The sequence below is a fragment of the Anser anser genome (genome assembly GCF_964211835.1).
Source record: "Anser anser genome assembly, chromosome: 25".
NCBI classification, from domain to species: domain Eukaryota; kingdom Metazoa; phylum Chordata; class Aves; order Anseriformes; family Anatidae; genus Anser; species Anser anser.
Window position 1 is genome coordinate 5,044,228 of NC_139746.1, and position 66,761 is coordinate 5,110,988.

Sequence of the window (66,761 nt, forward strand, 5' to 3'; positions counted from 1 at the left end):
ACAGGGGAAGGACAGACCCCCCCCCGCCTCCCTGTGCCGTATGAGCAGGAGCCCCTCCCCAGAGCCATAGGGGCAGGACCCCCAGTGTTATATGGGCAGAACCTACCCCCGGTGCTTATACGGGCAGAAAAGAGCCCCCCCACCTCGCCCCCCCGGCGCTATATGGGGGGGGGGGCAGGGTCTCCCTTGTGTTAAATGGGCAGAATAGATTCCCACCCCCCAGTGTCATAGGGGCAGGATAGACCCCCCCGATTCCATAGGGGCAGAATAGACCCCCCCAGTGCCATATGGGCAGGACCCCCCCCCCCCACCCCGGTGTTATACGGACGGAACAGGCCCCTCCCCCCCCCCCCCCCTTCCCCGGTGCTACACGGGCGGGACCCCCCCGTGTTAAAAGGGCAGAATAGACCCCCCCCCCAAGTGTCATAGGGACAGAATAGACACCCCCCGATTCCATAGGGGCAGAACAGACCCCCCCGGTGCTATAGGGGCAGAACAGACCCCCCCGGTGCTATAGGGGCAGAACAGACCCCCCCGGTGCTATAGGGGCAGAACAGACCCCCCCGGTGCCATAAGGGCAGGACCCCCCCCCCACCCCGGTGTGATATGGGCAGAACATCCCCCCCCCCCGTGTTATAGGGGCAGGATCCCCCCGATACCACGCGAGCGGACTAAAATCCACCCCCCCCCGGGGGCTGCCATACAAAGGATACCACACAGACAACCCCCCCCCCCCAACACCCCCCCCCCTCAGCAAGCGCTACGCAGGCAGCCCCCCCAACACCATTACAACCGAAGCAGGGCTTCCCCTTGCCAAGTAGCAAAAAAAAAAAAAATAAATAAAAAAAAAAAAGAGCCCCCCCCCACACCCCCCCCCCACTTTAAGCCCCGGGGCGGGGGCGGTTGGGGGGGGGGGGGGCGCTGCTGACGTCAGCGGCGCTGCCCGCGGTGCTGAACAAGATGGCCGCCCGCTAGCGCCGGGACCATGTCTCTGCTCTGCGTCGGAGGTACGGGGGGGGCCGGGGGGGGGCACGCGGCCGGGGGGGGCGCTGGGCACCGAGACCCCCCCCCCCCGCCCCCCCCCCGGGGCCGGCTCGGCGGGGATTTTTTTTTTTTTTAATTTTTTTTTTTTTAATTTTTTTTTTTGGGGGGGTGGGGGGGGGGTGGGGGGGGGGGGGGGGGTGGGGGGCGGACGCTCGGCTCCATTCATAAAAAAAACCCGAAAATCCCGGCCCCGTGGTTTTTGTGAATGAAGCGGGAGGGGGTGGGGGGGGGGGTGTTAAGGGGGAGGTGGGGTTTTGGGGCGGGGGGGGGGGGGGGTGCGGGGGGGTGAGGGGGGGGCCGCACCCTGCGGCCGCCCCGTGGATGTGGCGGTGCTGCGGATGGGAGCGCCTGGGGGGTTTGGGGAGGGGAAGGCGGGGGTTTGGGGGGGGGGGGGTTAAACGCGGCCCCCCCCCCCCCGCCCCCCCCCATCGCCGGGGTATCCCCCAAAGCAAGCAGCTCCCCCCTATTCCCATCCTTCCCGCCCCATGCCTTCACGCCCCACATTGCCACCCCCAACACCCCCCAACCACCCCCCCGCTCCCCCCGTTTCCCCCCCCCGCACCTCCCCCATCTGTCCCCGAACACCCCCACGCCACAAAATCCGACCCCACGCTCCCGAACACCCCCACCCTAAAGCCTCCCCCCAGCCCCCAACATGCCCCCCCATTTCCCCCCGCCATTCTCAAGCCCCCCACCCCGGATGCGTCCCGTCCATCCCCGACCCCCCCATCCATCCCCAACCCCCCCATCTTTCCCCAACGCCCCCCAACCCCAAATAGCCTCCCACCCCTATTACACCGCCATCCCCAGCCCCAATGCCCCCCCAATGCCCCCCCAGCCCCACACCCCCATCTATCCCCAAACCCTCCCCACATTCCCACCCCAAATCCCTCCCATCTGTCCCCAAATCCCCCCCACCTTTCCCCACCCCCCCCAAACAGCCCCACACCCCAATTACATCCCCATTCCCCCCAGTTCCCCCCCCCAGCCCCTAATACCCCCCCATGCCCCCGCCCCACCGCAGGGTGGGCAGTGAGCCCGGCGGGGGGGGGCCGGGTTCTCCCTGGGGGGTTTAGGGCAGGAGGAGGGTGGCTGGGTGCTGGCGGGGGCCAACTGGGGGTGCTGGTCACGCCGTACTGGGAATAACTGGGAGGAGCAAGGGGGGGGCACAGGGGGACCGGGATTCCCCCTCCAGTGTTCAGGAGGAAAATGGGGGGGGGTCCCCCACCGTGCCCCCCCCCTCTACGTGTCCTCGCCCCCGCTCCCGTCACAGCCCCCGCAGCACCCAGGGAGCAGCTCCCGGGGGGGGGCAGAGGCTGTGCACGTCCCCGCGTGCCCCCCCCGGCTGGAGGGCAGCCCCTACGCCCCCCCCCCCCCCAGATTCGGGGTATCCCCAGATTTGGGGTTCCTGGGGGGGGGGGGGGGGCGCGCCATCCGTCCCGCTTGAGGGGCTGTCCCAGGCGGTGACACCCGCGGCGGAGCCGGGGGAGGACGGTGACACACGGCCCCCCCGCACCCCCCCCGCCAGCGCTCGCGGGGCGCCGCTCTTTGTGTCACCCTATTTCTGGGGCCGCGGGGGCGGAGGTGCCACCTCTGCACCCCCCCCCCCCAAATGTCCCCCGCCCTTCCCGAGGGGCTGCGGCCACCCACAGCACCCAAAGGTGCCGGGGGGGGGAGGGGGGGGCGTGGATGCGCCAAAAGCGGCCCCTGGAGGTGTAGGGTGAGCGGGGTGGTGGCCGCAGACGGACAGACGGACAGGCGGGGGGACGGACGGACAGATGGACGGGGGGGCAGGATGGGGGGGGGACGGACAGAGGGGTGGGGGGACAGAGGGACGGGGAGGTGGACGGATGGACGGACAGGTGGGTGGATGGACAGACGGACAGGTGAACGGCTGGGTGGACAGAGGGACGGACGGACGGACGGACAGGGAGATGGACTGGTGGCCGGCCGGACAGACGGACGTGTGGACGGACAGGCGGGTGCAGGGCTGGATGGACAGGGGGACAGATGGCCAGAGGTGCGGGCGGGTGGGTGGACAGACAGACAGCTGGATGGTGGCCGGACAGAGAGACGGACAGACAGGTGGGCGGGCGGACAGAGGGACAGACGGACAGACGGGTGGGTGGAGGGACAGACAGATAGCCGGATGGTGGCCGGACAGAGGGACAGACGGACGGGTGGGTGGGTGGGCAGCTGGACGGACAGATAGCTGAACGGGTAGCTGGACGGAGGGCCGGCCGGCCGGACGGGCGGGCGGACGGACAGACAGACAGCCGAATGGGTGGCCAGACGGAGGGACGGACGGACGGACAGACGGGCGGGCAGCAGGATGGACAGACAGACCGTCCAGCTGCGGGACGCGCCCGGCCCAGCGCGGTGTCTTCGCCCGCCCGCTCCCAGCCTCCTGCCTCAGTTTCCCCCCCCCTCCGGCAGCCGATCCCCACTCGGGGGGGTCCCCAACGCGCCCCCCATCCCCCAGGCCCCGGGGACCTGTTGCGGGGGGCGCGGGGCGGCCGCAGACGGTGGCAGCGGGTCCCGTCCCCGCGGCAGGTGACGGCCGGGAGGGCCGCGCGTTCCCGTAAGCGTTCGTTCCGCCGCCCCGGGGGGTTTTGGAGCTTGCCCTTCCTCTGCTCCCCCGTTTCGGAGGCAGCCGCTGGGGGGGGTGAAACTGAGGCAGGGGGTCGCCGTCGGCCCCCCGAGGCCGCGCCGCGGTCCCGAATGCCGTCCCAACCCCGTGTCCCCTCTGCTGCGGGTGCGGGTGCAGGCGACTTCGGGGCCGTGCAACGCGTGACCCGGGGGGCGCGAGGCGGGCAGCGGGGCCGCAGGAGCCCCAAACATCTCCCGAGCGCTCGCTCCCCCCCCCCCTCTCCCGGCCCCATCCCTGGCTGGGCTCTGAACGGGTTCCGAGAGGGGGGGGGGAGAAAAGGGCAGCGAGGAGGCAGGCGCGATGGAGGCAGGCGCGATGGAGGCAGGCGCGATGGAGGCCGGCGCGATGGAGGCAGGCGCGCCCCGCTCCTCGTTAAGCCACCAAACGAAGCCTCAGTGGGGGCCGGGTGACGCACGCGGCCCCGTGGCACCCGCCGCCGGAGGTGGCACCCGGCCACACGCCGCCGCGGCCCCGTCCCTGCGGTGCACGTGCCGTGCGGTGTGGGCCACGCCGGCGCCCCCCTGCCTCAGTTTCCCCCCCCCCCTCCCCCAGGGCCTGCCCACGCCACGTGTCCCCCCCTTGTCCCCCTGTTCCCCCCCCGCCACCCCTGGGCACGTGGAGCCCGCGGTGGCCCCCGCGGCGGCGAGCGATCGGCGGCTGGCGAGCGGCACGTCCCCGAAATCAAATTACCTTTGATAGCGCCAGGGCTATTTTCATCTCTCCTCGGTCACGTTGTTCCCCCCCCCCCCCGCCCCCCCCAGCCCCGCCGCCCCCCCCCCCCCGCCCGCTGGCACCCGCGTCATTCCCCCGTTCTGCGGGTGCTGTGTCATCCTGCCCGCCCCGTCCCCTCCTGACAGCCCCCGGGACACCGCTGGGGACCCCGCGGTGGCGCCCAGCTCCCCCCCCCTCCCCCCCCATCCTGGTGCTGCCTCCCCAGCGGGGGTGAAAATGCCCCCCCCCCCCCAGCACCCCCCCAACCCATCTCCTGCCTGCAGGGTGACCCCTGCGGCGGCGGAGGTGCTGGGGTGGTGCTGGGCAGGATCCGGCCCCGGTGCAACCGCCCCCGTGTGCGTGCTGCTTGGGGCTTGGGGGGGTGAGGGGGGGGGGGCGCCGACCCTGCTCGCGTTGCACGTGGGGCGTTATTTCCCCAAATGGACCCCAGTTCAGAAGGGGGGACCCCCTCCCAAAATTTGTGACCCCCCCCCCCCAAACCGACGAAGGCTGCTTCGTTTCGGGTTGCGATCGGTTGTCCCGCACCTTCTGCGGGTTTTCTTTTTGGGGTGGGGGGGGGGCTTTGCTGGGGAGGGATCCCACCGCCTTCCCCCCATGTCCAGGCGTAGCTGCAGCGGGGGGGGACAGGCCTGGGGGCCCCCCACCCCCTTGGCAGCCTCGGGGGGGTCCTCAGCCCCCACCCAGGCTGAGCCCCCTCCCTCTCTCTCTCTCCCTGCAGTCAAAAAGGCCAAGTTCGACGGGCCCCAAGGTGAGCGTCCCCTGCCTGTCACCGCGGGGGGGGGGGCTTGGCTGGGGGGCGGGGGGGGCAAGGGGACCCCAGGCTCAGCCTTAGCCCCGGGGACGTCGCTGGGCATCCGCGGGGGTGGGGGGACAGGGCTGGGGGTGCCCTGGACAGGATGGGGGGGGGTCACGGCCAGGCCACCCTGGCAGCGGGGGGTGTCTGGGGCGGGGGGGGGGGGGGGGACACACACTGGGTGGGGGTCCCTTCACCCTCTGCTTGCTCCCGCAGAGAAGTTCAACACCTACGTGACGCTGAAGGTGCAAAATGTCAAGAGCACGACCATCGCGGTGCGGGGCAACCTGCCCGCCTGGGAGCAGGACTTCATGTTGTGAGTGTCCGGGGGGGGGGCACCCTCCGCAGGGACCCCCCCCCCCGCCCCTGCCACTCCCTGCGTCCCCCATAAGGACCCCGCGGGCCCTCCACCGCCGCTGCTCCCCCTGCCCCCGGCTGAGTCCTGGGGGGCTGGGGAGGGGGCTGGGGGTGGGGAGGGGGTGACCCCGCTTCTCTTCGCCCCCCCCCCAGTGAAATCAACCGGCTGGACCTGGGCCTGACGGTGGAGGTGTGGAACAAGGGGCTCATCTGGGACACCATGGTGGGGACAGTGTGGATCCCCCTCCGGACCATCCGGCAGTCCAACGAGGTAGGGAGCTGGGCAGGGCCCCCCCGGCACCCCAAGGGACACGGAGCGCCCCCCCCCCCCACCCCGGGTGGCTTCCCTGTCCCTGCACAGAGGGGGACCCCGTGATTCGGGGTCACCAGGAGCTCCCTTGGGTGCTGGCCGCGGTCACCCCCTGCCCCTCGGGGTGTCACCGCACCAGGGCTGGGCGCCTGGGTCACCGAGGGGCCGGGGGTGTCCCGGTGTCCCCCCTGAGCCCCCATTTCCACCCCCCCCCCGCCCACAGGAGGGCCCCGGGGAGTGGCTGACGCTGGACTCGCAGGTCATCATGACCGACAACGAGATCTCGGGCACCAAGGACCCCACGTTCCACCGCATCCTCCTCGACACCCGCTTCGAGCTGCCGCTGGGTGGGTGCCACCCCTGGGTGCTGCACCCTCCTCCGGGGTGGGGGGTGGGGGGGCAGAGGGGGCTCCTCACACGCTGGGGGTGCAATCCTGCAGCCCCACGCCTGCTTTTTGGGGGATCTGGGCAACCAGCGGGGTCTTTCCCCTTCCAGATATCCCCGAGGAGGAGGCGAGGTATTGGGCCAAGAAGCTGGAGCAGCTCAACGCCATGCGGGACCAGGATGACGTGAGTGGGGGGGCCGGGGCTGGGCGGGGCTGGGGGGGCCACGGGCAGCCCTCACCGCCCGCTCTCCCCCCAGTACGCCTTCCAGGAGGAGCAGGAAAAGCCTCTGCCCGTCCACGGCTCCCAGTGCTGTAAGTGCTGCCCCGTCCCTGCGGGGTGCCCCCCCCCTTTACCCCGCCCCCCCCCCCCCAGCCCCATGCAGTGGGCTCGGGGCGGCTGGACCCCAACCCAAGGGGGGCTCAACCTCACCCCGCACCCTGTCCCTGTCCCCATTTTCCGTCCCTCCCCTCTCTGCTGGTGTTTTGTCGCCCTTGCGTGGGACCCCCCCCCCCGAGTGGGGCTGAGCCGTGGGGGACAGGGGCAGGGGGGCCACGGGGGTGGCAAGGGGAGCCTGGGGGCTGGCGGGGGGCTGCTCAGTGGGGGCACCAGCAGGGGGCCCCGGGGGGCAGCAGGTGACAGCTTGGTTTGTCCCAACCCGTGCCTCAGTTTCCCCCTTTGCAGTCACTCCGGGGCCATGCCCAGCCCTGGCACTGTCCCCAGCCCAGCTCGGTGCCACCCCGGAGCCACCACCATCCTTATTTCCTCTGCCCCTTTTCTTTGTAGGCAACTGGAATTATTTTGGCTGGGGAGAGCAGCAGAGTGAGTATCTCGTCCCCTCCTCGCCCTCCAGCCCCACGGTCCCCAGCGCGTCCCCTTCACCCTGCCACGGCCTGGGCTGGGGTCCCGCTGGTGGCTTCGCGGTGTGGCTCTGTGCTGGGCGAGGATGGGGACATCGAGCGCCCTGTCCCTGGCAGGATTGTCCCCAGGGGCTGGTGGGGACACGAGGGTCTGTCCCCTCAGGCTGCCCGGGGGCCAACGAGCAGCTCAGGCTTTGCCTCCGTGGCAGAGCATCCTGAGGGCACAGGGGGGTCCTCGCACCCCGTCCTCCTCTCCCACCTTCCATATGTCCTATTCCCCCTCCGATGTCCCTGGAACGAGACATACACCCTCCCCTCACCCCCAAATCCCCTCTGTGAGGGGTCCCACGCAGCCCCCCCAGCCCCTTCCCGCATCCTGCTCCCTGCACCCTCCCGCGGCGGTGGGGACGCGCGGTTTCGGGGTGCCCCCCTCCCGCTCACGGCATCCCCTTGCAGACGACGACCCCGACAGCACGGTGGACGACCGGGACAGCGACTACCGCAGCGAGACCAGCAACAGCATCCCCCCGCCCTACTACACCACCTCGCAGCCCAACGCCTCGGTCCACCAGTACCCGATGCGGCACCAGCAGCAGAGCTCCCGCGACTCCTACACCGACTCCATGCAGAGCTACGAGCTGGACTACTCGGACCAGCGGCCCATCAGGTAGCGCCCCGGCAGCCGGCGCCCACCCGCCGCCTGCTCTTCCCACCCTCCCGCGGGTGGCCGAGGCCAGCGGGGTGGCACTGGGGACGTTAAGGGTGACGGAGGGACGATGGAGAGGCGAGGAAGAGGAGGGGGACGGTGCCGGCCCCGAGCCTCTCCTCGCTGGAGACCGCGGAGGAGTTCTCGAGCTCTCTTGGGTCAACCCGCTCCTCTGTCCCCAGCGGCGTCCCCAAGCCCCGAGCGAGCCGGGGACGCAGACGTGGCCATAGGGCAGGTGGGGACGAGCCACACGGTCACAGCTCCCCGCCAGCACAAGGTGCCAGCCCCGTCCCCAGGACGGAGCCCCCCCAGCCGACGTCCCCGCAGCGGCGGGGGATGCTGGGGCACGGCGGGTGGCGGCGGCGTGGCGCCGGGACCTCGCTGACCATCGTCTTCCTCTCCTCCCCGGCAGACGCTACGGTAGCGTAGACTCTGCCACAAACGACGCTGAGTCCGCTTCCGCGTCGAGCAGGCGGACCAGCCGCCAGCCTTCCCTTGAGAGCAGGCGGTCCCTAGACCTATCGGATAGGTGGGTCACGTCCTCGTCGCGTGCCGTGTGCCGTCGCAGAGTGCTGTGGTCGCTCCTTGCAGCCGCGGTGAGGCCAACACCAGTCCCGGCAAGGGCGGTTTCGCCCCCGCCGTGGGTCCCCCCAGCACGGGAGCAGCCTTGGGATGCTCCGAGGGGGGGAGGAGGGGGGGGTATTTTCGCCCCTCTTGCTGCTGTGCCGGAGCCGGCGGTGGGGATGTGCCCGTGTCGGGGCGCAGCGATCAGCTCCCCATCGCGGCGCGGGAGCCGGTGCTGCGGGGACACGAAGGCCGCCTGCGTCCCCGACCACCTCCCACGCTGCTAGAGCTCGCCAGGCAAAAGCCCCCTGCAGTGATTTGGGACCCCGAGACTTGCCCAGGGGCCCCGCTCGGGCCAGGATCAGGCCGGGTTTCCAGGCACGAGCCGTGTCTCCTGCACCCCCGTGCCCCAAGCCCCCTTCCCCGAGGAACCCCCCTGTTGCTGGATGATGCCTGCACCCCTGGGTGTCCCCAGCGCCCCTGGGTGTCCCCAGTGCCCCGCTCCCCGCAGCGTGTCCCCAGCCTCCCGCTGGCTCCCTGCCTCCCCCAGGGCGCTGCCCGACCCCTTCCCGTGTCCCCCCTCGCCCACCCCGAGCCCCGGCTGGAGACGTGGTGTCGGCCTCTTCCTAGGCGTGTCCCTGTCCCTGTCCTGTCTGCATGTGTGCTTCTGTGAGTCCCCGCAGCCCCGCGGCCACCGGGCCACCCCGTCCCCAGCAGCACCTGTGGGATGCGAGGAGTCCCCCTGCCCTGCTGCACCCATGGGTGCAGGCAGCAGCGAGAGGAGGGTGCAGCGGGAAGGGGGCGGTGGAAAGGGCCTGGCCCCACAAAAAGAGCGGAGAGGGGACCCCCGGCGGTGTCTGTGGGGAGAGGGTGTCCGTGAGGGGTGCAGGAGAGCGGGGATGGGGTTGGGGGGCAGATTTTGCAGGAGGGGGGGGGCAGGAGGCCAGAGCCAGCTGTGGGTGCCACCCTGCCACGCTGTGCCCCCACCCTTGGCAGGGGTGAGCCCAGGGGACAGCCACAAAAGTCCACCCCCCCAGCACCCCAGCCTGGGGGTCCAGTCCCAGCCTTGGGTCCGTGCCTTCGACCGCCAGGACGAGGAGCCCGGTGCCCACCCAGGGGCATGTCCCTGGGGAGCCCCTGCCACGCCAACCCCATCCAGCCCTGCTGCCGTGGGGTCCTTGGGGGGCGAGGGGGCACGGGGCGGGCGGTGCCGTGGCACGGACCCACGGGAACCCCGTCCTTGTCCCCCTCGCCCCGCAGCCCCACGGGGAGCAGCCGCTACGCCTCGTCGGCCGAGCTGAGCCAGGGCAGCTCCCAGCTGAGCGAGGACTTCGAGAACGAGAGCCTGCGGGACTCGGAGCTGGACGAGCGGGACGGCGACTCCTACCACTCCTGCCACAGCTCCGTCAGCTACCGCAAGGACTCGCCGCGCTGGGAGGAGGACGAGGACGATGACCTCTACCTGGAGGAGGAGGAGGAGGAGTTCAACGAGGACTACAGCGAGAATGAGGAAGGCTACCCCAAGGAGGAGGAGGAAGATGAGGAAGAGCTGCGGGAGCCGGGCCCCTATGAAGCCCCTGAGCACGACGCCTACCCCCCGACGCAGAAAGCGCAGCAGCAGCAGCAGCAGCAGGTCCCGCAGCCCCAGCAGCCCCAGCTGGTCCCGCAGGCGAAGCCGCAGCAGCAGGAGAGGAAGGAGGAGAGGAAGGAGGAGAGGAGGGAGGACAAGGACACCTCCATCCCACAGGAGACCCCGGAGGCCCAGCGGGGAGGGGACGAAGCCCCCCTGCCAGAGGCAGAGCCCGAGCCCGAGCCCCCCAAACCAGCAGAGAGGTAGGAGAGTGATTTTGTCCTGCGGTGGCACCAGGGTGGCACCATGCTGGGGACACTGGGGATGCTCCGGACCCTCCAAACCGGCCGTGGTGGCTCTGCTGTCACCCCTGCGTCCCCTGCCTGGGGAGAGCCCCAGCCAGCAGCTGGGCACCAACACGGTCAGAGGAGGGAATTTGGTGAAAGCTCGGCCGTGGTCTCCCGTGCTGCACAGAGGAGGTGGGGGTGGCTGAGTCCCTGGCACGGCGCATAGATAATTCAGATGCCGGTCACTGCCTTCGATTTCTGAATGCGCCCGTTTTGCCATGGTTCGGCGAGCACAACAGCTCCGCACAGAGGGGAAGCTTCCTGGTCTTTTATTTGGTTTAAATTATAGACTGGACCTGGGGAACCGCTGATTTAAAGGAAGGCGCAATGATTTTTTTGCATGAAAAAAGTCTTTTTTAGGCACAAGGGCTGGCTAGAGCCCTGGCAAAGGTGCCGTCAGTTCAGGTCTGCCTGCAGTGCCCGTTCTGTGGGCAGCCACTGCGTGGTCCCACACTGGGGACCACCGATAAGCACGGGTGAGGTCCCGCAGGGTGTCCCCAGCTCCCCGTGCCCTCATCCAGGCACCATCCCCGCTGCCACCTCACACCGGGCTCTCCAGGAGCCCGGGAGGTTCGGAGCATTTCTCTTCTTTTCCTCCTTGTCTGGATTTTACAAAGAGGAGGAAAACAACCCCATCAGCACGTCCAGGCTGGAAATTCATCCCTGGGCACATCCACCTGCTGCTAGCCCTGGTGTGGTGGGAAGCCCTCCGGCTCCCTTGGGTGCCCGGGGCAGGGTCCCCTAAGGGCGAGGGGACTTTGGCTTCTCCTTGCTCTGCCTTGGGCCCTTTGCTTGGGACCTGCCACCACTGCAGTCCTCCCTGGTAGGAGAGTGACGTTTGCCATGGCCACGTTTGCTCAGGACCCATTGGGATCCCTAAACCTCGTCCGTGCCCGCGTCCCGGTGCCGTGCTGGCGGTGAGCGGGCTGTGTGTCCTTGCAGGGAGCCGGCGGAGGCGGAGGTGCAGGACCCCAAAGCGCGAGCCAAGGCCAACTGGCTGAGAGCCTTCAACAAGGTCTGCCTGCAGCTGCAGGAGGTGAGTGTCCCCGTGGCACGGCACGGCGCGGCGAGCCCTGCCTGGCACCTCCGCCGCCCACCCCATGGCGACCCGCACCTCGAGGGCAGCGGGGACCTGGCTGTCCCCAGCCCGTCGGTGGCCCCATGAGGGGCAGGGAGCGCTGAGGACCTTCCCCGTGTGTGCTGCATGCCGGTGCCAGCCCCTTCGCCCCGTCCCCTGCGTTGCGCTGACACTTTTTTGTTCTGTTTTTAGACTCCATCCTCCATCTTTTCTTTTTGTTTTGGCTCTGGATTCACCCCGCGGGGCTTCGGTCCCCCTCCCTGCCGCTTCTCTTTTCAGTTCTCCACCACCATGGCCCTTGCGCCCGCGTCTCCCCTGCCCGCAGGGGAGGGCTGTAGCCCGCCTGCAGGTAAGCATGTCCGAAAGGAACCGGCCCCGCTCCGTGCGTGCCTTCCCCATGTGCGTGTGTGTGCAGGGATTGCCCCGGGAGGGAGGAAGAATTGGCTCTTTCCTCCTTTTTTTTTCCCCCTCAAAAATTCCCCGGGGGTCCCTGCACACACCCCCTTTCCTGCCATCTCCCCCGGCTCCAGCTCTGCTGCGCCTCCGAGTGCTGCTCCCACTCCCCGAAAGCTGCGGTTCTGCACGGTGCAGCCGTCCCCACCCAACTCCTCCACCGAGCTTTCGGGGCCGTTTGGCCCCCTCTCACCCTGCTCAGCCCCTCAAAGATATTGTAGAGCCCCATCCTTTTAGGACCAGGTGCCAGGTGCTCACAGCCCCCCCCCTGTGTTTTGCAGGCCCGCGGGGAAGGCGATGGAGAAGCTAAATCGCTGTGGTTCAAAGGCGGGTGAGTACCTGGGGAGCGCGGGGCTGGCCCCTCCTGCCGGCTGTAGGATGGGATGAGCGCTTTGTGGGGCTGGGGAGAGCTGTGGGGCAGTTGGTCCCATGAGCTGGGGGCCGGGTTTTTGGGCTGGAAGATGGCCGTTTGGTGCTTTTGGAGACGTCCCTGGCTGCCGCTGTGTCCCCAAAGAGGCACCGCCAAGGGGACAGCAAGGAGGTGAGTGGGACGGGGGGGGCAGAGCTGGGCGGCAGCTCCCGCATCCCTCCTGCTGTCCAGGACCTGAGCGATGCCACGGGGCACCCCGAGCCCCCACCTCGCCCTCGCCGGCAGCCCTGCTCCGCACCGAAAAGCCCCCAAAGGCTGTTTTTCACTCCATTTCCCTCTGCACCACTGCAGCAAACCGGCTCAACGTGGGGCAAGCCGCAGCTTTCCAGCAGCACCCCCTTCCCCGCGCCTTCCAGCCCGGCCCCGGTGGGGCTGCGTTGCTCCCCAGGAGCGTGGGGGTCCCCTCCTGCCTCAGTTTCCCCTTCCCCGCTGACTTTCCTCTCTCTTGCAGGCCTGGCGGCGGGCTGATCATTATAGACAGCATGCCGGACATACGCAAGCGAAAACCCATCCCCTTAGTTAGCGATTTGGTGAGGTTCCTCCCGTAACGCCTTGCACCCCACAGCCGCCGGCTTCGCTCCCGCTGGACCGCGCCGCCCGCGCCCCGCTCCCCGGCCGCCTCTAACATGCCTTGTGTTCTCTGTTCTCTCTCCTCCGGCCTGGCTTGGCCGCCCCCGGCTGCAGGGGGGCGGCGGTAAGGTTTCTGCGCTGCATTAACAGCATGCCCGACATTAAGCCCGGACGCAAATCTCTCCCTCTAGTCAGCGATCTGGTGAGCGCGGGCCGAGGGGTTAAAGGGAGAGCACCCTTGGGTGCTGCCGGCCGGCCCCGCCGAGCAGCCTCTGCTCCTGACGGTGGTGGTGGGGGGGGTCCCGGGCTGATTTGGGGTTTCCTGGCCCAGGACCGCGGTTGGGGGCTGCGAGGACAGCGTGGCCGGGCTCTCCCCACCCAAGGGTGCTTCTCTTTAACGGAGCTGCAGGGTCCTGACACCAAGCATCAGCCCGAGGCGTCTGGTTTCCTGAGTTTTGCTGGTGCCACAAGAGCACGGACGTGTCCCCAGTCCCCTCCTGTCCCAATCACCCGCGGTCCCCAGGGCTCGGGTGGTGACGGTGCCAAGCAGACGGACCCGTGTGCTGCAGGAGTGCTGGGTTTTGGACCCCGTGCTCTCCTCCCCAGCATCGTGATGGGCTGTGCCATCCCCTCGCTGGGCACCGCGGTCCCTTCCAGCCCCTGCAATGCACAGGGTCCCCCTGCTGTCACCTCTGGTGACAAAAGACAGTGATTGTGGAAACCAGACACCCGTTGTGCCCAGACTTAGGTGCCCTTCACCTCCTTCCTCCACCTCCAGGGTGTCTCCGTCCTGTCCCCAGCCCCCTGCCCTGTCCCACCCCGCTGCTCCCCCTCGCTGCCCTTGTCCCCAGCCCGCTCAGGGCACCTGCTGATGCTTCTGCTGTGCTGTGTCGGTGTCGGGGTTTCGGGATGCTGGGTTGCGGGTGGCAGTGGGGTGGGCACTGTGGGAGGGAGGAGGTGGGGGCTGCTGCCTTGTCCTGGTGGGATTTGGCAGGGGACAAAGCGGGGACACTCGTTCTGCTGTGAAACGGCTCCTAATAACGGCCTTTAATTCCCTCCTCGCTGGCCCTGGCTGCCCGCAGGCAATGGTGAGTGCCCCCACCCCAGTCCTGGGGGTCTCGGACCCACGGCGAGGGGCCGTGCTGGATCTGGGGTCTCTGTTTCTTTCCCACAGTCCTTGGTCCAGTCCAGGAAAGCGGGAATCACGTCCGCGCTGGCCTCAAGCACCTTAAACAACGAGGAGCTGGTAGGTGCCGGGCGGGATGGGGCGTGGGGCGGTGACAGTGACGGGGACGCGGGGGCCACGCTGCCATCCTCCTCTGGCAGTGACAATGCAGCCACCGTGCTCGCAGCCACGTTTGGGTACAGTGGCATTTGTCCTGTGCCTGCTCCACATGCTGCTGAGCTCGTCCCCATCCAGCGGTGACGCTTTGGGTGCCCCAACACCTGTGGCTGGGGGCTCTGCGTGAGCTTCTCCCCCCCTCTCTCTCCCTTCCTTGCCCAGAAAAACCATGTTTACAAGAAGACCCTGCAAGCCTTAGTGTACCCCATCTCCTGCACGACGCCCCACAACTTCGAGGTGTGGACGGCCACCACCCCCACCTACTGCTACGAGTGCGAGGGGCTGCTCTGGGGCATCGCCCGGCAGGGCATGCGCTGCGCCGAGTGCGGCGTGAAGTGCCACGAGAAGTGCCAGGACCTGCTCAATGCCGACTGCCTGCAGAGTAAGGGGCCATCGCCCGTGGCCTTGTCCCTTCTCGCCTTGGGGTGGCACGGAGCGAGCTAGCAGTGATCTGGGAGCTGGTCTCCTGCTGCGTGCGTGGGGAGGCGGTGAGCAGGGCAGAGCTGCTCTGGGCAGGGTGTAAACCCCTCCAAGTTTGAATTTGTTCATTGTGGTAAGCTTGGGGAGGTCTCAGCTCTTTCCCAGGCACTGCCTGTCCCCCCCATCCCACCTGTCGCTGTCCTGTCCCAGGGGCAGCGGAGAAGAGCTCCAAGCATGGAGCAGAGGACCGGACCCAGAACATCATCATGGTGCTCAAAGACCGCATGAAGATCCGGGAGCGCAACAAGCCGGAGATCTTCGAGCTGATCCAGGAGGTGTTTGGGGTCACCAAGACCACGCACACGCAGCAGATGAAGGCGGTGAAGCAGAGCGTCCTGGACGGCACCTCCAAGTGGTCGGCCAAGATCAGCATCACGGGTGGGCACCGGCCGCGCCTGGCGTCCCCCGCTGCGGGGACCCTGCGGCCCTGCACGGGGTGTCCCTGCGGGCACAGCTCCTGCTCCCCCCGGCTGATCCCTCTAAGAGCCAGAGCATTTGGGGCAAGAGTGGAGACGTGCTCCATGAGCCACGCTGTCCCTCCACACCTCTTGTCCCTGTAGATGTGGCTGTCCCCATGCACAAGCACGCTTCGTACGCCAGCCCTCCGTGTCCTGCAGAGTGGCTTTGGTCCCTGGGGCTCTGTGGGGCAACACCGGGGTGACATCGGGTGCTCCTCATGGGGACCTCACTGACTTTGCTCTCTGTTCTCTCCGCTATGCCACACGCGTGCCCGGCGTGGATGGGTGAATGTGTCGTGCCATGCCATGCCATGCCGTGCCGCAGTCGTTTGTGCCCAGGGCCTGCAAGCAAAGGATAAGACGGGCTCCAGTGACCCGTACGTTACCGTCCAAGTTGGAAAGACAAAAAAAAGGACTAAAACTATCTACGGCAATCTCAACCCGGTCTGGGAGGAGAATTTCCATTTGTAAGTTGGCCCCCGGCCCTTTCAGCCCCTCCCTGGCAGTTTGGGTGGTGGGCGGCAGGGACCTGCCCCAGCTGAGGACGGAGGGGCTGCTGGGTGCCGGGGCTGTCCCTAGGCCTGGTTTGGGGAACCGGAGGCCGGGTTTCCCTGCTCACCCCGGGACTCGCCCCCTCTCTCCCCCAGCGAGTGCCATAACTCCTCCGACCGCATCAAGGTCCGCGTCTGGGACGAAGACGACGACATCAAGTCCCGTGTCAAGCAGCGCTTCAAGAGGGAGTCCGACGACTTCCTGGGCCAGACGATCATCGAGGTGCGGACGCTGAGCGGGGAGATGGACGTCTGGTACAACCTCGGTAAGCAGCCGTCCGTGTGCCACCGCCCTGCCGCAAAGGGGGCTTTCGGCTTGTTGGTGTGGGGTCTGCTGTTAAAAACATCATTTGATATCGGGATCAAGTGTTTACATGGGGTCACTCAGGGAAACTGAGGCACGGAGAGGGGCCCCGTCCCTGTAGTACCCAAGGATCCAGTTGAATCCCTCTCTGTGATGCCTCGGTTGCTTTGTACTCCGGACCCTCCGCGATGGGGCCGTTACAGGATGGGGGTGAGCAGAGCAGCTCCGGGGGGGGGCTCACTCCTCACCCCACTCTCTGTGCCCCCCCAGACAAGCGGACGGACAAGTCGGCCGTGTCGGGAGCCATCCGGCTGCACATCAGTGTGGAGATCAAGGGCGAGGAGAAGGTGGCTCCCTACCACGTGCAGTACACGTGCCTGCACGAGGTGAGCCACGCAGGGACCACATCTCCACACCGCAACGCGCTGGTCCCTGCCGTGCCACCGCCGGCCCCGGGGACCTGACGGGACTCGCGTGTGTGCCCCCAGAACCTTTTCCACTTTGTGACGGATTTGCAAAACAACGGGGTGGTGAAGATCCCCGACGCCAAGGGGGATGACGCCTGGAAGGTGTACTTTGATGAGACGGCGCAGGAGATCGTGGATGAGTTTGCCATGCGCTACGGGGTGGAGTCCATCTACCAGGCCATGACGTGAGTTCCTTGCCCCGGGTGTCACACCAAGCCTGGGCCTTGTCCTCCCCCCCCTCCCCGCTGTTTGTGCTCCCACCCTCACCATGGGGACCCGCACCCACCCCGCACGCGTGTGCTCGCCACCTCCTTCTCCATGAGCACCCCGAGCCCCGCGGCACCCAGCGCCCTCACCTCCCTCCTCTCCCCGCCAGGCATTTTGCCTGCCTCTCCTCCAAGTACATGTGCCCGGGGGTGCCGGCGGTGATGAGCACCCTGCTCGCCAACATCAACGCCTACTACGCCCACACCACCGCCTCCACCAACGTCTCGGCCTCCGACCGCTTTGCCGCTTCCAATTTCGGGGTAAGTCCGATGGTGCGTAAACACTCCTTCCTTCTTCTTCTCTTTTCTCTGGGGATGGGGTGGGGGGTGAAAAGGGGGCGAAAAGGGCCGTGCAAGGCAGCTCCCCACCCAACGGCAGCTGGGCAGCGGGGTATTGGCCCCCGCTGGCCCCCAGATTCATCCCTCTCCCATTTTTGGGGGAAGAAAATGAGCCACCACCTTCCTAGGAGAAGGCCTAAATTCGCTCCCAAAATTATTATGGTGAAAGTTGGCTTGAAGTCAGGGCCGGCTGGGATGGCAACACGCCGTGCACCCTCAGTGCCAAAGCTGGCTGGGAGCTTTGCACAGCCCTGCACGCGTCGGGTGCGAGCCCAGACCGCCGCAAACTCACCCGGCGCCAGCACCCATGGGTGCCTCACTGAACGGGGCTGAGTTTGCGCCAGGACTGGGTGCGCCCGTGGGGACGTGAGTGAGGAGGGGGCTGCGCTCTCACCCCAGCTGCCCCCGCGTCTCCGCTGGGCGCACGCGGGCGTTGCGGGGTCGGAGCCCAGCCGTGGTTAGGGCGAAGCGCTGGGTAGCGAGGGACGGGATAGTGAGAGCCGAGCGAGCCGTGCCGCAGGGCCGTGCGGAAGGAGGAGACCACACGACAAACCTTTTCTCTGACGTGGAGGGTTTTAAAAACTTGTTTCTTTCTCTTTTTTTAGAGAGCCTAAGGCTGGGTCCTAAAGTGCCCGGCCGTGTCGCTTTATCCCCGAGTGCCAGCGTGTCCGGTTTTAAGCGCGCTGCAGCCGCTCGGTGCCGGGGGCCGTTGCCGTCTCCGGCGCTCCGAAGGTTTGCGGGCGCCAGCGCAGGCTGTGGGCTCGGCCGAGCCGCGGCCAGGTGGACGTGGGACTCGTCCCCGGCCCCACTTGGAGGCAGGGGGATGCCGGGTCCTGGGACAGCCCCGGCTCCATCACAGCCGACGTGGGGGTGTCCAACCCCCCAGCCCCCCCAGCACAGGGGCATGGCAAAGTGCCTCCCAGTTGCTTTGCCTCCATCTCAGATGCCTGATTTGCAACCCGATGTGAAGTTCGCATCCCTTCACCCCGTGCTCAGTGGTTGGGAGCTGAGTTAAAGCCTCTCATCCCCAAAGACCATCAGCCCACGGCGTTTCCCCTCCGAGCAGCCTGGGCAGGGAAGCAAGGAGCCGTCAGAGCACCCACCTCCTGCTTTATCCAACAACACTCTTTGTCTCCAGCGGCCTTGCTTTGTCTTGAAGCAGCTCAGACCCAAAGCTGGGCAAACGCAGCCCCAGCAGCACAGCTGCTCTCCCCATGCCCTTTTTTCCTGAGCTCTCCGAAGGCTTCGTTCCCGGGGCTGCGCAGCCTGGAGGTGCGATGCTGCAGCCCCCTCCGTGCTCCTGCCTCGAGCCCAGGCTTGGAGGCGTCTGAGCGGGCAGGGCAGGGGTCCCCCCGTCCCCCTCCGGCACAGCAAGAGCTGAGGGGGTGCATGCTCCTGCCTCTCGGTCCTGCACCGAGGGGTCCCCACTCTGCAGGGGCCACGCGTGCCCCGGAGCCACCGAGAGCTGCCACCGAGCCCCAGTCACCGGAGAGCACGGGCTGCTCCGTGGGCACCCCAGCACCCAGGCACAGGGTGGCAGCACTAGGGAAGGAAGGCAGGGATGGAGGCAGGAGGGGAGGCAGGGCGGCAGGGCGGCAGGACAGGGACGAGCGGGCTGGGGTGCAGAGGCAGGCGCAGCGGGGAGGGGGGCGGCCCCCGCTTCCATCCCCCTGCTCACCTGGCCCCGGGGCATTTCTCCGCAGAAAGAGCGGTTCGTCAAACTCCTCGACCAGCTGCACAACTCGCTGCGCATCGACCTCTCCATGTACCGGGTAAGGCACCGCTGAGCCTCAGTTTTAGTCGTTTTAATGTTTACTAAGGTCTGCTTTCACCTCCCCCCAGCAAGAGGTCTGCCAGCAACTCTTCTTTTGCCACCAAAACTCTTCTTTTTTCTCCCCCAGAATAACTTCCCTGCCAGCAGTCCCGAGCGGCTGCAGGACCTCAAGTCCACGGTGGATTTGCTGACCAGCATCACCTTTTTCCGGATGAAGGTATTTGCCCCCTCGGGATTTGCAGCTTTGGAGCCCGGGCTCCCCGGCTGCCGGCCCTGCCCACAGCCCCGCTGCCTCCCCACGCAGGTCCAGGAGCTGCAGAGCCCGCCCCGAGCCAGCCAGGTGGTGAAGGACTGCGTGAAAGCCTGCCTCAACTCCACCTACGAGTACATCTTCAACAACTGCCACGAGCTCTACAGCCGCGAGTACCAGACGGACCCGGTGCGTGGTCCTGGGCCACCGGGTGCTGCAGGGACCCCGTTGCTCCCCTCCATCCATCCCCTGCCCTTCTCTGTCACCCTCCTGCACTCGTCCTTCCCTTCTCCCCCCCGTGATGCTCCCCATGAGCCTCGCCACAAAAGTGAGCCCCGTGGGGCAGACGGGTGACCGGAGCCTCTGCTGTGTCCCCATCGCTCCAGACCAAGAAGGGCGAGGTGCCCCCCGAGGAGCAGGGGCCCAGCATCAAAAACCTGGATTTCTGGTCCAAGCTCATCACCCTGATCGTGTCCATTATCGAAGAGGACAAGAACTCCTACACGCCCTGTCTGAACCAGTGAGTCACCGATTAATTTTTCGCCAAGAAAGGGACGCTCGGGGGGATGCTCACAATGTGCCAGCAAAGCTGGGTTTGTCCTTTGGACGTGGGGCGCAGCACCCCTTGTACAGCTGGGGAAACTGAGGCAGCAGGGAGGACGCTGGGGGCTGGGTCTGCAGTCACGGGGGCTCCTTCTCACGCTCTGAGCACCTTGCGCCCACACTGCCCCCCTGCCCCAGGTTCCCCCAGGAGCTGAACGTGGGGAAGATCAGCGCCGAGGTGATGTGGAACCTCTTTGCGCAGGACATGAAGTACGCGATGGAGGGTGAGTGCCCCCCCGCCGCCCCGCGCTGGGCCGAGGAGCTGGGCGGGAGCCACCTCGAATATTCCCCTGGAGAAATAGGCAAACCCATTTCACCCCTCATCAAAACCACGCTTAGCTTAAATCCCTCCCAAGAGGCGCTTCCACCTTCTCCCCATCCCCCTGGCATCCCTGGAGCTGCCCAAATTCCCCCGCCAGGGTTTGGGGCTGGAAGCGACCGCCCCGCGCTCTCGCCTTCCCCGTGCAGAGCACGACAAGCACCGCCTGTGCAAGAGCGCCGACTACATGAACCTGCACTTCAAGGTGAAGTGGCTGTACAACGAGTACGTCACCGAGCTGCCCTCCTTCAAGAGCCGCGTGCCCGAGTACCCCGCGTGAGTGCAGCCCTGGGGGGGGCCGGGCAGGGGGCTCGCGGCTCCACGCTGCCCGGTCTCACCGGGGACGTGCCTCTCTTCCAGCTGGTTTGAGCCCTTCGTTATCCAGTGGCTGGACGAGAACGAGGAGGTGTCGCGGGATTTCCTGCACGGAGCGCTGGAGCGGGACAAGAAGGACGGGGTAAGGCTGGGGCAGCCGATGGGCGCAGGAGCATCCCAGGCTGCCGCAGTGGGACGATGCCCGGCGTGTCCCCAGTGGGGCCGAAATCCCTCGTCCCCGCCGCCCGCTCACCCTTCCTCTCGCCCCGCAGTTCCAGCAGACGTCGGAGCACGCGCTCTTCTCCTGCTCCGTGGTGGACGTCTTCTCCCAGCTCAACCAGAGCTTCGAGATCATCAAGAAGCTCGAGTGCCCCGACCCGCAGATCGTCGGGCACTACATGCGGAGGTTTGCCAAGGTGGGCAGCTCATGGGGGGTCCCAGCACCCCCGGGACCCCAGCCCCCCGCGCCAACCCGGTGCCCTCTCTGCCACCTCCCATCCAGCCGTGGAGCGCAAAGCGCGCGCTGCTCAAGCGGACGTGCCACCACCAGACCCCTTGTGTCTCCCCGCTTCGCTAGCATGGGCCATTATCTAATGAATGCGTTGATTAGTTAATTAATCTCAATTAATTAAATGCCACCGGCTTGCTGCAGCGTGGGAGGGAGCTGCAGCCGTGCTCGGCAGCTGGTGCCTTCCTGCCTGTGCCAGCACGGAGCTGCCCGCGGAGACCGGGTGCGCTCGGTCTGGCTGCGCCCACGCTCCCGGCGCATCCGTGGGGCCGGGGGTCTCGGCATGGATCCCAGCTCGGGGGGTTGCTTTGCTGCCGTGGGACTCACGGTCTTCTTCTCTCCTCCTTCCTCCGTCTGTTTGCCGCTCGCCGGGCCGGTCCCCGTCTCTTGTCCGGCTGCAGACCATCAGCAACGTGCTGCTGCAGTACGCCGAGATCATCTCCAAGGATTTCGCCTCGTACTGCTCCAAGGAGAAGGAGAAAGTGGTGACGTATCTCCTGCTGCTCGCCGCTGTCCCTGCGCGGTGGCCCTGGCTGTCATCTAGCTCAAGAGCTGGTCCCTGTGACCAGCCTGCCCTCAGTCTTGGTGCCCGATGGTGGCCCCCAAAATACTGTAGGGCTCGGCACTGTGGGGCTCCGATGCCCCCTATGCAGAGTGGGGGGCTCACGGGGGGCTGTTGCAGCCATGTGTGCTGGTGCTGACCCCCCCCATCCTGCCCCTCCAGCCCTGCATCCTGATGAACAACATCCAGCAGCTCCGTGTCCAGCTTGAGAAGATGTTTGAAGCCATGGGGGGGAAGGAGGTGCGTACCGGGGGCCTCTCGGGGGGCGGGGGACCATGGCAAGGGGCCAGATCTGTTCTTTTTCCCTGGCTCCGCAGCGCTGGAGCAGTCCCAGCTCCTCACTTCTGCATGGGTCACCCCACCCCACCCCACCCCGTCCCACCCTGCTCTCCCACCACACCAGACACGGACGGCCAGGGTTTGGGGTGCAGAGGCAGCCCCCCCGGGGACCCTGCTGCCTTCTCCAACCTGTTCCCCCTCCAGCTGGACACCGAAGCCAGCGACATCCTCAAGGAGCTGCAGGTGAAACTCAACAACGTCCTGGACGAGCTGAGCCGAGTCTTTGCCACCAGGTGAGGGGACGCGGGCGGTGGGCCAGGGGCTGGGGTCCGGGAGCTGTGGTCGTGGCCGGGCTGGGGGCCTGGGCCACCCTCTGGTGTCACCGGGGGGGGACACTGAGCCGCCCGGGCGCTGCGGTCCCCAGCTTCCAGCCGCACATCGAGGAGTGCGTCAAGCAGATGGGTGACATCCTGGGCCAGGTGAAGGGCACCGGCAACGTCCCCGCCAGCACCTGCAGCAGCGTCGCGCAGGATGCCGACAACGTCCTGCAGCCCATCATGGACCTCCTGGACAGCAAGTGAGTGGGGAGGGGGGCGCAGGGACCCCCCCCGATGTCCCCAACCCACCCCAGGAACAGGGGGGACCAGCAGGGCTGGGGTGGCCTTGCCGGGACCTTCAGCTCCGTCCCCTCTCTGCAGCCTGACGCTCTTCGCCAAGATCTGCGAGAAGACGGTGCTGAAGCGGGTGCTGAAGGAGCTCTGGAAGCTGGTGATGAACACGATGGAGAAGACCATCGTCCTGCCCCCGCTCACCGACCAGACGGTGAGTGGCAGGGAAGGGGACCAGGGACAGGGACCCTGGAGCTGCGGCCACGCGGGACGTCGGTGCCAGGGCCCCTCGCTGGCTTCTTGAGGGGTGCAGGCTTCGGTGGCACCCCCAAACGTGTCCCCAGCTCGTGGCTGGGGACAGGATGGAGGAGGGAAAGGTCACCCTCGACCTGGGTGCCCAGTGAAGCCAGCGCCCGCTCAGCTGGCCTCGCCGACGGACTGTCACCTCCCTGCCATTGTGGCACCAGGAGGGGGGGACCTGTCCTCTCCTCCCCTCCACGCTGGGGCAGCGCCCCGTGCCCTGCGCCAGGAGGGGACTGCGGAGATTTGGGGGTGCGGGGGGAGCCTCGCTGCGGGGCTGGGGGTGCACGGGCCTGGGGGGACACGGGGCTGGGGCAGAGAAGCCCAGGAATGGTCCCTCTGTGGGGGGAGGTTTCCTGCAGGCTTCAAGGCTCCGTGTCAGCGTGCCGTGCGCCCGTCTTCCCCCACGCAGCGAGGCACCCCCAGGCTCTTGGGCAGGGACGGGGAAAGTCCCCCCTTGGGTGACACCAAGGGCTCGGAGCCAGCCACGCAGCTGCTCCTGTTCTCGGTGGCTTTTGTCACTGTCACAGGGCTGGGGTCCGGCTCTGACCCGGAGCCACCAGCTGCTGTCACCTCTGCAGGGCTCTGGGGCTTCTGGCCCCTGTGTCGGTGCCACCGGCTCTCGGTCCCCATCCCAGTCCCTGTCCCTCCAAGCCAAGTGTGGCTCTGCCACCCCCGCGGTGGCAGCGCGCCCTGTGCCAAGGGGAGGTGGCAGGGACGTGCGGGAGGCTGAAAGCCCCACTGGGTGATTTTTTTGCAAGGGGAGGCAGCCCTTGGAGGTGTATGGCTGGTCCCTATAACAGGGCTATGCCCACCCAGGGGGCTCAGGGCGCAGGGCTGCGTGTCGGAGCCGTGCATCGAGCGAGGTCCCTGGAGCCGGGTCCCCTTGGGCAGAGCCCCCCGCTGCTGCAGGGAAGGACGGGGCGGGTTGGGACGGGGCCATGGTGCTCACAGCAGGGTCTTGACACCGGGCACCGTGGCACGGCTGGTGGGGGACGCTCCCGGACCCTCGCCCAGGGGAGGGGGCGGCCGGGGCTGGCACTCGGGGTGGGGGACACGGAGGAGGGGGCCAACACTCACGCCACGGTTGTTCTCTCCAATTGCTCCGCTCGCCCCTCAATGGCAGATGATTGTAAGTACGGCAGCTCCCTGTCTGTCTGTCTGTCTGTCCGCTGTGTGTCGGTCCTGGCCTCGCCGGTTCCTGTCTCGTGTGGCTGCCCGCGCCCTGCCCGTGCCCTCCTCCGGCCCCCTGCGCCCCGCCGGTCCCCGTCCTCTCGCTGCCCGCTTGGCACCGGCCCCAGCTGGGTTTTTAGTGGGGGGACAGAACCCGGACACTTTTGGGGTGCCTGGACTTGGGGGTGCAAGGCTCAGTGCTGGGGAGGGGACGGTGATGGGCAGCTGGGGCAGTGCCACGGGTTCGGGGCAGCCGAGGCCGGGCCGAGCCCAACTTCTTGCTCTGTGCCGGGGGGGGGGACGGGGGCCACTGGAGCCGGAGCAGGGCGAGCAGTGCGTGCCGGGCAGACGGCGGCTCTTCCTCACCCCTCGTGCCTCAGTTTCCCCATGGCCGGGCTGTGGCCGTGGCGAGGGCGGCGGCTCCCCGGCGGTGGGGAGCATCGTGCTGGGACACGAGGTCCCAGCCAGGCGGCTGGCAGCAGGCGCGAGGCTTTTCCCCGGGCAGGGTACCGGAGCCCGGACTCGTGGCTCCCTTCCTTGGCGCTGCTGCTGGTTCTCAGCACGGCTCAGACCGAGCGGCTTCAGTCCTTCCTCGTCTGCTTGGTCTGGGGCTGTCCAGGGCAAGGGAAGGGCCAAGTCCCCCCCGGCCTGCGCCCGCCTCGCGCACGGGAAGCACAGCAGCGTGGGTGCGACCGGGTGCTGATCTGCGGGGACAAACACTCGTCCCTATTCCCCCGGTGCCTTTCATTTCCAACAGCAGCGTTTGGAAAGAACTGGGGCCTGCCCCCTCCTCCACCCCCAACCCCACATCCCTGAGGGGGGGGTCTGTGTGGTGCCAGCTCTGTGGGGCACAAGGTCCTCCTGTCCCCCCATCACCCTGTGCCTCAGTTTCCCTCCAGGGTAGGAAACCCTCCTGGTAGCCCTGCTTGGCCCAACCGTGCTGCTCACCCGCCCGCCTCACCCCTCATCCCCCTATGCCCCCCCACCCCTCTGCCCCAACCCCCCCCACAGGCTCTCTCTCCCCCTCCGCTGCCCCCTCCTCATTTAGACGTGTTCCAGCCCCCCCCAGGAGGCTGCTGCTGACCCCCCCCGTATGACCCCCGCTGTTTGCCCCATCCCTGCGGGGCCTGGGCACGGGGCCATCACTGGGACCAGAGCTCTGCCTGCAACCCCCGACTGTGCCCACCTTCCCGTGCTGTGAGCACCCATGGGTGCTGGGGGGGCACCGGGGGCTGCCTCCCCACAGCTCTGGCTGACTCCTGCTGCCCCACAGCCCAGCATCCTGTGGGGTCCTGTTGCCTCTGAGCCCAGCATCCCATGGGGACCAGTTCCCTGAGCCCAATATCCCACGGGGACCAGTTCCCTGAGCCCAATACCCCATGGGGACCAGTTCCCTGAGCCCAATATCCCACGGGGACCAGTTCCCTGAGCCCAATATCCCACGGGGACCAGTTCCCTGAGCCCAATATCCCATGGGGGTCCAGTTCCCTCTGAGCCCAGCAGCTGCATCCCAGCAAGGACCGGTCCCCCATGGACCCTACATCCCAGCAGGAACCAGTCCTCCACTGGCCCAGCACCCCAGCAGGAACCAGTTGCCCTCAGCCCAGCCCCCCAGGGTGGGGACCAGTCTCCCATCAGCGCAACATCCAGCACCCCAGAGGGACCAGCAGCCCCCCCCCCCATATCCCTTAGGAGCTCAGCGATGCCCTCGCCACCAGCCTGCGGCTCCCACGCCTTGCCCATGTCCCCCCCCCCCCATCCCACGCTGCCCCCCCCACGCCACCGCTCAACCTCTGACATTGCTTCTACAGGGCACGCTTTTGAGAAAACATGGCAAGGGGACAGAGAAGGTAAATAGCCCGTGGGCTCCGTGTGTGTCCTCGCCCCCGGGGCCACCCTGGTGGCCCCATGCCCGGCCCCCCCCCCCCCACCGGGCCTGTCCGTGCTTCCTCTGTCGTGCTGTCTGGCTGTGGCGTGGTGTCGTGTCGCGCTGTGCCGTGTTGTCCAGGACGTGTGCGGGATGGGGCCGTGACCCGTGTCTGTGTGTTGTGGGGGGGGGTTGTGCCGTGTGTCCCCCCCCCCGCCTCCGTATGTGTGTGGGGTGTTTCCCGTCCCAGGCAGGCGTGGGCGACGCTGCCCCATGGAGCCGGGCCGGGGTGCTCAGCATCCTGCCGGGGTACGGGGTGCGTGAGCGCGAGGGAACCTGGGCACGAGCCCGTCCCAGTGCTGCTGGCCTCGGGAACGGGGCTCTGGGCTGTGCTGGGGGGGGGGTCAGGGTGCTGCTGGGATCCCCTGGATCTCTGCTGCCCCCCCCCCATCCCCATGCCTGGGGGCCCCAGCAAGGCTCGCCGAGCCCCACGACCCTCCTAAAAAGCATTTGTGCAGGCAGAGCAGGCAGGCGGGCTCTCCCTCCACCCAGGTGCTCCCCACCGCCAGGCTGGGGGCCAGCACGGCCCCCACCAGCCCCCCCCCCCCCCCCCACGCTCCCCAGCCCCGGCTGCCCCAAAGAGCCACACGGGCACCCTGCGGGGTGATGCCGCGGTGCCCAGCCCCGCTGTCCCCAGGCTGTGACTCAGGGGACACCCGGGTCCTGCCCCGCTTCGTCCCACTGCTTTCCTCCGCCGGCTGCGGGGGTGGCAGGGAGCGAGCCCCCCCCCCCCCCAGGGACGAGACCTGGCACGCTCATCGCAGGCTGCCCGCTGTAACTGTCCCTTGCTGTTCTCTTGCAGAGCAGGGTGAAGCTGCCCAGTCACACTGAAGTAAGGACACGGCTCCTCTGCTCCCCGTCCCTGTCCCGTGCGCTGTGGGGTGGGGGGGGGTCCCGGCTCTGGAGCGTATCCCGCAGGGGGGGGTCCCAGCTCTGTAGCGTGTCCCGTCGGGCTCCGTTTGACAGCCGCATCCGTGGGCTGCTCGCCGGCCGGGGAACGGGGCCAGCAAGGGAAGGGTAAACGGGGCAGGAGTTGGGGCTACAAAAGGTTAATTTGGGGTCGGGGGGGGGTGTTACAAAATGAAGGTGTGGGGGGCCAAACCCCTGCGTAAGGCAGCGGTTCATGGGGGGGGTCTCATTGCTGGGAAGGACTGGAGCTGCTGGTGCTGGGAGGAGCCGGGACTCGCTGGCTCTGTCCCAGTTTGCCCAGTTGCACACTGGAGGGCCTGGGAAGGGGAGCTGGGACTCAGCCTGATGAGCGGGTGCAGACCCGGGGGTGGGTGACGCCCCCTCCCATGCCGTGGGTCTGCATCCCCTGGGGCCGTGCCAGTGCTGCCCGTGGGACGGCTTCGTGTCCCCGTCCACAGGGGGGCGGCACGGTGCGGGGCAGCTGGCGCCCACCGTGGGGACCAGTGACACCCAGCCGTGGTGTCCCCTGAGTGGGGGGGCAGGGGGGTGCCATGCGGCCCAGCCACCAGCACCATGAGGCACAGGGGGAAGGTGCCAGGTGCCACCACTGTCCCCCTGCGCTCTCTCCGTCCCCCCACCCCCTGTTGTCCCTGCGGTGCCAGCAGTGCCCCGTGCTCGGGGACACAGACAGGGGTGCCTGGGGAGCAGGCTGGGACCCCAGGGCGTGCGGTGCCTGGCTGCAGGGTGACGTCCTGCCCTGGTGTCCCCAAACCCCCTCATCACCGTGCCCTGGGTGCTGGGCTCTTGGGGAAGCCCAGAGGGCTCAGAGGAGTCCCCCCAGAGCCTGGGGGGGCCGGGGAGCCCCCAGGCAGCAGCACACCCAGCCTCGCAGCCCGGCCGCTCACCAGCACCGTTCCCTTCTCTCTGCTCTCCGCAGGGCACGCAGATGATCTTCAACGCGGCCAAGGAGCTGGGGCAGCTCTCCAAGCTGAAGGTGAGGGCCGGGGGGGGGTCCCCAGGTCCCCTCGGTGCCGGGGCGAGTGGCACCGTGCCCCTTGCAGGGTGCCGTTGGCCAGGCCCCTCTCTGAGGGCAGGATTTGTCCCCGGCAGGACCACATGGTGCGGGAGGAAGCCAAGAGCCTGACCCCGAAGCAGTGCGCCGTGGTGGAGCTGGCCCTGGACACCATCAAGGTGAGGGCACCCTGGGGTGCAGCGGGGGGGGATGGGGGGTGCCCGTGGGGGGGGGGGTGGGGGGGGTGGGGGCGGCAAGCAGAGCCCCCACCCCATGGCCATCCGTCCCTGCAGCAATACTTCCACGCCGGCGGCGTGGGGCTGAAGAAGACCTTCCTGGAGAAGAGCCCCGACCTGCAGTCGCTGCGCTACGCCCTGTCCCTCTACACCCAAGCCACCGACCTCCTGATCAAAACCTTCGTGCAGACGCAGGCTTCGCAGGGTAGGACCCCCCCCCATCCTGGGCCTGCTTCTCCCCCTCCCACCCCTCCCAGGGCCGTATCCTGCCCCTGTCCTGGTGGTGCTGGGGTCCTGGAGGCTGCGGACGGGAGGCTGGGGTGGGTTTGATGAGTTTTGTGGATAAAGAGGGACCGTGGGGTGCCCGGGGCAGCCTCGTCCCGTCCCGTCCCCCCGCCCAGGAAGAGGAGCGTGGCCCCGGTGCCAGGCTTGTCTGCGCCCCCGGGGCGCGCGTGTGCTGTCTGTGCGTGTCCCCGAGGGACGTCCGTCCGTCCGTCCGTCCTGTCTGCACCTCCTGTGCCAGCCGTCCGGGGGCCGGCGGGGTCCCACGGGTGCCCACAGCACCCCCGGGTGCCGGGGCGGTGCCCGGCGCCTCCGTGTCGCTGCAGTGTCGTCCGGCTGTCGGCCGTACGTCTGTCTGCCCGATCTGATCTCTCTTTCTCTCTCTTTCTGTTCCCCCCCCCCTTCCTTTTGCTGTCCCCCCCCCACGCACGTTGTCTCCTTCTCCTCTCTCCGTCCGCTCCGTGCCGTGTCTCCGTCTCTCTCTCTCCTTCCCACCAGTTCATGGTGGAAAAGGTGTTAGGTTTACCCTTAGTGAAGAGATTTATCCTGAGAAGGGTAGGTGCACCGCTCGCCCGCCCCAGCACCCTGCCTGCAGCCGCCGGCCTGGGCTAGTAACCGTCCCCCCCCCCCCCCCCCGCCAATATCTGTGCCCCCACCCACCCCAGCTGAGCGCAGCCGCTTTGGGCTGAATGGGGAGGAATTTGGGGGCACTCAGCCCCCTCCCCATCCCCGCAGCTGGAGGTGCCGGTGCTCACCTTCACTCGTGAGCTCAGGGTGCCCCCACGTTGTCCCCAGAGCTGCTGCTGGGGGGGGGCACCTGCCACCACCCGTGGCCACCCCCATGTCCCCCCACCCCGTTGCCAGAAGGACCATTACTAGCCTTGCTCCGGCGAGCCCCAACCCCTCGAGGAATGAGCACAGCCCCTCCTGGGCCCCGCTTGGCCTCCATCGCACACCGCCGGGGTGGGGGGGCCTGGCCTGCACCCCCCTGCTTGGCCTCCTGCACCCAGACCCCCCCCCCCCCTTGCCCTCCATCGCCTCCATTCCAGCTCAGCATGCGGCGCTGCCCAGGCAGGGGTGCCCGTGGGGACGGGGTGCGGGGGGGCATGGGGGGGGGCGGAGGATGGAGGATGGAGTTTGGCATGGCCGCAGCGCTGTGCCCCCCCCCCCCCCCCCCCCCACGCCGTGCTGTGACACCCGGGGACGTGTCCTTCTCGCTCTTATTTCCTTCCCACCAGCTCGGTCGGATCCCCTGAGCCTGCCTTGCCCCACCGAGCCTGGCCCCCCCACCCCGCCTTGCACCCCCTCCTTCGCCCATGGGTGCATGCACGGCTCAGGGGTGGGGTGTGGGGGGGTTGCAGGTCACCAGATCCCCGGGGCTGGATGTGGTCCCCGAGACGGAGTGGGCCTGGTGGTGGGTGGTGGCACAGGGGCTGGGTCAGGTCCCCTGGAGCACTGACCCCCCCCCCCCCCAGCCCACAGCAGGGACCTGCCCCACCGCCACCCCCACCCCGTCCCACCTCTGCCCCATCTGGGCAAGGGGCTGGGGTCCAGGACCCACAGACTGGGGGGGGGGAGGGGGAACAGCAGTGACCCAGCCGCCCCCAGCACCCGTTGTGGCTGGGGCCACATCGGGACCAACCCGTCTGTCCCCACCCGGTGGCGGGTGACCTGCCTCCTCCAGCGGGGTGGGTGGCAGGCAGGGGACACTGGGGACATGGGGGGGGGGGGGCTGGCACTCACGCTGCCCCCCCCTCGGCCACGCAGGCTCTGGCGTGGACGACCCCGTTGGGGAGGTGTCCATCCACGTGGAGCTCTTCACGCACCCCGGCACCGGAGAACACAAAGTCACCGTTAAAGGTGGGTGCTGGTGGCCTGGATGGCAGGGGACCGGTGGGTGGCGGGGGACCAGCGGGTGGTGGGGGACCAGGGGGTGGTGGGGGACCAAGGGGTGGCAGGGGACCAGGGGGTGGTGGGGGACCGGTGGGCGGTGGCACCCCGTGAGCCTCCCGTGCCTCCTGCACGCAGTGGTGGCCGCCAACGACCTCAAGTGGCAGACGTCCGGCATCTTCCGTCCCTTCATCGAGGTCAACATCATCGGGCCCCACCTCAGCGACAAGAAGAGGAAATTCGCCACCAAGTCCAAGAACAACAGCTGGGCGCCCAAGTACAACGAGAGCTTCCAGTTGTGAGTGGCGGCCCCCGGGGATGGGGACGCGGGGATGGGGACCCCTGGGGACAGGGGGATGGAGACACAGGGCTTGGGACACGGGGATGGGGACCCCAGGGGGCGTGGGAATGAGACATGGAGATGGGGAGCCCTGGGGACACAGGGATGGGGACACGGGGATGGGGACATGGGGATGAGGACCCAGGGGTGGAGATCCCTGGGGACATGGGGATGGGGACACAGGGCTTGGGACACGGGGATGGGGACCCCAGGGGACAAGGGAATGAGACATGGAGATGGGGGCCCCTGGGGACACAGGGATGGGGACACGGGGATGGGGACATGGGGATGAGGACCCCTGGGGACATGGAGATGGGGACGCAGGGATGGGGACCCCTGGGGACAGGGGGATGGGGACGCTGTGCAGCTTCAGCTGTGTTTGCTCATCCCCGCTGGGACATTTTGGATATTTTCTCCTTGGCAAAAACTACATGGGGAAAGCAGGAAAAACAAACAAACAACCAAAAAAAAACGGATTTTTGGGGGGCAGGGGGTCAGCACCCACATGCGCCGCTGTCTCGGAGCCCCCTCCATGTGCCAACGCCGCCTGTCCCTTGTGCCCCCTGCAGCACGCTGGGGACGGAGACGGGCCCCGAGTGCTACGAGCTGCAGGTGTGCGTGAAGGATTACTGCTTCGCGCGGGAGGACCGGACGGTGGGCATCGCCGTGCTGCAGCTGCGCGACATCCTGCAGCGCGCCAGCTGCGCCTGCTGGCTGCCCCTGGGCCGCCGCATCCACATGGACGACACCGGCCTCACCGTGCTCCGCATCCTCTCCCAGCGCAACAACGACGAGGTGGCCAAGGAGTTCGTCAAGCTCAAGTCCGACACGCGCTCGGCCGAGGAGGGCAGCAGTTAAATCCGCCCCCCCCCCCACCCCCGGACCCCCCCTCCCAGCCCAGCCCCTGGCCTGCAGCGTCCTCCAGCCATGTATAAGCCATAAGAGCGGCCACGAGAGGAGGCGCCTGCCCGGCCCCGGTGTGGGGTGGGGGGGTGCAGGGGCAGCGTTGGACCCCCCCGTCCCTCCCCTGGCTGGGCTCGCTGGGTGGTAGCGCTGAGCACAAGCACCCCCCCGTCCCACCCCGATGGGGCTGGGGGGCTGCAGGGAAGGGCTGGGCCCCAGGCTGGGCAGTGGGACGGCTCTGCCCCTTCCCAGCCTGCGATGGAGGGACCCCAGTGACCCATCCCCATCCCACCCGGCCCAAAACCTCATCGAGCGACACAAGGGAAGCACCGGGATGGGGGGAGTGGGAGGTTGGGGGGGGGGGGGGATCATCCCAGGCTGGCACAGCGCGATGGCCCCTTGTCCCCCACCCGGTGTTACCAGGGGCAGGGCCCCCCGCCCAGCGCCCTGTACATATGTAAATAGCTGTACATACACGGGGCAGCAGGACGCGGCTGTGTCCCGCACCCCGAAGGGCTATAGGGGCTGGGGGGCCGGTGGGCACAGCCCCCGCCACAGAGTCCCCCCCCCCGGCCGGCGGCGGCACCACCAGGGCCGGGAGCAGCAGGGAGCAGCCCCCGGCCCCTATCCTGTCTTCCCTGCCTGGCCGCCGTGCGGGTGGCCCCGCTGCCCCCCCCCAGGGTGCCAGGGTGGGGGGCACCCCCCTCCCATGGGCTGGGGGGCACCCATCTCCCTTGGCTCTGGTGAGCAGGGACTGCCCACCCCCACCCCCCCATGTGGCACAAGGTCCCTGCAGCAGCACCCATGGGACCTCTTTGGCACAAGCAAGACCCTCGCCCCCCTCCCCGATAGGACCCCCCCCCATATTTCCCATTAACCACCATTTCTGTGTGATCAGTGGTGTGCGTGTCTCAGGGGGGTGGACAGGGAGCACAGCGTCCCCCCCATGCTGAGAGGGACGGCCACCCCTCAGCACCGGGGGGGACAGAAGCCTGAAGCCCCCCCCAGGCCAATATATACCTCTCAGCCCCCTCCCCACCCCAAAACAGGGTAACCCAGCCCCCCCTCCCGGTCCTTTTTCTATAGGATTTGCCTGGGACCAAAGGGTTTAGGAATCCACTCTCATTTCTGTTCAATGTTTACACCCCTTTTCTAACTGCTGCTCCCGGGGGGGGGGAAGCCCCCCTCCCCCCCCACCAAAAAAAGTGTGCCCCCTCCCCACCCAGTCCTGTTTGGCATGTGATTGAACCGACCACCCCGCTCCTGTACCCGTGTCACCGATGCCCCTGTGTCTGTACCTCCCCCCGCCGCGGGGGCTACCATGGATGCATGACCGTGAGATGTTTTGCACTATTTTGACTTTTTTGGGCTCTGTAAAAATATTTTATTATAACTGACATTAAAAAGCACACCCTTGGCTGTGGCTGCGGGTGCTGGGGGGGAGAGAGGAGCAGGCACCCAGGGGCTCCCCATCCCCACCTGCCCCCCCCTTTAGGCTCAGCCCCAAGGATAAAGACCCCAGCGATGCTGCACCACCCCACCTGCAGCTCAGAATTTGCTTTTCCTACCCTATGCAAAGGCCAAACTTCATCCTAGGGGTTAAAGGGGACTGGGGCAGACCTCAAACACCCCCCCACACCTCCAATCACCACCACCCCAAGACCGCCACCCCGCAAACAGCGCGCCCACAGCCAGCCTCAGACACCCAAATTATCTGCAAAGACTTTTATTAACACCAAAGGATTAAAAAGTGGCCGAAACAGTTGTGGCTGCGCCACAAAACAAAAGTACCCGCGGGTCTCAGCAACAGACAGCCCCCAGGGGAGCACCACGAAGCGCAGCAGCCCCAAACCTCTGCCGTCCTCCTGCCCCCGGGGGGCCGGACGGGGCTCAGAGGCGGACGAGGAAAGCCAGGTCGATGGTGTCGGGGATGTGGAGCTCGTCGAGGTGCACGGGGGAGGTGACGAAGGGCAGGTTCACGGGGAAGAGGTGGCTGGTGTCCACCAGCAGCTGGCTGGGACCTCCCTCCTGCTGCTGCTCCTGCAGTCGCCTCTGCGGGGGGACACGGCGCTCAGCAAGGGGGTGGCCCCATGGGGACAGAGCCTGGGGGGCCGGAGCCGAGGTCCCCGCTTACCTCCACAGTGCTGATGAAGCCGGGGCTCACACATTCCTCCAGCCCCGCAGCCGGGGTGTACGCCCGCAGGATCTTCACGACCTGGAGGGACATCAGGGGACCCCTGTGACCCCCCCCGCCCCAGCCTCCCAGTCCACGGGGGCCGAGCAGCCCTCAGGGTGGGATGGGAGCCCCCCAGGATGGTGAACCCCAATCACCCCCTGGTACCTGCTGCGGCGACAGCACCGTGCACAGGCTGCAGATAGCTCCAGCATCCTCCTCCGTCGCCTTCTTCACCTGCAGCAGCTGGGCGGCCTGCACCAGCGGCTCCAGCATCTCACGGGCCCCGCTGTGCTGCAGCCCCTGCGCCCGCAGCCACTGCTCCAGCTGGCTGATGTTGTACCTGCCCGTGACAGGGGGTCAGGGGGAGGCACCCACGGTGTCCCGGCCCCCCCCAAGTGCACTACAACCCCGTGCGGGGACCAACCTGAGCTGGATGCCGCGGCTCCAGGAGCAGGCGTCCTTCCTCAGCAGCAGGTAGTTGAGGGTGGTGCCGCTGACGAGGAAGAGGAGCTGGCGCAGGACCTGGTGCCCCACGGCCGGGGCCAGCCCGTGGCAGCCCAGCACCCGGTGGAAGGAGCCCAGCTGCTGCAGGAGCTCGGGCAGGGTGTGGGCTACGGGGGCCGAGGGCCGGTGGAGGCCGGGAGGGCAGGAGGAGGCCAGGCCCTGGATGGTCTCGCTCTCCAGCATTGCAGAAACTAGAGCGTTAAGAAAAAAAAAAAGAAAAAGGTTGGTCAGACCGAGGAGGTGCTGCCTTGTGCTTTGCAGGGCTCCCTGGCTCTGCATCATGGCTGGGGACAGAGGGACGGGTGGAGCAGGGGGGTGATGGAGTCCCCCAGGGCTGCAGCCCAAGGTTCCCAGGGGTGCTGAGCCCCCTCCAGCTCCCCCTTCCAAGCTGGGAGGCTCGGGGAGCAGCGGGACCCCATGGAGACCCAATTCCAAGCCCACCTCCCACCTCTGGGCACAACCTATCAGGCTGCTCTCGTGCAGTGCTCCCTCCCCAAGCCAGCATCACAGGATGGGGGTCCTGAGAGCCCCCCAGCTCCCAGCCCCCATTGCCCAAGCCCCCTCCGTACCAATCATGGGCTTGAGGCGCTTCTCGGCGGTGCGGATGAGCTGCTGGTAGAGCTGCACGGCCAAGGCTCCCAGGCTGCGGCCGGCGCTCTGCAGGTCCAGGTGCTGCAGGCAGTGCGCGCTCTGCCGCGCTGTGTTCCCCTGGGAGCAGCTCTGGGGGCATGGCCAGGTCAGGGGGACAGCCCCAGGATGGAGGCAAAAAAATAAAAATAGAAAAAAATACAGGGGTAACCCCCCCCCCCAATCCCTCCTGGGGGATGAGAACATTGGCTCCGTCCCTGTACATCCCCATGCACACCCAGGTTGGGATGCAGCCCCAGCCCTGGACAAGCCTCGCTGCCCCCTTCCCGAAGTCCCCAAAGCCCCCACTCTTCCCCAGGGAACGGTGTAGGGGTGTGATGTCCCCCTCCCCGGGGTGTGATGTCCCCCTCCCCAGCCCTACCTCATCCCGGCCATACTGGCGCAGACAGTTCAGAAGCTGGCAGGTATTTGCCAGCCAGAGGGCCACAACTTCAAAGTCATCGCTGTGCTTCTGCGAGGGGGGGAAGTGAGCACAGCGGGGGGTCAGCGAGGCTCCAGCAATGCCAGCAGCAAGCACCCCCACCCCACGCTTTCTCCAAGCCCCCCCCAGCCCCAGGGGATGCTCAGGTTGGACTCCCCAGCTCCATCACACAAAGCCCTGGGGACCAGGCTGCAGCCCCAGTGCCTCCCCCCCCATGTTGGCCAGCAGAGCTCCTGCTCCTCAGCACAAATCCTTCCCCCCCCAGCGGCCAGGCCCAGCACCTTCATCACCCTCTTGATGGCATTGATGGCCGCATCCAGCAGGGAGCGGGCCCGCGGCTCATCACGGCAGTGGTCCGCGTGGCGGAGGCAGAGGAAGAGGAGGAAGGCTGGCAGCTCCGGCAGCGCCCCTGGGCTGCTCTGCGGGCGGTAGTCTGCAGGGGGGGAGCAGGGGGCAGGCACTTACAGAGAGCTGGAGGGGGCAGGCTGCTGCCCCAGTGAGGTGGGAAGGATGAGACCATCTTTTGGGGAAGAAACCCTAGTAGGGAGCAAGCTGCTTTGTTGGGTAACGGGGTCCCCGTCCACCCAAACCCTACCTGTGATGATGGCCTTGACGATGCGCCCTTCGTCCTCCATCCTCCACGCCAGCATGGCCTGGGACAGCCCCGGTGGGGATGGCACTGCCTGGGACGCTGCTGGCTCCTGCCCCAGCCCGGTGGTCTCTCTCTTCACTGGTGGGGAGGAGCACGGGTCACATCCTGCTGTGTCCTGGGCCAGGGGACCTGGAGCAGGTCCCTTTGGCTCAGCCCAAGGAGAGCTCCCCAGGGTTTGGAGGTGTCCTGGTCCCCACCTTGAGGCTGGGTGATGCACCAGCCCCAAACCAGCCTGCCCCCCCCCCCAGCCAGCCTCATGCCCCCCCCACCCCCCCCCCCCGCCATGCAGGCACTCACCTGTGAAGTCCTGGATCTGCTTCGCGTAGGCTCTGAGCTGCTTCTGGAGCTTCATGGTGGTCCTCTCCTGCTTCTCCAGCTTCTGGGCCAGCTCCTGGGCAGGGACAGCTCTTGTAGGGCTCAGCCACCCCCACCAGCACCCAGCTCATGGGGTACGGAGCTGGGGGGTGCCTTGGGTCCCCTGCATCGCTCCCCAGTGGGATGCTGCAGCTCACTATAGGGTGGGGGGAGCTGTCTGAGTCCTGTCCCCCCCCTTACCCAGTTCTCCTCCTTGAGCCGCACGACGTGGTGCTGCAGCCCCTCCTGGCCCTGGTGCCGCTGCAGGTCCTGGATGAGGGCTGCCTGCTGCTGGCTCAGCTGCTTGAGCGAGCGGATGTCGAGGTGCAGCCCCTCCACCTCCTCCTCGTGCTGCTGCTTCTCCTCCTGCAGCTGGCTCGCCAGCAACCTGCGTGCGCCAGGGGAACCCGAGTCACCGAGCCAGGCCGGTGTCCCCTGCCTGGCCTGCCCTGGGCCCCGTGCTGTCATTATCACTGCCAGTGACACACAGCGGGGTCGAGAGCACCCTCAGCACGTGCACGCACCCCGCTGAGGGGTGCAGACCCAGGAGGACGGGGTGTCATCCCCAGGGACCTGGTGGGCCCACGGGAACCTCGAGCAGACCAACGAGGCCGCGCACAGGGCGCTGCACCTGGGTCGGGGCAGTCCCAAACATCAGCACAGGCTGGGGGACAAAGGGACGTAGAGCAGCCCCGTGGAGAAGGGCTTGGGGTAGCGGTGGATGGGAAATAGGACATAAAGCTGGGAAATAGGACACAAACCAGCAGCGCCTGCTCGCGGCCCAGGAAGCCAGCCGCACCCCGGCTGCACCAGGGGTGATCAGTGGGGCGAGGAAGGGGATTGTGCCCCTCTGCTCTGCCCTTGTGGGACCCCACCTGGAGCACAAGGTCAGGGACCTGCCAGAGCAAGTCCAGAGGTGGCCACGGAGCAGCTCTGCTGTGAGGACAGGCTGGGAGAGCTGGGGGTGCTCAGCCTGGAGGAGAGAAGGCTCCAGGGAGACCTCACAGCAGCCTGTCGGTACCTAAAGGGGACTTGTAAGATAGAGAGACTTTTCGCAAGGGCATGCACTGATATGACAAGGGGCAACGGATTTAAACTAAAAGAGGGTAGGTTTAGATGAGCTGTTAGGAAGAAATTCTTCCCCCTGAGGGCGGTGAGGCCCTGGCTGAGGCTGCCCCGAGGAGCTGTGGGTGCCCCATCCCTGGCAGTGCCCAAGGCCAGGCTGGATGGGGCTGGGGGCAGCCTGGGCCGGTGGAGGGGTCGTGCCCATGGCAGGGGTGGGACGGGGTGGGCTTTGAGGTCCCTTCCAACCCAAACCTCTCCGTGGTGCTCATGGTGCTGTGAATTATCACACCCCATCCCTCAGGGTGTCATTTGTCCCTCAAAGCCTGCGAGCTTGGGACTTCCCCCCCACCCTGATCTTCCCTCTGGATGCACCAAGGCCAGCCCAGGAACAGGCTGGGGGCACCCAGCAAGCTTGTGGGGGGGGTGCACCCATTCTGGGGAGCTCCAGCCTCCCAGGAGGATGCAGCACAGCAGGGAAGGAGAGCTGAGGATGCAGGTGGGGAGACGGCTGCTTTGGAGGTTTGGAGCTGCCCAGCATCACAGCACCGCACAGGTGAGGTGGCTGCAGCTGGCCAGAACAGCAGGGAAGCCCCCAGCAGCACCCCATGATGCTGCAGCCCACTGCAGGGATCCCAGCCCCAGCCAGACCCTCTCTGGAGCCACACTCACTTGTTGGCAACCTGCACGGCGTCGTAGGCGTGCTTCAAGTCATCGTCCGCTGCCTTCTCTGGGCTCCTGCCCAGCCCCAGCATCCCGGCGATGTTCTGCCAGGAGAGCAGGGCAGGGTGAGAGCAGCCCCGACAGCCCCACCCGGCCCCATACCCGTGGGGCAGGAACTCACCCTTCGCTTTAGGAAGTCCAGGGGTTTCTTCTCCTCGTGCTCGGCGGAGGCTTTGCTCCTCCGCAGCTCCTCGCGGGTGCGGGCCAGCTCCTCGGTGACAGCATTGAGCTGCCCCAGCAGGAGGAGGTACGCCTGCTCCAAGGGGTCCTGCCCTGCGCCGCCGTTGGGCAGCGGCTCCCCCGCGGGCTGGGGAGCCTCAGGCACCGGCTGCCAGCGCTCCTCTGGCCCCTGGGTGCAAGGAGGGGGCTTGGTACAGGAGCCAGGGGCTGAAATCCCTGCAAGCACCCCCCAGGTGGGCGCACAGCTGGCCCCACAGGCTCCCACGGACAGGCCACTTGTCACCCCCACCCTGCCAGCCCCACTGCTGTCCCCACTACCTCAGCCTGCTGGTCGGAGCCATCCCGTGATGGGGCGGTGGACATGGAGGACAGGTAGCTGCTCTCGGAGCCCAGGAAGCTCTCGGACGAAGGGGAGCGTCTGAAGGTGCTTTGCTAAGGGGGAGGAGGGCAGGGTTGGTGCCCCGCTCCCCAAACGCCCACCGGCTGGCACACACCACTTGTCCCCTCCCCAGGATGGGGCACAAGGACAGGGCAGCTCAGCCCTCCGGCCCCGCAGCTTAAAGGAAAGTAGCTTTGGACCCCCCCCCCCCCCTTTAAAGGACGGTTGATTTTGAGTCCCCCAGGCTGCCTTAGCTAGGGGAGCCCCCAGCACACAAACTCAGGTGCCCGCTTCCCATAGCCCAGGGTGGCCCCTAGGGGGGCTGAGCCCCCCCGCCCCTCACCCTGTGGAAGGCCACCTCGTCCCGCAGATTCTCGTAGCCCTGCTCCAGGCGGGCATACTCCTTCACCAGGCTCTGGTAGCGCGCCCGCTCCTCCTCCAGCTCCTGCTGCAGCCCCCGGCTCTCCCGCGCCGCGCGCTGGTGCTGCTCTGCAGGGGACGGGGGACAGACGGGGCTGGGGACGGGATGCAGCCCCTGCAATGGGGGGCACGCTGGGCCTGCAGGTCCAGCCTCGTGCAGGATGGGGCAGGGGAACCCTTCTACCTTCCAGATCCTGCGACTGCTCCAAGGTGCGCTGGATCAGGGCATCTCTTTCCTCCCCCAGGTGCAGTTTCATGGCCTCCACCTCTGCCAGGCGCTGGGGGAGAAGCAGAGGGGTCGGTACAGCCCAGGGACCCCTCTGTGGGCACTCAGCACCAGGCTCAGGGCCCTGGAAAGCCCCCGTAGAGCAAGAGCAGCCCCAGCTATCCCCACGACAGACCTGCCGGAGCTCCTCGACCTCCTGGGCCAGGCGGCTCTCGGCGCTGTGCCTCTCCAGCTCGGCCAGCCGCTCCTGCAGCTGCTGAACCTGGGCATCGCGGGCTGCGTCCTCCCGCAGCCCCTGCATCTCTGCCCGCAGGCGCTGCACCTCCTCGGCGTGGGCAGTGTTCAGTGCCAAGAGCTGCTCCGCCAGCCGCTGCTTCTCCTGGGCCTGGGGTCAGAGCAGGTTATGGGGTGCTGGGGGCATCCTCTTGGGTCCCCTTCTCCCCATCAGTGGGAGCCCTAAGCCTTGGTTACCCCCCCCACCACCACGCAGAGCTCTCCATCGGGCACCATCCCAGATGGAGCCACGCGTTGTGAGCTTTGCCATGCCTCCACATCCCGCTCCCCAGCTCCTGGCTGCTTCCATCCCCAGGGACAGGGCAGCACTGCAGGGGCCCTCCCTCACACTCTGCAGCCACCCCTGGAGCTGGAGCGGTGGCAGCCGGAGATGAGATGCTTGCCCAGATGGCGGCAGCTGATGTGGCCGGTGGGAGAACGCGCTGTGCCGGAGCCGTTCCAGCACACGCTGCCGTGCTGTGAGGCTGTGCCCACCGAAGCACCCAGGAGGGCACCGGCACATCCCCAGGGTGCATCAGAAACCCAGCACTGACCCCTAGATGCAGCACTCCTGCCTGGAGACATGCGCTCTGCAGGGCCAGCTCCACGGCCAGGATGGGGCAGACCAGGGCTATGGTTTTGGTTATACAGGGACTGGTTGGCAAAGACAGGTCCCGAAGCAGGCTGCAGCACCCACCTGCTCATCCAGCCTGCACTGCAGCTGCATCACCTTGATCTCCATGCCCTTGTGCAGCTGCTTGTAGTGCTCGACCGAGCGCGCCTCTGCCCGCAGGCGTCGCAGCTCCCGGCGTGCCCGCGCCCGGCGGTAGCAGCACTGCAGGTAGAGCACGGCCCCGCGCAGCCGGGCGTAGCGGCTCCGGGCCAGCCAGCCCCTGACGGCTGCCTGGATCACCACGGCTTTCTGGTGCCGCACCATCTGCAAGGGAGAGACGGAGCAGTGGCACCGCCAGCAGGCACGGGGACGATGGCAGCCCTGTGCACCTGGGGACAGTGGGGTTGGTGCCACGCTGACCCCAAGAGGTGCTGTGATGCCAGCTGACCCCAAGCAGCATGGCGAGAGCAGCCAGTTTGTCACCAAGATGTCAGGAAGGTGACAGCATCACGGAGAGCATGCTGCTCCCCCAGTTGCATGGGGCAGGGGCTCCCTACCACAGGACGGGGTCACCCAGCACCCTGCCAGGCTCCTACCTGCTGGTACAGACGCCGGGCGAACATGCCCCGGGCAAAGGCTTGGATGGTGACAGCAGCCCGGCGTGTGCGCAGGTAGGAGCGCCGGGCCAGCACCATCCTCACCGTCTTCTGCAGCACCACAGCAGCTCTGCTCCTCCGCAGCATCGCGGCAAGCCTGCGGGGAGGCGAGGAGTTGGGTGCAGGGCAGCAGAGCCCCCAGCCCACCCCAGAGCTGGGTCTCTGCTCACTGCATCTCCCTCAGAGCCCCCGGCCCCGCTCACCTGCGGGCCAGCAGGCCCCGGGCATGGCGCTGCAGGCAGAGCACCGCGGCACGCACCCGCCCGAAGCGCCGCCGTGCCAGCCAGCCCCGCAGGTGCCGCTGCAGCAGGGTGCAGGCTGCCCGCAGCCGTCGGTACCGCAGCTCCTCCAGGTAGGCCACCTGGCCGGCCCGGAAAAACACCTTGCTCTTCCCACACTGGTACTTGCTGGGGTCCTGGGGGCAGAAGGGGGGAGTCAGAACCAGGGAGGAGGCACGCCCTGGCCAGGTTCCTCCAAAGCAGTACTCTGTATGCTCCCAGCCTTCCTTGCTCAGCTTCCCCAGTGGCTGGGGTAATCCCAATTCCTCCCCATCAATATCACACCCATTTCTGCACCCCACTGGGCACGCACACACTGAAAGAAAGATGGGAAAAAGCATCTGCAAGGGATGCTCAGGTACCACAGCTGCACTCCCTGAGCAGAGCCCTTACCTGGAGCAGCCTCCCCAGGGCAAGGCTGCAGCTCTGCTTCATATCAGCACCCACCAGCTCCTCTCTGCTCACCAGAGCCCTGTACCTGTCGAAGAACTCCTGGTATGTCCACCTGTGGGGAACAGAGGGGATCAGGGGGGTGCTCTGGCCAGGGGGAGCCCTGGGGTGCCAGGGAAGCAGGGGGTACCTGGAGGGGTAGCCCGCGGCACTGATCCGGATGGTCTCCAGGACCCCACAGGCTCGCAGCTGCTCCACCACTCGCCTGGAGTCAAACCTGGGGCCAAAAAGAAAAAAAAACTGATCCCATGCAGCTCATCCAGGCGTGCACCAAGGCACACAGGGCAGGAGGGACATGGCTTAGAGGGGGGGAGCAGAGCCCCGCAGCGTCCCTATGGCACTCACACGAAGGGCAGCTTCCCGTCGTTGGGTTTGATGCAGCGGACGTAGTGCGGCGTGGTGCTGCCCAGCATCTCCATCAGCCGGTTCAGGGAGGCTCTGAACTGCGGAGCACAACGGGAAGGTGGTCAAGGCCGGCAGGCAGGGCGCAGGGGGGTGTCCCCCAGGACAGAGCAGGGCTCAGGGCTCCCCCATCCTGTACCTGGCTGGAGATGGACTTCTTGCTCCTCTGGCTGCTGGGCAGCGACCTGTGGCTGGGGCGGCCGGGCAGCCGGGGGCCGCTGGACCTGCGGGACTGCAGGGACACAGCCCCATCCCCATCCTCCAGGAAGAGCTCGGCGAGCAGGGCAGACTGCGTGGAGCAGAGCCGTGAGCAGTGGGCCTGCAGCAAGCAGCACCCCACGCCGCCCCAGAGCCAGCACCAGCAGGACACGTGGCCCCAGAGGCCAGCCCCGTGCAGGATCCCGATACTGCCACAGCCCCGACATGCCCCAGGTGTGCAGGGACCAGCTCTGCCCCCTGCTTGCCCCCTAAGGGAACCCAAGGAGAAGTCGTGAGCACCCTCCCAGGTGAACAAGAGCCCTCCCCCCAGGTGTCCCTTACCTTCTGCCAGGGCCACACGGTGCGGAGGGGAGGAGAAGACAACGTTACCAACGTGGGAGCAGCAGCACACCCCAGCCCGAGGGCAGGAGAATAAAATGGGGGCACCCACATCACAGGGCACCCTGACCACGGGTCACCACCCCCAACAAACACAGGGCTCACCCTGCATGGCTTCCTCCTCCTGCAACACCCACCCCTCCCAGCACCCACAGGACTGGCTCTCACCTTGCTGGCTCGCAGAAGCCCCACCAGCTCCTCGGGGATGGTGTCCCTGTTCTTCTCCACGAACCCACTGCACTGGTATTCCACCTGGCAAGGGACAACCCCAGCACCAGCGTTAGGGGCTTCCCAGCCTGGATTGGGGCAGGGCTCTTAGAAAGGACCCTTGCAGGAGCCAGGGCTGGCTGTGGCCACACCGCTGATTGCGCCACCGCAGCACCACAGGACCTCCTAATTTCTCTAATTCCTGCCCTTGGAGCTGCAGCCCAGCACAGAGAGGGCAGAGGCTGCAGGAGATGCCACCGGCCAGGAGATGCCCCCAGCAGCTCCCGAGGGTCAGGCTGGGTGCTGCCAAGCCCCCCACCCAGCGAGGTACCACCACCACCGCAGCTCTCCTACCTTGCCAGCAAAGTGGCAGACAATGAAGGCATCCATGGGCCTCCTGGGCTTCTGGAAGTGGGAGCTGCCGAGGTGGGTCTGGTAGAGCTTCTGCGCCCAGCTCCCGTCACTGCCTTGGGGCATCTGAAAGGCAGAGGGGTTGGAGGGGTGGCCGAGGGCTTGGGACAGCCACAGTGACCTGCTCCAGTGCCTCACGCCCACCTTGCACTCCTCATTCAGCAGGTCCAGGATGCCAAGTCGGCCCTCAATGAGCTCAATGCACGGCTGGTTGTCGCAGAAGTCAACAAAGACCCAAGGGATCTCCTCAGTCACGTACTCCTCCTGCTCCAGCTTGAAGACATGCTGGAGGGAGGGATGGAGAGCAGGATGAGATGGGGCAGAGGTGGCCAGTCACCAGGCTGGCTGCAGGCAGCACCTGGGTTTCCGCAGGGCACCAAAGCGGCCCCTCTCCTGGGGCAGGGGCACTTCTGGGGCCGTGCCCAGCTCCAGCAGCCTCCCAGAGCCCCAGGCCCAGAGGACCAGCCACATCCCAGGGCAGAAAGCCAGAGGCACCAGCACGGCAGGGTGCTGGAGGGGACATCTGGGTGACACCCACCAGGTTGAAAAGCTGCTGCAGCTTCTCGTTGGCATAGTTGATGCAGAACTGCTCAAAGCTGTTGAACTCAAACATCTCAAACCTGCGGACAGAGACCCGGCTGAGCAGGGCAGAACCACCCCAGCCAGCCAGGAGCTGCACGTGGCCACGGACCCAACCTCACTGCAGGGACAGGCACTGCCCCACGACCCAGCTGCTGGCCACAGACCCATGGCAGGAGCAGGACCATGCTCTTTCATGCAATGTGGCAGAGGAGAGCCATCCTTACCCGTAGATGTCCAGGATGCCGATGGAGGTGTGGTGGCCCTCTGGTGACCGCAGGGCACGGTTGACCCTGCTCACCATCCACTTGAAGACCTGCCCGTACATGTGCTTGGCCAGGGCGTCCCGGGAGTCCAGTGCCTGCTGCCTGGAGAGCGGCTTCAGGTAGGTCTCGCCGGCGGTCACCAGCTTGCGATGGCAGAGCCAACGTGTGACCTGGGCCTCCTCGATGCCCAGCAGCGTGCAGAACTGCCCCAGGGCCTCATCAGCAGACTGCAGAGGGACAGAAGTGTCACCAGCACCACCGGGATGCGGGTCCCGATGTGGCCAGGCACAGCGAGCTCTCGCCCACCTCCACGAAGCACCCGTCCCCGTGGCGGTCCCTCCCTCTGATTGCGATGTCGCCCAGATGCAGGATGGCAGCAAGGACGGAGAAGAGCTCCAGCTGGTCGGCCTCGGGGACACCTGCAGGCACAGCGGGGGCATGAGGGGCTGCCCCCAGTGCTGGGGGGATCCCCATATCCCACAGGCTGGGGATATGGGAACATCCAGCAGATATCTGGGCTCCCCAGCACCGGGGTGTCCATCCCCGGTGCTCCCACCAGCAATGGGGTGAGGGTAGTGGGATGATGGGGACCAGCCCTGCCCACCCCCACGGTCTCCCCAACCCGTGCCCCACCAGGACAGTACCCAGGAGGGAGAAGGCGTGCCGTGTGCTGTCCAGGTCGGCTGCATCATCGGTGCCAGCAGTGCACTGACCCTGGCGGGTGTAGTGGAAGGTCTCTGCCCCACCTGTGGGCAAGATGTGCAGGTTGTGAAACCAGCATGGCCCCACCAGGCCCCCAGCCCCCCTCATCCTGTGGTGCAGAGCACGCACAGCACCCAGCTGGCGGCCCAATCCTACCCCTGTTTTGGGGAAAGGCAGGAACACCAGCACTGCCCGCGCCATGCCACGGGGCTGGGGTACTCACGGAGACACAGGCCCTGCAGCTCAGACAGGGCAGCCGAGGCGCAGAGCTGGTAGAAGATGTGGTAGTTCCTCTCTGCTCTCGCCTGTGGGAAGAGCGGCCACATCACCTCGGGGCCCCAAAAAGGGCGGTGCTGAGGCCCCAGACTGGGGACAAGGGACACTTTGCTCTCCCAGCTCGACCCAGGAGGAGCAAGGCAGCCCCTGCACAGCCCCGTCCCCATGCCGCCCTGAGACCCACCTGGAAGGTGACGCGGGACTTCTCCAGCAGGTAGGTTTTGATGGTGGCCCCAGTGACACGGGCTTGGCTGAAGCCAATCTCGATGTACTTCCCAAAGCGGCTGCTGTTGTCATTCCTGGTCGTCTTCGCATTCCCGAAGGCCTGGCAGGAGGCGTTAGGTGGCCTCAGACCTCCAGGTGCTCTGGAGATGTTCAGTCCCCTCCACCCACCCATGTTACCGGGGGGAACATCAGGGATGCAAGGCCACAAGGAGCACAGGGAGGGCCTGGGACAGGCAGGGACCCACCTCCATGACGGGGCTGGAGGCCAGCACCTTCTCCTCCATGCTGGAGTCCCCCAGGCAGCCCCCGACGGCAGTGAAGTACCTCATGGCGTACTTGGCTGACGCCGTCTTCCCTGCGCCCGACTCGCCGCTGATGATGAGGGACTGATTCTTCCCGAACCTGCGGGAGGGGGACACGAGCCCGTGCCCCAGGGGGAAGGTTCTCCACGGGCCGTATGGGGGCTTCAGCCCTGCCCCGCCACAACCCGGGGGGCTGCTCCAGCAGCAGGACCCCCCCATGGCGATGCTCTCACCTCACCATCTGCTTGTACGCCTCCTCCGCCAGCGCAAAGATGTGGGGGTCCATGTCCCCCATCTCCCGGCCGCTGTAGGCGTAGATCACCTCCTCCTCGTAGATGGGCAGCGGCTTGTAGGGGTTGATGGCAACCAGGATGATACCTGGAGGAAGGGGGCGTGCACAGGGGAGGGGCATGAGGGCACTCATCCCAGGGTGCGGGGGGACACGGGGTGCAGGGGGCTCACCGCAGTAGGTGTAGATGGCGTTGGCCTCCAGGAAGCGCACGCGGAGCGAGTGCAGCACGGCCGGCTCGTGCAGGTAGCTCAGGGCCACCAGGTCATCCTTGCCCGAGAGGCACTCGGGGTTGCAGAGAGGCGGCAGCTGGGACTCGATGGGGTAAGCCAGCATCTGCGGGGACGGGGCAGGATGAGTGCTGAGCAGGGGCAGGTGGCCCCACGGTGGCAGCACAGGCAGGGGATGTGGCCACAGCACGCAGTACTCAGACAGCAGACAAGCCGCTGGGCACATCCCCGGCCTCTCTGCTCCCCAGTGAGGAACCCAGGCTGGTTTGGGCGCACAGAGTGAGCCCCAGCACCCAGCTCAGGATGCCTGGCCATGCAGCGAGCAAAGGGACCCGCGGGGCCACGAGGCCCCAGCCTCACCGAGCCATCCTCCAGGCAGAGGTGCAGAACGGCATCTCCTTCCTCGTAGTCTCTGGTTATTTCTGCCGCCCTCCAGACCTGGACGCAGTCAGGGATCCAGACCCGGGCACCCTGTGGGGACACAGAAGGGACAAGGTCCCAGCAGATGGCCTCAGACATGGGACAGGAGACGCAGACAGCCCTGAGCTGGGCGTCGCAGCCCCCTGGGGCTCTCGGAGGCAGCAGCCTGGTGCTCAGCATCACCGCCAGGTGCCCCATGGACCTGCTGCTCCTGCCGGCAGGGATCCTGCCCAGGTGTGCAAGAGGGCACTGGGGCTACAGCCACAGGATCACCGAAGATCAGAGCCCGACACCAGAAAGCTTCTGCAAGAAGGGGCTCAAAACCGGCTCCGGCACCCCAGAAAGAGAGCCGGGGAGATACCCCAGCCCCAATTTCCTTGTTCTGACCCAGCCCCGTGGCTCTCCCTCCCCAGCAGGCAGCACCCCCTGCCCTTGCGCTGTGGGGCTGGTCCTGCCCCACCGCAGGATGCTCAGAGATGGGGAACCCGCAGCTCCCGGAGCCCACTGCAGCAGCTCTGCCAGCCTGCAGGGAACGAGGGCTGCTCCAGGGGGCCGGTGCCCCCGCTGCTCCGTGCGGGCAGGCACGAGGCCATATTGCGAGCTTAAAAAGGGAGAAAAAAGCTCCTCTAATGGCTGCAGCGCTGCTGCCGGGCTCAGGGAGCACCTCACGGCTTCCACGCACCACCTCGGAGCCCTCAGCTGCTCTAACACCCTGCTCCCACCGCAGCCCCTCGCCAGGAGCCAGGGCTGGTGAAGCCATCCTGCTGCTGCTGAATTTGCAAACGCAGGGGGCTCGGCAGGCAGCGAGCCCCCCAGGTCTGGGAGCAGCCGTGTTACTGCCCTGCTAGAGCCCAGCAAACGCAAAGCAAGCAGGCTGGGGAGGGGGTGCAAGGGGGGGGCTGCGCTTTGGGTGCCCCCTCCTAGGGACCAGCAGCAGTCCCACAGGTGCTGGAGGAGCCCAGCATTGGCAGCCCTTTCCCCCCACCCTGTGCCACCCCCAGCAGCACCAAGCCTCACCTGCCCGTAGGGCTGCCCTGCTGCCATGGTCCCCCCACTTCTGCCACACTGCTGCCCCCCTCGCCTGTGGCCCCTTTATGGCCGCTAATTGCTGCTAATTGGGTGGGAGTTCCCCACCCACTAATTGCTGCTAATTGGGTGTGGGGGTCCCGCCCTGCTCTGCCTCCTGGTCAGCCCCACACACCCTCACCAGCTGGGGGAGATGATGGGGGGCTGTGGCTAGCTTCTCCCCACCCCACAGCTGCAGCACCCCAAGACACCCCCACCTCCCATTTGGGGCACCCCAACTCCCTCCTGGGACACCCCAACTCCCCCCGAGAAGCCCCATCTGGGACAACCCCACCCAGGACCCCTTGAAACACTCCCCTACCTGGGACCATCGAGGGCACCCCAAGCCTCTCCTATCTAAGACACCCCAAAAGTGCCCTCATGCAGGGCAACTTGGGCCACCCGCAACCCGGCCCCCACCCAGGGCACCCCAAGCACCCACGGGTGGGTGAGCCACCCCCGGCTGAGTTAAGCTCGGTCCACAATGGGATTTTTTTCTCAGCACACCTCCAGCCTTTTTCACTGACTCGTGCCAAGGGAGGGACCCATGGGCGCATGGGGGGGGGACCCAGTTTGGGACCCTTGTCCTGGGCCTCCCTGCCACGTGCAGTCCCTGTGGGGCGCTGGCCTCCTCGCCCCAGGTCCCTGGGTTTGGGGGGGGTGGCACCCTGCACCTGCGGTGTGCTGGTGGGTGCCTGGGGGTGCTGCTGCCCATGGGTGTCCACAGCCCTTGGGTGTAGGTCCCCATGGGTGACACAGCCTGTGGGGCCCCATGCATGGCCCGTGGGTGTCATTTTCTGTGGGTCCTCATGGTCCATGGGTGCCACTGTCCACGTGTGCCACTGTTTGTGGGTCCCCATGGCCCGTGGGTGCCATTTTCTGTGGGTCCTCCTGCCCCATGGGTGCCACTAGTCATGGATCCCACGTGCCCACGGTGGCCCTGGATGCCGCGAGGAGGTGGCTGATGACCCTGTGCCGAGGCGCTCAGGGTTGGTGACCAAGACGAGGCCATGGGGTTGGCCTGGCCGCTGGGGACAGGGGGACGAGGGGCTGCCCAAGCAGGGCGAGAGGTGGGGGACAAGGCGGGGGCGCTGGCCAGGATGGGGACAATTCACCCTGTGGCGACGTCCCCTTCGGACCCCGCTCCTGCCCCAGGCACCCGCCCATGCCCGGCTGCTGCGCTCTGAAGCAATCCCACGGGGCGCTCCGCTGGGCGAGTGGGAGGGCGGGAGCCTTGTCCCCCTGTAGGAGAGTGCAACTGGGATGTTTTGGGATGTGTGCAACTGATGCGAAAACGAATCCCCGCTCACCCGAGGGCCGTCGGCGCCACGCGGCTCGTTAACAAGTCCCGTAGGGGGGCTCGGCCCAGGCTCCAAACGCCAGGGAGGCAGCAGGTGCTGGGCAACATCTAGTTGGTTATTTCTCCCCAAACTGGTCCCAAAACCCAGACAAACCACCCCAGGGAACACCGAGGGGGGACACAGACAGACAGACGGGAGCGGCGTGGGACGGCCGTGCCCAAGCATCCCGATGCCGAGATGCCGCAGGCAGCGATGCAGTGGAGGCAGCACATGGGTTCGTATATAGTAAAAAGTCTTTATTAAGAAGGCTTTGAAGTCAAAAAATAAAACTCTTGATACAATTTTCATAACCGTCAAGTCAGCTCAGCAAATATATAATCAGTACTTTAGCCATGTAAGGTTAAAGGTCCGTTATTTTCTTTTTAAAATAAAATATATTTTAGTTTTTAAAATTTATTCAATAAAGTACATATTTTCCTATAAATTCCCTACATATACATAAAGAGGTAAAAAATAAAAAAATAAAACTAAAAAAAAAAACCAAAAACGACTGTGAAATAAAAAGGAGATAGAAATCTGTCAGGTTTTTGCGACGTGACGTGTCCACCGTGCCCCCTCCAGCCCCCGCCCGGCCCCGACCCCTGGCCTCTCGTAATGCGCGTTTTGGGCAGTTTTCACATTGGCAAAATAGAAGATAAGACCTGCGTTACAAAAAAAATATATATATATTTATAGAACCGTCAAGAATCATCCAAAAAAATAACTACATACAAAAAGAACGACAACAAAAAAATTATAATAATAATAGAATGCTTTTAAAAAAATAAAAGACAACCCTTGCGTGTCCTAAAATAAAAAGTGCAACCGGACCTTTTCTTTCTGTTTATTTAACTTTGCAAACTGAATACTGTTATTTGGAAAGGACTGTTGAAGAACAGCTGGGCTTTCTCTTCCCAGCCGCCACAGCCGGGTTAAGAGTTAAAGCTATTCTGTAAACATTTGATTTTGCTCCTCTCTGCGGTTTTGCGCCCCTCTTCCTCGTCGTCTTCGTCCGCCCCTTCCTCCCCACCCCTCCCGACCCCTTTTTTTTCCGTCCGCCCCTCCCTCCCCGCGATCCTGCCCTCCGGCTTCCATCCAGCGAGAGAAATAGCATCTCTGTCCCCCCCCCCCGCACCCCCAGTCCGATCCGTTAAATAAAAAGGTTGATTCCAACAGTTTAAAGTCCTTAAAAAGCTGTGTTGGAGGGGTGGGGGGGGGGCTGGCCGCCCCGGCCGGCCGGCCCCGGCTAGGAGAAGATGTGGATGGCTTGGGTGGCCGGCGTGTGGCACGCGGGGCACTCGGGCTCGGCTTTGCCGCAGATGCGCATGGCGCACTCCATGCAGAAGAGGTTGTGGCCGCAGGGCACCAGGGCGGCGATCACCTCGCTCTCGAAGCACACCATGCACTCGCGGGAGCTCTTGCGGTGCCCGTCGGAGCTGCTCGAGTCGGTGGGCGAGCCCGAGGCGGCCGAGATGCTGCCGGGCAGGGAGGAGGAGGAGGAGTAGCCCGTGCTGGTGGAGAAGGAGGAGAGCGAGCCTTGGGTGGGCAGCCAGGACAAGGTGCTGACGGGGTCGCTCTGGATGCGGCGGGCCAAGGGGTGCTCCAGTGCCCCGCCGGCGCTCTCGGGCAGGGTGGGCGAGTGGCGCGGCGTGGCCGCCCCGCTGCTGCATCTCTGCGAGCCGCCGACGGAGGAGGAGCAGCCGCTGAAGGCCTGCAGCGGGTTGCCGGCGCGCTCAAAGGGCGACCAGATGGTGGTGGGCGTCGTGAGGTCCAGGGCCAAGAAGTCGAAGCCGAAGTCGCACTCCTCCGAGCCCAGCGAGGCTGGCGGCTCGCTGAAGGCGAAGCCGCTGCTGGTGCTGTAGGGGCTGGTGGGGCTGGCGTCCGCCACCCGCCCGCTGTAGAAGGACTCGGTGGAGGCGCTGCCCAGGGAGCTGAGGCTGTCGTTGCGCAGGGCGGCGGCGGGGCGCCGGGCAGGGTGCGGGGCCTTGGCCCACAAGCCGGCCGTGCCGCCCTGCAGGTCGAGGCAGACGTCGGTGCCGTTGGTGTGGAAGTCGTTGTCGGCGTTGACGTCGATGAAGGAGCCTGTCCGCATGGTGATGTGCGCCTCGATCTCCTCCCGGGCCCGGTCCACGTTCTCGGGCATGCCCGTCACCTCGAAGACGGGCTCCTTGTCCCGGCTGGGCGTCACGATGTAGGTGTGCGTCTGCTGCTGGATGCGCTTGATGGTGGCTCCCTTGGGGCCCACCACCAGCCCCACCACGCGGTACGGGACCCTCACCTGGATGGTGGTCTGTCCCGGCAGGTTGGGGGGCCCCTGCATCGCGCCCGTCAGCCCGTTCACTTTGTTGCGCGTCGCCCGGATCATGGAGAAGTGCTCGGCGGCCGAGAGGATCTCCCTCTTGGCCATCTCCACATCCTCCTTCCTCCCGGTCACGATGAAAACGGGCTCCTCGCCCCTGACCGGCGTCTTGATGTACGTGTTGGTCTTGGCGCGCAGGGCTTTGATTTTGCAGCCTGCAGAGCGAGAACAGAAAAGAAACACCACGTCAAAGGCGAGACCTCGCAGGGACCCCTGCTCACCGCCTGGGGGGGGAGATGCAGACCCAGTAGGACCCAGCAGGTCCCAGCAGGTCCCCCAGCTCTGCAGCAGCAGCACAGACGCCCCTGGAGAGGGCTCTTGCTGGTTTGCCCGCACCTCGCACCAGCTGCCAACACTGGGAAACAGCCCCGGCCGTGCCCAAAGGCAGCAGGGATGGATGGGGAGGGATTGGGGAGCCAAGTACCATCACCCCCTCCTCGCCTCCTCCCTAATTCCTCCCTGGAGGGACACAGGGGACACCAACGCAGGGACACTACAGCAGGGACAGGCTGCCAGCGCTGCCGTTTCTGGAAAGACCTGCTCGCCCCGCACCAGGAGCGTGATTCAGCAGGCAGAGCCCGTGCAGGGACACAGGAGCCCGGGGTTTGCTGCCTCGCGCAGCCCGGCTGAGCCCCTGCCCCTCTGCGTGTGCCCGGCTGCAGCTGCGAGTCCCCGCAGCGCCCTCCCAGCCCCGCTGCTCGCCCCGGCTCTGCCCGCGCTTCACCAAGCGCACGCGATCCCGGTGCCCGCTGCACATCGCGCCCGAAGCAAAGCTGGGAACCCACGGGGACGGAGGCTGCGGGGACGGAGCCCGAAGCCCATCCCTGCCCTCCGCCAACTCCGCTGCTGCAGACCCCTGCTGCTAACCCATGAAATAGCTGCAGGGCACCAGGGAGGGCTCGGCCGCTCGCGGACGCAGACAAGGCGGCTGCGAGCACCCGGCTGGCTCAGGGCATCGCTCCTCCTCCTGCCCCGGTGGGAGGGCAGGGCTGCTCTGCCAGCAGCGAGGCTGGAAAAAGCAGAGCCCCGGGAGGCTGCCGCGACGCAGCCGGGGCCAGGGCTGGAGCAGGACGCCCGGGCAGCCCTGTCCCACGCAGGGACACCGACCCACGCTCGGCTCCCTTTCGGCACTGCCGCCAGCGAGCAGAGCCCTAGCAGGGCTGCGCTGTTCCTGGAGACCAGCGTGCTCACCAGGGCATCCAGTGTCACGAACAACTGAAAGTTAAAAAGCTGTCAAAATAAGCGAGCGGCGGCTGTTCCACGTGTCGCACCCCGCTCTGTGGCTGCGCTGAGCCCTCCGATAGCCACGTCCAGGGGGAACCAACGGGGTACGAAGCCGGCCTGTCCGGACACCACCTCCAAAAAACTGCGGCTCGTGCCGGCAGCTTGCGGCAGCCCGGCTCTGGGGCAGAGAGAGAAGCAGCCAGGCACAACCGGGGACACAGGAAAGCCACCAGCTACAGAGGGCTGGGACTTTACACGGGCCACACCAAGTGTCTTTGGAGGCCACCTCCAAGCACTTGTTGCAATCCACCACCTCGAGTCCCTCTCGCCATGCATCGCCCCGGGGATTTTTTGCCCACCCAGGCTCAGCCTTCGTGCAGCCGGGCTCGGCACAGGGCCGCCCGGTCCCACGCCGGCTCCCGGAGCTGGGGAAGCCGCTGAGTGGCTGCGGGAGCTCGCAAAGGAAGAATGTGGGTGGAGAAGGGTTTGTCTGGGCTTTTCCTAATTTAGGACAACAACTGGAAGGTGTATTTATGGCTGGGGGCAGCACAGGGGTGGGGAAAGCAATGGCCCAGTCACCAGGGCAGGGCAGAGCGAGCAACCATCAAAGACCCTTTTTTTTTTTTTTTTAAGCAAGCATGTGTCAGTCCTGGCGAGGCTGCCTGGAGCAGGGCGCCTGGCAGCCCCACTTTGCCCTCCCAGATTTATTCCAGCACCTGCTGCAAGCTCCCTCCCTGCTCCACGTCTTGGCAGAACGAGGCCGGCATGGGCGGTGTCAGCAACACCAAGCACAGGGTTCGCTCTCCCCGGTTATGGAGAGGGGCACCGCAAGCCCAGGCGGTGCAGTGAAGGGGAGTAGAGGGATGCTCACACCCTGCTCTGGGGTACAGCGGGGAAATAAATCTGCGCTAAAACCACCTGGCACCATTTGGGGGGCTCGGGGCAGGGAGAGCCGTGCCAAGCCCGCGGGAGCCCACAGAGGCTCTCCCAAAACGCTGGAGGCAGCAGCAAGGCCCTGAGGGTGTCGCTTGCTGCGGGGACAGGTGCTCTGGTTGGGCGGATGCAGCATGTTCGGTGCCCTGAGACCCCACAAAGCTGCCAGCACCCTCCTTCCAGCACCCTCTGGGGACACGGTGGCACTGAAGTGACATCCACAGGGGCAGCAGGCACAATCTGCCCTGCTGAGAGCTGCAGGGGCGCTTTGCTGGTCCCCCCCGGATGCCACCCCTGCACCTGAGGGCTGAAACTGTTCTTCTGATCAGAGAAGTGATTTCAAGAGCCGGAGCTATCAGAAGCTGCCAGCAGTTCTGGGAGCTGCTCGGTGACAACGGCCCCTGGGGGCACACCGAGCGCGGCTCGCGGAGTCGCCCGGGGGTTTCTGAGCGTTCGAGCACCCGAGGCAGGGGCCGGGGAAGCCGCTCGCCCGCGGCCACGTCCGCGCCTGTGCAGGAACAGCGCTCGCACGGCTCCGCGCGAGGAGCCTGGCTGGCGTGACGAGCAGATGAGCGCTCACAGACGGGCGCCGCGGGGACGTGTCAGAGAAGCGCTCGCTGCTGGGACGGGCACCGGGAGAGCGGCACGGCCCCGAGCAGCTGCAGGGACCGGCTGGGGACTGGCTGCATCTGTCCCCGGTCCCAAAACTCCACCTAAAGCAGAGAAACGGGGCTGGCAGCTGCTGGCTGTGGGGCTGCCCGAGCAGTGGGTGGCAGCTGCGGTGCTCTGAAGGTCACGGCCACCACCGACGGATGGGCAGCTTCCCCGGGCTCAGATTCAGGAACACTTTTAAACCCACGCTGCACGGCGAGCCGCAGGTCTGCTAGTCCTGGGGACTGGAGAGGACACCCAGCCTTGCACCGGCACAGCCTCCAGCAAACCCTCTCCCTGGCGAGGTGGCCGAGCTGATCCTGCTCCTCCCCAGCGGGCTCTGGGAGGTGCCAAAGCACTCGGGCCGAGCACCCCGCAGCCCGCCTGGGGGACCCCCAGCGAGCCCGGTGGACTCAGACCGCACACCACAAATGGTTTCACCCGCAACCTGCAACTGGGGGAATGCTCTGTACCAGTACGAGCTATTTTAGATCAGTCTCAACACGCCCCCACCCAAGCGCGCTGCGCAAGCCTCCATCCCAGATGGCCGCATCCATCTCCAGTCCGCGCAGCGCAACCCCGGCGGGTGGGGGCCGGGCTTGGCGCCGTGCGGGACTGGGGCTGCGGGGAGGTCCGGGCGTCCTGCGGCGTCGCCAGCCCTCGCCCCAGACCCAGCACCAAGCCCCAGCCACGTGGAAGCGGTCGGCGTTCCCAGGGTTTAGCTTGTTGGGGTGGCCGACGCGCAGCAGTAATTATGAGGGAGGAGGAAAACAAGGTGCCAGACTTTGCTACAAGTCTATAAATAAGGTGGCTTTAAAAGTGTGTTTCGGATCCAAAAAAAAAAAACACAACCAACCAACAAAACAGGGGGGCAGACCCTGGGGAGCCGCAGCCCGCACAGATCCCTTCCCGACACAGCCACGCCAGCCCCAGGAGCTGCTCTGTCTCCAAGTTACGGCTCTTGGGGACAGCTCAGCGCCCCGTGGGCCCCATTTCACGACAACCCACGGCCCCGTGATGCTGCCGGCCAGCACCTTCACTCCGGGGGTCTCTGCCGTGCGCAGCCCCACCAGGTGACGGCCACAGGGCAAAGCCCCTTGCACCAGAGCCCAGCCCTGACGCTGCCTGCAAAGACGGCCCTGGCGGGACGCAAGCTGGATGCTCCTCTCCCACACGCTCCCAACCCGCAGTCTCCACACCCGTCTTCCTCCATCTACGAGCCGCCCTCTGCCAGCCCCACAAAGCTGCCCCACGGACGCGCCCGTCGTGCCTGCCCATGGGGCTGCCCCTTGCTAGCAGGTTCCGAGGAGAACCAGAACCCGGGGGATCATCGCCGCGGTGGCACCCACAGAGGGGATTTTTCGCCCAGAGCACCCTCGCACGGCACCGCCAACGAGGCCCCGGCCCTCTGCCAGGAGCCCCACGCCGCTCGGGGCTGTGAGCATCGCAGGTGCCCACGAAACCCGCAGAGAGGTATGGGAGGCGCCTCCATCCTCCACACTCCCGGCATCATCTGGGCAGGAGACGAGAAAGCCACCACGGTGCACGGCACACGGCTGATCCGCTCGCTGGTCCCAAGCACAGCCCGGCCAAAGCCCGCTGGGACGCAGCGCAGCCCCTCCACGTGAGGAGGACAACGCCAGCCGACACCCCGGCTGGTGACCGGGCCACATCTCCATTTGCACGAGGAGCTTTGCGCTTGTGGTGCCCCAACCCTGAGCTACGAAAACCCACGAGGCAACCGGGCTTCTCTAGAGTCCCTGGCGGCGTTAACCAGCAGGACTGCTGCCTGCAGAGCCTCCAAGAAGACCTGGGCCTTCCTCTTCCCCAGCACTTCCTCGCCTCCGACCCCGCACCACGGAGCCGCCGGCCCCCTTCGGTCCGGGCGAGCAGCACCAGGACCAGACGTGGAGAAGAACACGTTGCTCCTCCGCCGCATCTCATCTCCCCTCTTGCTGAGCGCTTCTCTCCACCTCTCTGCAAACAGTAATTAATTCTCCCTCACAACACCTCTGCGGGAGGCGGGCACCTCACACCTTTGTTTCTTCTCCAGACTCCGGGGAAAGCGAGGCAGGGAGGCTGGGCTCTTCGCCACGAGACGGAGAGGAGGGAGCTGGTGCCAGAGCCAAGATCCAGGGGCAGAGCCTTCAGCGACCAGCCCAACCCGCGCTGCCAACCCCACGACTTTCTGGCTCTGCTCAGACCAGACGAGGCAGCAGGAGGTGGCCAGGCCAGCCGAAAGGACGTGGCACGGCGGGCGAGGACAGCGCGGCACGGGGCTCACCAGCAGGCCCAGCCAAACGCCGCAGGTTGGTTTGCAGATGCTGGGGCTGGCTCAAAAAACGAGGCCCGCGGTCTCTCCACGCGTTTTCCAAGCACCGAAACACCCACTGAGCTCCGACAGGGAGGAGAGCGGCCGTATTTCATCCTTCCTGCATCTCCCCTTTGAGCATCCCGGCGTCTTCTATGAACAGCAACTTCCCAAAATCCCGCACAGAGCTGAGAAGTGTCCACACGTCGCAGTGGGGCAGCGGAGCCGGGGAGCGAAGCCGTGTGGGGCAGAGCCGAGAGCAGAGCCCCGAGCCCTCGGGATGCTCCGGCAGCCCCCAGGACACACGCTGCTGGGCACGGACCCCCCCCAGCAACACCAGCACGGGGCCGGGGGCTCCAGCAGCCAGCCCGCCCCGTGCCCCAGCCTCCCCTTTCCCCAGCACGGCTTCGATCACCTTCACGTCACCGCCCTACTTCTGCTGGCTGGAAAGAGCAGAACGCGATCAATGCCCACAGCGCTTTTTGGAGACAGTCCCTCCCACGGCAAGAGTCATGAATGGGCTTGCACGCGAAGGCATGACCACGTAATCCTGCCCGGCCACGCTGCCTTTCGGGAGCCGTGTGGGCAGGGACGAGAAGGGCCTCGGATGCGGGCTCGCAGGCACCGCGCCGCCACCGGAGCCGGGCTGGACACGAGGGGCTGCAGCAGCAGCAGCCTCCGGCCCAGCCGACATAACACCGACGTGCTTTGCGCAGCAAAGCTTTGCTTCCTGAGCTGCTGCTCCCTTCGGGAAAAGTGTAACTTAGTAGGTCTGGAGGACAGAAATCAAAGAAAAAGGAGAAATTGGAGAGATCCCGGCCAACGCCCTCTGTCATGCAGCAACCCACGGGACAGCCTCGTGCCGGCTGGACGGGGACAGCGCTGCCCGCCTGCGGGACCTGCCTCCGGCCTGATAAGAGGCACAGGCAGAGGCGCTGCTGGGCCCTGGGGACAGGAGACGGGTCCCCAAAGCGCTCCGAGAGCCGCTCCGGCACGCGAGGTGCCATCAGGTGCACACACCCACCCCAGCTCGCAGAGAAGCTCCCGGACCCGCACCTCACCGCTCGCAATCGCAGCCCTCCTGCTCCGGCCATCGCCTGGCCGGGGACGAGGGGACCCCGCGGGCTCGGCCCCGCAGCCGAGCATCACACCAGAGCCACCAGCGATGCCCCAGAGCAACGCCTTTGGGACACACGTTTCTGACGAGCCCTGTGCTTGTCTCTTTTGTTGCGGCAGAGCTGAGGGGATGGGAGGCAGGGAGCAGAGCCCGGGTGGCGGGGAGGTGACAAAGCCAGCCCCCAGAGCCTTTCAGCCACCAGGGATCCCGGTCCCTGCCCACGCGTGGCACCACAAGCGCCCGTTCCAGACTCTCGGCCAGGCTGGGCGCTCAGGATGAAAGCAGGCACGGGAGAAATGGGGACATGGTTCGGTGGGATCCGACCCGAGCCCACAGCACGGCTCGCTGCTGGAACGACCGCAGACGCTGCAAAGCACCCCAGGCTTGGTGCCCCCGCAGGGGACACCCGCAGCACACTGCTGCACCCACAGGGGGACCTGGGGACCCGAGGGACACAGTGCCAGCGCTGATGCAGGAGGACGAGGCACAGGAGCCCCGCGGAGGAAGGGCTCTGCTCAGTTTAAAGCCCCCGGTGCTGCAGTGGCCTTGCACTTCCCTGACTTAGAGCAGCTGCCAGCAGCGCTGGAGGAAGCAGAGCGCAGCTGGAGCACCAAGACACCCTGGTGACACCCCTGTGCCCCCACGTGCTGCTGAACCAGCCCCTATATACCACAGCAGCCCTCTGCCAGCAAAAACCCGGGGTGCCAAACGCTGACCCCTCCTCACACCAAAACCCCAGCACAAAGGGGCTGCGGCGTCCTCGGGGAGCCAAAGGCACCCACAGAGCAAATCCCGTGGGGAAGGGCGCTGCAGGAGGGCTGGGGCACCCACGGCCCACCACTGGCACCGTGTCCCCCCCAAACCCCGCAGCAGCACCCCGCTTGCCCCACCTGGACGTAGCACGAGCATTTCTCATGGCCTCCTCCAGCAGCCCCACGGGGCTCCACGAGCACCCTAAACTCCGAGCGAGGTGTGCGGGGTACCCGGGCACACAGCGAGCTCCTCGGGGTGCAGGAGCCGCCCCGAGGCCGGGTGCTGCTGCAGTACGGGTGCTGCCAGAGGCTGCTCCACCTGGACGAAGTTGGGCTCGCCCAACCCACCCAAGAAGTCGCTTCCCGGCGGAGGCACAGACCTCGCCGTGGGATCGCCGGCCACCGAGGGATCCCCGGGGGGGGGGGCTGCGAGCCCCCCGCCACACAGACCGAACCCACGCCCGCATCCCGAGCGGAGCGCGCTGCTCTCCCCGCGGCGGCGCGGCGTTCCTCTCCTCGAGCCGCCGGCGACGTCCCGGGCTCGGCGGTGCCGTTGGGCCGGGCTGGGCCTCCCCGGTCGGCCGGCGGGTGCCGGCGAGGGGTGCACGGAAAAGTTGGGCGGCCGGGGCCGGCCGGGAGCGCGGCTGGCGGGGAGGCAGCGCAGGCCAATGGGAAGCGCAGAGCATGATGTCACCACGCTCATCGCAGCGTGGCTCGGGCTAACAAAGAGAACAATGAGGCTGCCCAGCGCCCCGCTTCCCCGCCGATAAAATGCCCCCCGGGACCCCGGCACCGAGCCCCCCCCGGAGGGACGGGGCCGGGGCAGCGGGGCTGGGGGCAGCGGGAGCGGCGAGCGTGGCCAAAACGCCCCCAGGTCGGGGCGCGAGCAGCCCGAGGACCCAGCTCCACCTGGATCTCTGCGGGAGCAGCTCCCTTCCTTTTTATTTTATCTTTTACCCCCCTTTTTTTTATTTTTATTTTTTAATTTCCTTACCGGGGGGCTTTTTCCTTCAAGGTGCGACTCGGGGAAACGGCTATTCGGGATTTCCTCGAGACAAAGCACCCGCCTGGCACACACGCCCAGGGCTGAGGCGTGCCCGGGTGTCCTTTTGTGACAGATCCCAGCGAGCTGGGCTTCACCCCTTCCCCCCCCCCCCAAAAAAAAACCTGCTCCAAATCTGGGGAGTTTCGCCTGTTTCCAACGAGCGGATCCATCCGATGGACGCCGTTTGGCATCGGGCTCTGAAACACCCAGCGGCAGCGCAGGGAGAAGGGGGGAGAGACGGGAGGGTGTGGTGGTGGGGGGGGGGAGGTTTCTGGGCTAAAATAAAATTAAGGCTCTCGCCCGCACGCCGTGCCCGTCCCTAATTACCCCGCTGCCACCGACTTGCGAGAAGTCCAGCCATCCCGAGAACTTTCCCTACGCACCAGGCGTTTATTTTCCGCCCGTGCTGGCCTACGTGCTTTAATTCCTATTTACAAGCGGGGCCCTTTCTTTTATTTTTTTATCCCAACCGCCCTCCCCCCCCCAAAAAAAGCGCAGCTTGCTCGTAGAAGCCCCAAGGCGAGCGGGTGCCGCCAGGAAGAGTTTTTTTTTTTTGGGGGGGGGGGTGGGGGGGCAGGGATTTATTGCCGTCAAGTTTCCGCCTCCGCGCCGCTTAGAGGGAAAAGAGACAAAGCCCGAAAAGTGACCCAAATCGGAGGGGAGGGGGAAAATAAATTAATTAATTAAAAAAAAAAACCAACGGGAGCAGCGAGGAGCGGAGCAGCCCCGGGGTGGGGGGGGTGGGGGGGGAACGGGCGGGCGGCTCCGGGCATCCCCCGGGGCTGGTCCCCGAGGGTGGGAGCGGGGTCGGGGGGTCCCGGGGGTGCCGGGGGCCGTTACCTTGGCGTCCCACGATCTCGGCGACGTGCTCGGAGCTGGGCACGGGCACGCACTCGGTCATGTTCACGCTTTTCTTCCTGCCGCCCAGGATGCTCATCTGCTCGGGCAGCGGGAGGTGCGGGGCGAAGGGCCCGAAAACGCCGGGGTGGTGGTGGTGGTGAGGAGGAGGAGGAAGAGGAGGAGGAGGAGGAGGAGGGGGGGGGGAGGCGGTGCCGGTAAGCGGGGGGCTGCCCCCGGTCCCCCGGTGGCCTCCCAGAGCCTCGCCGGGCTCCGCTTCCTCCAGAGCCTCCCCCGCCGCCTCGTCCAGCCCCAGCAGCGACAGCTGCTCCAGGGCGAACCGCAGGGCGGCCGCTTCGTCCGGCGGCGGCGGCTGCTGCTGCTCCTCCCGCTCCGCCTCGGGCTCCGGTTCCTGCCCGGTGGGCGGCGGCGGTGGCGGCGGCGGCGGAGGGCTGAGCAGCGCCAGGCAGCGGGGCGGGCCGCGGGCAGCCTGCCCGCCGTCGGGCTGGTAGATGGAGCCGGGCATGGCGGCGGGAGGAGCGGCCGGGGCGGTGCCGGTGCCGGTGCCCGGGGCCCGGTGCCCGCCGCACGCCGCCGCCGCCGCTCTGCGCCCCCTCCCCCCCCCGCCCCCCCGGCCCCGCCCCGCCCCGCCCCGACAATGGGCCGCGCCCCGCCGCGCGCCTGCGCGTGCAATGGAGGGGGCGGGGCCTAACAGAGCCACGCCCCCTTATCGCCCCGCCCCGCGTCCCCGCCCCTCCGCATGGCTCCGCCCCCTCCGCGTGGCTCCGCCCCCCACCGGCTCCGGGAGCTGCGGGCGGCGGGGGCCGAGCCCCGGTGCCACGGCCCCGGCCCTGCAGGGACCCCCCCGGGGGCTGGAGGGCAGCCAGAGCCCGACCCAAGCTGGGGGGGGGGTGGGGAGGGGGCCGGAACATGATGTAAGAATGGGGGAGAGGGGCGGGGCTGGGGGCTGCGGGACCCCCAGGGCAGGGACCCGAGGCTCCGAGACCCCCAGGCTTTGGGGCTGCCTTCAGGACCCCCAGGCTCCAGGACCCCCAAGCTTGGGGCTGTCTTCGGGACCCCCAGGGCAGGACCCCCAGGCTCTTCCCAGCCCCCTGGTCCCAGCCCTCCGCGCCCCCCGGAGCCCCCAGCAGTGACACCAGGGACGCAGGAGGTACGGCTCCGCACAGCCCTTTATTAGCAGAATAAATGAAGGGGCGCCTCGTCCCCAGGACAGCGGACACAGCAGCAAAATGTTGGCCACCGCCCGCCCGGCCACCCCAAACCCAGGCAGACAGCCCAGGTCAAGCCCAAGCTTTCACAAACTCGAGGGTCTGGGCTCACGGCCCTGCTGCTCTCCCAGCCGGACGTCCCCCTGACACCCACACAGGTCCCTGAAGGGCTGGCCCCAGGCATAAAACACCTCCTGCCCCCCCCAGGCTAACTCACGGCTTTCCTTTCTAGCCCCTTTCCTCCCTGCCGCCCGAGGGGTGCAGTGCGGGGGCTCCCCAGCTGTGCCCCCCGGTTTTGGGAGCTCCCCTGGCCACCACCTCTGTAGGAGCTGCTCCGCAGCAGGCTTTGGTTAGAGAGAGAAATTTCCTTCTTCCCCGGTTACTTAACAAGAGCTTGTTAGAACCCCATTATTTTCCAACGGGTGTTGCTGCCCACCACTCTGATCTCAATCGCTGTAGGGCTTCCCCCCACCGACCGGCTCCCTGCAAAACAACTCCCCCCACATCACTTTCTCCACCTGGGCCACGGCTTTATAGGGAATTTCCACAGACGTAGCTTTAAGAAACCCTTCCTGGCAGTGACGACACGCTAACTCACCCTAATATACCAATTATTAGGTCACCCGCTACCTCAAAAGCCCAGATTCCCTGCTCAGATTCCACAGGTCCAATCCTCAAGCTTCATTTTCTCCATTTTCACATCACTGTCTTCCCAAAGCGCTGTCTTTGGGACTAATTCAGCCAGTCAGCTTGGGGTTGTTTTTAATTGCGAGCACCACCACCCGCGTCCGGTCCAGAAACCCCCCCCTTCAGAACAGCCGCGCTCTGTTTGCGTTTCACAGAGCCCTGTAAACATTAACTCCTGCCAGCCAGCAGCCCAAACACGCGGTCAGTCCTTTGGCTTCCACATTTTGCCCTTCAGCTGGTGACTCTGCTGCGGAGAGGGACTTTCACCCCGTACTTCTGACACTCCGGATGGCTCAACTTGTATGTCATCTGCTCAGCGAGATAACAGCCATGGGGAACTGCCTCCGTCCTCCTTTCCATTCCTCTTACCTACCCATCTAAACGTAAAGTGTTTTCATGAAGGATTTTCAGCAGCTGGAAAATATGTAAGATTTCCTCGTTTCACCTTAGAGCTCCTTCTTGGTTTTGAGCTGACCGGCTGGTTTTGGGTGGCTGCTGCAAAGGAGACCGCTGCAACTTCTCCTTCCCCGGGCATTCACAGCTCCGTTTCACCAGGATCAGGCCGCGTCTGCCCAACCTCCTCAGCACTTGCGGAGATGCACCGGCACGAGCACGGCTCCTTGCTTCCTCCCACCTCGGCCTCCTCTTCCCCTTTTCCATCCCCGTGCCACAGGCTGGCAGCTCCCGGCGCGTTAGGGAGAGCTCGCCCTGCTGCAGGCTGAGGCTTCTCCTCTAGGGACAGATGTGGCAAAGCCAGCAGATCTGAGCCACGCAGGCTGGCTGTGAGACATCTCCTCCTCTCACTTCCCAAAATATTTAATTCACCAAGTTGAAACACCCCACTGAGCTACTAAAAATAGTGGGTTTTCCATTACTTGCGGTTAAATGGTACGTCCCCCTTCCGAGCTTCTCCGATACACAGAAATTGGAAACTCATTAACGACCAACCAACCCTATGCCTCTCGTAACTTCTTTGGGCAGCCTGCACCAAGGCAGGAGCCTCCCCCTGCGGTGTGAACCTGCCCGAACCAAACCTTCTGTCCTCACAAGTCAAACCCTGCGGCACACTGACCACCACGGGCCACCAGCCCGCCACCTTGCGAGCCCCATGAGGAGCGCTGTACGTGGGCACTCTCTCACCCCAGCAGCTACACCGCCAGCTCCCAACACTGTCGTTTTTGCCTACACTGTGCGCTCTCAGTCCTCTTGGGAATTCACTACGTCAAGTCCAACAACACTTAGAGAAGCTGCCAGTTCTTAAAGTGCTTTTGGCAAACCTGGTTCGTAGATGCTCTGCCTATGATCTGTTCCATTTTCAGCAGAACGAGCTCACGCTTTCTTCTTTCCTTAGATTCTTAATTTCATTCGTGACCCTAAGTTGCCTTTTTTCTTAACCTGAGTAATGAGCAAGTCTTTAAAAGCCTTGCCTTTGTTAACAGAGAAATAGACGAACTCTTTAGCACAACTCCAGTTCTTTACCAAAAAAAAGCAACCAAACAGAAGATCCAACTTCCCTGAACACAAAAGAGAAGCCCCCCATGTGCTGCTTCCAAGCCCACCTCTACAGTCCACGCCAGGTTTCCCCACTTCCTATCAGGTCCCATTCACACTCTGCTGCTTCGCACTGCCTGTAATCCTTTGCCAGGCAGTCCCAGTTACCACAACCGATCCCAGAGATGCTCTCCGGGTCACAAACCTCCTTAGCTCACTCTCCATGTGGCACCATGCTTACAGAACAGGCATTTTTTGTCCACAGCTATCGCGTGAGGAGAGACTTACTACACTTTCCGTGTAGCTTGGAAGTGGGGTGCAGGCGTCGCCATCAGCTGAAGCAGGTCTCTGACCAGCACAGAACAAGGACGTCGCTCAGAGTGACCTGTACAGCCCCCTGTGTACGTACAGGGAGTTAAAGAATGCTGTACTAAAGCACAGCAAAGGTGTAACAGCACACTGAGCCATTTTCTGCATGGGGAAATAGATCAATATAGCTACAGCAAAGTTATTATTACCACCACAGCTATGCAAGTAAAACTCCCTCAAGTGTGATTCTGTGACAGCCACGTCTATTTCAGGTCAAGTGTGCAAATGCAGAAGTTAGAACGCCCTAGCTAGAATATTTATTGTGCTATAAAGACCAAGCCCTAGAGAGGAGATATCTGAACATAGAGGGGTGGGGAGGAAAAACCCCACACTTGTTTCCTTTCCTTTTAATCACAGCACATTAGCCAAATGCGGTAAACGGGACCCAAAGTTTAGGTGGGGAAAATACTTTTGGAGGACGACTGCAAGTGGTTCCTCTAACTCTTTAGGAGATCAGACTTGACTTTCTGCACCGTTCTTCAAGCACATGCAAACATCATGCAAAAAATACACGCTTTGAGCAGTACAGAAGAGGTGGTGCAGCTTGGAGAAGAACTATAAAAAAGTCCTCACTTGTGTGTGGGAAGGCTTAGGGGAATATTTCAGCACATCAGGAGCTGAATCACTGCATGTAGGTGGAGCCAGACAGATTGACAAGATCTGCAACTTGAAAAATGACCTAAGTCTGAGATCAATCATCTCAAAAGTAGCTGACTGAGGGAACAACATATGGAGACGGATCAAGGTGACGAGGCTGAATGTCAGCACAGCAGGGAAAAACTGCACTAGATGCACATGCTACAACTGACCGAGCATTGTGCAACTCAAAGCATGGACAACTGCATTCCTCTCGGCATAACAGGCTGAGCGCTCTTTTCTTCTGTTGCCTTTCAGTGTCACCACAACTTTATCTCAACAGACTCTTGTCTACTACAGCAGCAGGTAAAAAAGGCACTCTGGGGGAAGCCATTAGCAAACGTCTCTTTTTCATGCATTAGATTAATGAAGAATCTGGCTTTCAGGTAAGGACTTCTGAAAAGTTGTGGAGCAGCCACTTGATGCAAAACTAAGAATTAATTGTACATCAGATAAAAGCATGAAAAAATAAAAAGACTGTGCACCAAGCTTTCAAGTTTTACAGCCCTTCAGATCACTGAATCCCAGTAAGATCTGCTCTAGAGGTTAACCCAGGACATAAAACTGGACTCAAATTACAAACAAACCCAAGTAATAACTTATTATTCAACTCCTTCAGAAACCTGGGAGCCGATTCGTCAGAAGACCTGTATTTTACACATGCAAACACACAGATTTCTACAACTAAGCAGATCCTGTCTTCTGCCACCGGAGACAAAGAATTTATGAGGTCATTCAGTGCCCCACTTTTCCAATTCTGCATGAGCTCAGAATATTTCCATTTGTGCCCCTGTAAGGTAAGAATACACTAAACATAAAAAGATTAATTTACCATCAGTATCATCGATACTGAATTAGCATTCTAACTGATAACCCTGACAAGCATTTCAAATACAATTTGGAAGGTCATTCTGAAGTTCAAAACGTCTTTTTCTTCATCATTCTCACAAGTGCCCTATCACTGTAAAACAGGATTTAGCAAATGCTGTCCCGTGCTGTTGGGATCAAACTGAAGGGTAATGGTTTTCCCTCATTAGTTCAAGGGAAATTCCCACCCCTGGAAGTGTTCGAGGCCAGGCTGGACAGGGCTTTGAGCAACCTGGTCTAGTAGGAGGTGTTCCTGCCCATGTTGTGTGGCGGTTGGAATTAGATGATTTTTAAGGTCCCTTCCAATCCAAATCATTCTATGATTCTATGAACACAGTTGATCTCTGCTCATCTGAGAACAAATCCAAGTTTTAAGTTTGCTATATCCTCTACGTGACACTGTTTTCCATGCTGTGGAATGGATTCTGACCGTGGGCAGGCAGGAGGCAGTACGCCACCTCAGGTCTGTGTGTCTGCTTACAGCAGGAGCTGAGATGCACAACGCGGGTATCATCGAGTTTATGCTCAGTGACAACAGCTAAGAATATGCACTCTATTTGATAGGGGACAACTGGTATCATCCAAAGACTCGCACGCGCAGCAATCCCAAATAAACAGGACTGACTTGATAGTTAATGCTGAAGAACTTTTTCTTCATTAAACACAAACATTCTTCCCATTCCCTCCCATGTTATCAGGATATGATATCAGGAGGATATCATGATATCAGGAGGATAACATGTTATCCTACCTGCTTTTTGAGGACTGGGAGAATCAGTCTACATTGAACAGGCTTTCTTTAAAGCAAGACAAAAAGGACATGACTCAGAGGTGCTGAAAGACTTAGTTACCCTTTTGTATGTTCTGCTGTATCTACCTCCTGCAAAGTAGTAAGGAGTAGGAGTGAAGGGAAAAAAATACAGTAAGCAACTAGACACAGAGTCAGAAGGAAGAGCTGAGCCTGTAGGTAGGAACAGGAACCCAAGGAACAGACCTGAACAGAAGGTAGCGAGGGATCGGGACGGAGGCGAGATGGCTTCGCCCCCTCTCAGGGCGGGACGCGGCCTGTGAGGCCCCCGGTCCTCTCGCTGCCTGCAGCGCTGCATCCAGCCCGACCTGGGCCTTGGGGCAGGTCTGGGGGACACGGGGACGCTCAGGGGCCAGGGCAGCTCTACTATGAGGACAGGCTGGGAGAGCAGGGGGTGCTCAGCCTGGAGAAGAGAAGGCTCTGGTGAGACCTTACAGCGGCCTGCCAGTACCTAAAGGGGCTGCAGGAATCAGAGAATCACAGAATTACAGGGGTTGGCAGGGCCCTCAAGAGATCATCGGGTCCAACCCCCCTGCCAAAGCAGGTTCCTTAGAGCAGGCTGCCCAGGGGGGCATCCAGACAGGCCTTGAATATCTCCAGAGGAGACTCCACAACCTCCCTGGGCAGCCTGTCCCAGCGCTCCGTCACCCTCACCGTGAAGAAGTTCTTCCACATGTTGGTGCGGAACTTCCTGGGCTCCATTTTGTGGCCATTGCCCCTTGTCCTGTCCCCACAGACCACTGAAAAGAGGTTGGCCAAATCCCTCTGTCTCCCACACTTCAGGTATTTATAAACATTGATAAGATCCCCTCTCAGCCTTCTTTTCTCGAGGCTGAACAGACCCAGGTCTCAGCCTTTCCTCACAGGGAAGATG

At 65.3% G+C, this 66,761-nt stretch overlaps 3 protein-coding genes across 9 annotated transcripts; 1 reads left to right on the forward strand and 2 right to left on the reverse strand.

Moving 5' to 3' along the window:
- Positions 1–895: 895 nt before the first annotated feature.
- On the forward strand, positions 896–32,658 carry UNC13A (unc-13 homolog A). 7 transcript variants are annotated; one of them, XM_083810724.1, is made up of 44 exons: positions 896–1,007; positions 5,145–5,174; positions 5,436–5,535; positions 5,730–5,847; positions 6,110–6,233; positions 6,383–6,456; positions 6,530–6,584; positions 7,057–7,092; positions 7,587–7,797; positions 8,249–8,365; positions 9,661–10,233; positions 11,260–11,353; positions 12,130–12,179; positions 12,730–12,808; positions 14,023–14,094; positions 14,353–14,572; positions 14,821–15,048; positions 15,454–15,595; positions 15,776–15,945; positions 16,254–16,369; positions 16,472–16,635; positions 16,827–16,989; positions 18,759–18,827; positions 18,957–19,046; positions 19,134–19,268; positions 19,466–19,599; positions 19,821–19,906; positions 20,151–20,277; positions 20,362–20,458; positions 20,589–20,732; positions 21,226–21,309; positions 21,549–21,626; positions 21,870–21,958; positions 22,090–22,242; positions 22,364–22,487; positions 25,558–25,596; positions 26,476–26,505; positions 27,520–27,576; positions 27,693–27,773; positions 27,888–28,035; positions 28,611–28,667; positions 29,880–29,972; positions 30,141–30,300; positions 30,912–32,658. In XM_083810724.1, the coding sequence occupies exons 1-44, from the start codon at positions 986–988 to the stop codon at positions 31,198–31,200; spliced, it is 5,322 nt and encodes a 1,773-aa protein (XP_083666850.1). In that variant the 5' UTR covers positions 896–985; the 3' UTR covers positions 31,201–32,658. The 7 variants fall into 7 exon arrangements, with proteins under 7 accessions (XP_083666850.1, XP_083666851.1, XP_083666852.1 ...); XM_083810725.1 differs by having other exon boundaries at positions 16,827–16,977; XM_083810726.1 differs by lacking the exon at positions 28,611–28,667 and having other exon boundaries at positions 16,827–16,977.
- Positions 32,659–32,932: 274 nt separating this feature from the next.
- LOC310886315 (unconventional myosin-Vb-like) lies at positions 32,933–47,266 on the reverse strand. Its single transcript, XM_083810731.1, has 37 exons — positions 47,184–47,266; positions 46,107–46,217; positions 45,690–45,852; positions 45,461–45,605; positions 45,171–45,327; positions 44,885–45,025; positions 44,648–44,729; positions 44,367–44,468; positions 44,029–44,141; positions 43,684–43,949; positions 43,416–43,497; positions 43,022–43,162; positions 42,821–42,943; positions 42,428–42,511; positions 41,802–41,951; positions 41,606–41,703; positions 41,391–41,477; positions 41,204–41,315; positions 40,736–40,947; positions 40,473–40,629; positions 39,961–40,200; positions 39,166–39,375; positions 38,949–39,042; positions 38,688–38,833; positions 38,284–38,397; positions 37,907–38,134; positions 37,735–37,829; positions 36,202–36,388; positions 35,944–36,037; positions 35,590–35,724; positions 35,276–35,427; positions 34,935–35,024; positions 34,495–34,645; positions 33,846–34,116; positions 33,587–33,761; positions 33,380–33,460; positions 32,933–33,297 (listed from the first exon to the last, which is right to left on the reverse strand). The coding sequence occupies exons 1-37, from the start codon at positions 47,208–47,210 to the stop codon at positions 33,136–33,138; spliced, it is 5,178 nt and encodes a 1,725-aa protein (XP_083666857.1). The 5' UTR covers positions 47,211–47,266; the 3' UTR covers positions 32,933–33,135.
- Positions 47,267–48,803: 1,537 nt separating this feature from the next.
- On the reverse strand, positions 48,804–60,433 carry MEX3D (mex-3 RNA binding family member D). The gene is made up of 2 exons (XM_083810814.1): positions 59,804–60,433; positions 48,804–51,085 (listed from the first exon to the last, which is right to left on the reverse strand). The coding sequence occupies exons 1-2, from the start codon at positions 60,324–60,326 to the stop codon at positions 49,818–49,820; spliced, it is 1,791 nt and encodes a 596-aa protein (XP_083666940.1). The 5' UTR covers positions 60,327–60,433; the 3' UTR covers positions 48,804–49,817.
- Between the last annotated feature and the right edge of the window lie 6,328 nt (positions 60,434–66,761).

What these genes read in the sequence shown, in the direction of transcription:
- MEX3D (XM_083810814.1), bottom strand. Translation starts at nt 60,326, where the DNA reads ATGCCCGGCTCCATCTACCAGCCCGACGGCGGGCAGGCTGCCCGCGGC. An exon ending in CGAGATCGTGGGACGCCAAG is followed by an intron (nt 51,086 to 59,803) that starts GTAACGGCCCCC and finishes CTCGCTCTGCAG; the next exon opens with GCTGCAAAATCAAAGCCCTG.
- UNC13A (XM_083810724.1), top strand. Translation starts at nt 986, where the DNA reads ATGTCTCTGCTCTGCGTCGGAG. An exon ending in CCTTAAACAACGAGGAGCTG is followed by an intron (nt 14,095 to 14,352) that starts GTAGGTGCCGGG and finishes TTCCTTGCCCAG; the next exon opens with AAAAACCATGTTTACAAGAA. An exon ending in AGCCGAGTCTTTGCCACCAG is followed by an intron (nt 21,959 to 22,089) that starts GTGAGGGGACGC and finishes TGCGGTCCCCAG; the next exon opens with CTTCCAGCCGCACATCGAGG.
- LOC310886315 (XM_083810731.1), bottom strand. Translation starts at nt 47,210, where the DNA reads ATGGCAGCAGGGCAGCCCTACGGGCAG. An exon ending in GCAGTCGCAGGATCTGGAAG is followed by an intron (nt 38,834 to 38,948) that starts GTAGAAGGGTTC and finishes CGTCCCCTGCAG; the next exon opens with AGCAGCACCAGCGCGCGGCG. An exon ending in GGCTCAAGGAGGAGAACTGG is followed by an intron (nt 36,038 to 36,201) that starts GTAAGGGGGGGG and finishes GTCCCTGCCCAG; the next exon opens with GAGCTGGCCCAGAAGCTGGA.